Source organism: Anomalospiza imberbis, chromosome Z (assembly GCF_031753505.1).
Source record: "Anomalospiza imberbis isolate Cuckoo-Finch-1a 21T00152 chromosome Z, ASM3175350v1, whole genome shotgun sequence".
NCBI lineage: Eukaryota > Metazoa > Chordata > Aves > Passeriformes > Viduidae > Anomalospiza > Anomalospiza imberbis.
In genome coordinates this window covers 59,084,435-59,155,978 of record NC_089721.1, presented here as the reverse complement: position 1 = coordinate 59,155,978, position 71,544 = coordinate 59,084,435, and the positions used below count along the sequence as shown (strand labels likewise).

The 71,544-nt window shown below is 37.2% G+C and overlaps 2 protein-coding genes across 2 annotated transcripts in view; both read left to right on the top strand.

The window, feature by feature from the left end:
* BDP1 (B double prime 1, subunit of RNA polymerase III transcription initiation factor IIIB) overlaps positions 1-25,939 on the top strand; it is a 48,608-nt gene extending 22,669 nt beyond the window's left edge. The window contains exons 20-42 of the mRNA XM_068175993.1: positions 490-697; positions 1,208-1,392; positions 1,967-2,141; positions 3,523-3,638; positions 4,314-4,533; positions 5,072-5,259; positions 8,382-8,574; positions 9,554-9,771; positions 10,687-11,074; positions 12,098-12,211; positions 12,483-12,519; positions 12,963-13,046; positions 13,669-13,900; positions 14,860-15,017; positions 15,652-15,793; positions 16,376-16,562; positions 17,873-17,933; positions 19,482-19,671; positions 21,071-21,284; positions 22,194-22,236; positions 23,092-23,386; positions 24,655-24,889; positions 25,247-25,939. Coding sequence (XP_068032094.1) covers positions 490-697; positions 1,208-1,392; positions 1,967-2,141; positions 3,523-3,638; positions 4,314-4,533; positions 5,072-5,259; positions 8,382-8,574; positions 9,554-9,771; positions 10,687-11,074; positions 12,098-12,211; positions 12,483-12,519; positions 12,963-13,046; positions 13,669-13,900; positions 14,860-15,017; positions 15,652-15,793; positions 16,376-16,562; positions 17,873-17,933; positions 19,482-19,671; positions 21,071-21,284; positions 22,194-22,236; positions 23,092-23,386; positions 24,655-24,889; positions 25,247-25,375 — 4,012 coding nt within the window. The 3' untranslated portion in view covers positions 25,376-25,939. The remainder of the gene's footprint in view (positions 1-489; positions 698-1,207; positions 1,393-1,966; positions 2,142-3,522; positions 3,639-4,313; positions 4,534-5,071; positions 5,260-8,381; positions 8,575-9,553; positions 9,772-10,686; positions 11,075-12,097; positions 12,212-12,482; positions 12,520-12,962; positions 13,047-13,668; positions 13,901-14,859; positions 15,018-15,651; positions 15,794-16,375; positions 16,563-17,872; positions 17,934-19,481; positions 19,672-21,070; positions 21,285-22,193; positions 22,237-23,091; positions 23,387-24,654; positions 24,890-25,246) is intronic.
* Positions 25,940-29,406: 3,467 nt separating this feature from the next.
* Positions 29,407-66,876, top strand: MCCC2 (methylcrotonyl-CoA carboxylase subunit 2). The gene is made up of 17 exons (XM_068175981.1): positions 29,407-29,609; positions 32,987-33,053; positions 36,356-36,440; positions 36,702-36,803; positions 37,400-37,527; positions 39,822-39,934; positions 44,836-44,949; positions 50,575-50,639; positions 51,539-51,638; positions 52,555-52,650; positions 53,842-53,914; positions 54,110-54,186; positions 56,234-56,300; positions 56,569-56,725; positions 57,509-57,623; positions 58,898-58,983; positions 66,478-66,876. Exons 1-17 carry the CDS (start codon positions 29,478-29,480, stop codon positions 66,593-66,595), a joined length of 1,695 nt encoding a protein of 564 aa, XP_068032082.1. The 5' UTR covers positions 29,407-29,477; the 3' UTR covers positions 66,596-66,876.
* Positions 66,877-71,544: the final 4,668 nt, after the last annotated feature.

Sequence of the window (71,544 nt, the reverse complement as noted above, 5' to 3'; positions counted from 1 at the left end):
TGAAAGCATTAAATTGATATGCTGCTGGATGCTAATTTGATCTTTGGACTATTGGCCTCATTTTCAAAAAAAATGCACTTTTCTTATGTTCAGTCCCTGTGATTGTCTTCTCTATGTTGGTCTCCACAGTGCAACTGTGCTTGTACAGATCCTTGAGTACAGGGTCTGGTTTCCTATTAAAGTGCCTCTTAAAGAAAATAGTCAACCACAGGTATTCTGTAAGTCTTCTGGGTAGCTTTAAACATGATTAGAGGAAGGTGTTTATAAAATGTATGTATCACGGTAAAATGTCTCAATTGTCTTCCAGGTCTCAAGTGGAAGTGGCAGTTAACTTCTTTGCTTACCTATTTATAAGATACAGAGGCCTTTAGTGATGATATCTGTGTTTTTATTGGATCTTTTTCATGTCACTAATGTTGTTATTGCCCTGAGAGCTGTATACATGTATTCCATATTGTCCTATGCCTTTGATTGTTCTTTTGCTTGTAGGGAGTCTCATCCTCAGAAGAAGGAGGAGAAAACTATTGTATCATCAGCTTGGCCACTGAGGACGCGATTCCAGAGGCCAAAGCCAGATTTAAGAACAGCTAGTAGAAAGGAAGTTCTGGATGTAAAAAGTGCATCACAGAAAGATACCAACAAGGGAGAAAGTTTGACACAGTGTGATAGTGAATGTAACATCCCTCCTGACACAGATGTAAGGCTTTTGGTTTTTTCCTTTAGTTATATGTGAGCTTTTGGTTTTGTGAAATGAAGTACTGATGATCTTAAAAAATAGAAAGTTAACTTTTTGAAACAATTTTTTCAAAAGCTTAAATTTTCTACTTTAAAACTTGTGTACTTCTCACTTGGTCGCATGTGAGGAGAAGAAGATGACTACATATGATGATATGATGAATCTCTTGTTACGTGTCAAGATATCTTTCTGACCCAAAGTGGCATTATAGAGATGACAGGGAAGAAAGAAAAAGTATTAATAGAAGATGGCACAGATTTCAGGCTTTTTTGTCTTAAATTAAAAAGTGTGTATTTTTCTTGGAAAGAGTGGGAAATCATTAGTGAGCAGTTACAGAGGAGTTTGTAGGAGTGCAGAAAACTCTCTGAGTTTCTCAGAGAGTGGTGAGTACCAAACTTCATAAATGTCATAAAGTCTCCTTTTGGTTTATTATTACAGTTTTTTTCTGGTTTTTGTGTTTCCATTTTTCAGAAAGCAGGAAAATGTGAAGTCTTAAATGCACTAGAATCCTTGGGAAAAGAGAAGTCACTTTGCTCTCAGGTTTCTGAGAGGCCAAGTTGTAAGTCCCCAGAAACATTTTCAAGATCAGAGGATGGTAAACTGGAATTCTGCCTACCTGAAATTAGCCAAGATGACATTTCTACTACTGTTGCAGGGTAAGGGCTTATCTACTTCTGATCCTTGACTGTAACAATGAAAGAATTTTACTAGAAAATCATTGTGTCAGTGGATTGCCTTCTGGCAAACATAGTCTAACGAAAATACTGCACAAAATTTCCATTCTCATAGTTTAACACCAGTGATACTACAATTTCAGTAGCTTCTGTGCTAAGCATGACATTAATGAGCATTCATTTTATAACTGTTTCATCATCTGAAAGACTAGATTCATTTCATGTAACCAGGGAAATACTAGTTTGCTTATCAGAGAAACCTTGTGAAAATTGCTTTGGTTTTATAGCAATAAGAAATCAGTAAGTTAATACCTTCAGTGAACTAGTTAATTCTGTTGTTGGAAATATTTAGAAGACCAGTGCTTCAAAATTTTCGCTGGAACAAATTGTTTTTAATTTAAACTCAGACGAACTTTTAGTTCACAAGATTTCTCCTCAAAACTCAGTGGTTTTTTTGTGTAATACTAATGGACTTGTGTTTGTATTTGTAATATGTGTTTGTACGAAGTTTTGGATTATTTTTTCTGTTCTAACTTTGCATTGATGACACAAACAGTGCTCAAGAAGAACGTCAATATGCACCTCTTCCACCTATTCAGCTGGCACGGAAGAAGAGGTACAAGCCAAACTTGGTAAGAACTATTGGAAAGCAGGAGTTACAAATATCAGAAAATGAGAGCAAGAAAAAGCCTGAAGCGCAACAAAAAGATGAGTTTGACAATACTGTCATGGTAAGCCTTAATAAGAGTAAGGCTTTTCTTTCAAAGTTGGTTTGAAGTGCATGTTGACTGTTACGAAGTGAAATGAAAACTTTGAAGTTGCATTGCCTGAAGCTGAGATAATATATTAAATTTTAAAAATTTCCCAAACCGCTGGTAAGCTGAGGCATTGTAGGTATGAAATCAGTAAGGTCTACAACTTGAAGTATTAATTACTTATTTTTACAAAGGATCTGCTTTTGATTGAGTTGCAGGATAGGAAAAAAATATGCACATTTATACAAACTCTAGAAAAAAAATGCATAAGAATTGCCTTTTTTTTCCTCATTTCATCTTTCCTGTTTGTATGAATCAAGTCTGTGTTGAGCAATCTAGTATAATATCTCAAGTGAAGGCAGAGGACAGCTATTTTTATGAAAAAAGGTTTTTTTAAAATTTGATAAGCTTTAACTGGCTTCATCACTACAGTACCTGGTACTCCTCTATTCATACAAGTAAATGACACTGTGTATCCCCACAAACACTTTACTAGGGACTTGTAAAAGATATGGAAATCCTTGACAACCATTTACACTGTGTTCTCTGTGTTCTCTGTAACTGTTTTGTGGGTTGCACATGAATCATGTCATGGATGTAGGGATATCTTTGTAGACTTGCCTTAGATTTGGAATACAGTGAAACTTTGCAAGAGTGACTGATGTTTTGGAATGGTTATAGTTGGTTTTGTTCTTGAGAAGTACTTGTGTCCTGCATTTGTCTCTCATCTCCTGTCAGTGCCACAGATGACTCACCCCTAGCTGAGATAGTTCCTTGTGGTTCATCTTTGGCTGCTTTAGACCTGTGGCCTGTCAACCATGCACATGCGTCTGCTCCTTACTGGGCAAATCTGTAGAACCAGAGCAGGTCTGATGCTCCCCAAGCTGTCACAAGCTTGAAGTAGTGAAGGATATGTCTGCGGGGCTTCTTTGTGGAACCAGTATGGCAAATAGAGACATAAAGCTTATTAGGCCTTCTGGATCTTGAGGCTATGTTATTGTGACTTGGGTGTGTCTGTTCTGCCTCTGCAGTGTCTAGTTTTCAAAGGTTTTCCATTTGCTGAAGTATCTTATTTCCACAGTGCTTCTTGTATTAGGGAATTGATTGAATACTAAATAGGTGAGTGTTTCCCATAATGCTTGGGTGCACATAGTATTTAAGAAATTAACTTTAGGTATCAAAGGAGTATGAAGACTTCTGTTCCTTTTTGCATATAAATTGAATTATAACATGATTCTTACCTTTATTCCAGTTGGGAAAATAGCATTGTTTCTGTTTTTGTCTATGAAATATATGTGTGTTTTAGAGGCTTACATTCTTCCATTTTTCTTCATGCTTCTTTTACTGTAAATTAAAGGGTGAAAATGCAGCTCTATTGTGTGAAGGAGATGTATTGAGTAAAGAGGAACAGGAACAGCAAGAGATGCCTCAGGTGCTCTCTATTTGTGAAACCTCATTGTCTGAACAAAGCAGGTGAGGTTTGAGTTTAGCAAAATAGCATTTGAAAAGCTTTTGTCTGTGCATAATGAGACACCTTTGCAATATAAATTCTTCTGTTCCTTGTCTTTTGTCTTTCTACTGTATTTCATTTTCGGTGCCTACAGCTTCTTCCAGTGTTTTCAGAGCACTTTTTTTTAGCTGCACTCTTTGTCATTGTTTATCTGGTACATACTTTATCTGTATGAGCTCATAGGTCTTCTTGACCAAGATGTTTTATTACTTGGTCTGTATTTGCTTAAGTAGCAATCACATGTGTAAGATATGTAACATGCAAATTTTGCAATGTGTCAGAGACTTGACTTTCATTCATCCATCCATGTGCTCTTCTATTTTACTGCCACTGTTAAAATAAGATCTTAAGTGTGTGTTAGACTGCTGATACTTTGATGTTGGTATGGTTAGCAACACAACTGGTTTTTTTATGCTAAAAATGCCTTGATAAAGACATTTTGTTATTTCTGCTCCAAGGTTAACCATAAATGAGAAATATATTTGAAAATATAATTTTATTAATCTTAAACAAAGCAGCCTGTTAGTCTCTTGTGTAAGTGTTAATTCAAAACTTAAGTGCAGAAGTGCTTTTTTCCTCTCCCAGCCTAAGTCAAGTATTTATTTTCTGTTTTTGTTTGTTTGCTTTTAATTCACCAGTACTGAAAAATTTACCTCCCAAGAAAGCAAGCTGAGTGCTCTGAAACCAGGAAATCTCATAAGGATTGAGTCTCCAAGAGCTAGACCAAACCTAGAAAGAACATACAGCAAAAGAGGATTTCCAGTAGTACAAAAACTTACTGCTCCAGATGACGAAGAAATGAATCAAGGACAGAATCTGCCTGTGGCAGAAGAATCTGAAAACCTTCTCTTCTCAAAAGTGAGATTCTATTTCTGACTACACCTACTGATGCTTGGTTCCACACTAACTATTTTAAGGCATCTAAATAAGCTGTTGAAAATGCATTAATTAATTTCAGCCTAGTAAGAATTCTTGTTCAGTGTTTGCATGCTATTAACAGGGTTTTCCAGAATCCTGCTAATGACACATTGATAAGACATACAAAGACTTCACTTAAATTTTGACGTTTCAGTCATATTCATGATACATGAATAATTACCTGCATGCTATATTTCTGTTACTGGGTTTCTCCTGAGCTCTTCTGTTGCTTCTCATGAAGGACTTTTGCTTTTAGTATCTGTTTTTATTAGCTAAATGCCTTCGTAGAGGAACAAGGAACAGTGATGGTGCCATAAACTACTTGGAAGTTTCTAAATGGAGTTTCATCTCAGGTTAACAACTTGATCATAATTTGCAATACTTTATTTTACAGGTTATATATTTTATTATAATAATAAATAAAATATTTTTGTATACTTTGCTAATATTGTTGTTGTTGTTTTTTCTCAAATCAAAGGAAGACATGGAGGTATTGTTGCTTGTGGGAAATTTGGCTGAGAATGACAATCTAGACATAAATTCAAGAACCATGACATCAGGAACACTTTGTTCTTCTAAAAAATCACCAAATTACAACAGCAAAAGAGAGCAAGAAGAGTGTCTATCTACAGATGCTATGGGAAGCATTTGGGGTACCACAGAAAGGTAAAGTTACCTATTTTCAAAGTAAAAAATCTCTCTTTTTGGTTTCAGCTGGAGTAGAGTTTATTTTCTTCTTAGTAGCTGGTCCAGTGCTGCATTTTGGATTCAATATGAGAATAACATTGATAACACATTGACATTTAGTTGTTGAGCAATGCTTACCCTGAGTTGAGGACTTTTCAGTGTCTCATGGTCTGCCAGTGAGCAGGTGCATAAGTAGCTGAGAGGGAACACAGCCAGAACAGCTGATGTGAACTGGCCAAAAGGATATTCCGTACTGTGGAACATCATGCTCACTCCATAAACTGGAGGGACCTGGCCAGGGCCTGCTGAACACTGCCTGAGAATGGGCTGGGTGTCAGTCAGCAAGCAGTGAGCATTGTGCATCACTTGTTTCCTTGCATTTTATTCCTATCTGTCTGTGTGTCTGCCTCTTCTTTTCATTATTTTATATTTTGCTTAGTTATGATTATTAAACTGGTCATATCTAAACCCACGAGGTTTACCTTTTCTTTCCAATTTTCCTCCTCCCTGAGGTTCGGAGACTGACTGACTGCATGGTACTTTCTTGTCAGCTGTTGTTAAGCCGTGATAGTACTTCCAGGATTTTGTGCATTTGTCCAGTTGTTTTTATACAGCACTTGTTTTTGGAAGCACAGGCTCTGAGCTGTACTAGTTGTTATGTACTATATGCTGTGAAAGTCACTAGGTGGCGTTCTTAAGTAATAGGACAGTTTTTAACAGGATTAGGGGTTTTTTTCCAAGGTTGTTTTCCTTCTTAGAAGGTATTTCATGGGTGAGAGTAGAAGCAAGTAATCAGGGTTTAGCTGTCTGAATTTCTCACTAATAAATTCTTGGGGTAGAGTGCACCATGAATGTGGACCAAAGACTGAGCAGTGCCATTTGCACTCCCTTAAAATTGAGAGCTGGCAAGAAGACAGCAAGCTCATTTTATGTTTCTGTAAGATATATTCTGAATCTCTTCAATTTTTCTTTCCAGTAGGAGAACTTCTTCTGATGATACTAATAATGTATGTGCAGTAAGAGGCAGATAGTGCCACTTACGTGTGATGAATAAGGGTTATGTTATAAGCTACCTTTGGCTCAGCCTTAACTTACACAGAGCAGCCCCAAATCAATTTATTTTACAATTTTGCTGTTTTCTGGAATTAACTTCTGGTTTGCATCTGTCCCTAAAACTGTCTAAAATTTCTTCCATAAATTATGTTGAAATCATGTCCCAGAGTCTTTGTGCTAACAAGACAAGGGCCTTACTTGACAATCTTCTTGTCTTCTGTGATGGTGGACTTTCACAGACTCACAGAATGGTTGAGGATGGAAGGATCCACTAGAAGTCTTCTGGTCCAGCCCCCGAGTCAAGGCACCTGGAGCTGGTTGCCCAATACTGTGTCCAGACAGCTTCTCAATCTTGCTAAGGACAGAGACTCCACAGTCTCTCTGGGCAGCCTGTGCCAGTGCTTGGTGACCCTCACAGTAAAACAGGATTTCCTGCTGCTCAGAAGGAACCTCCTGTCTTGCATTGCTTGCCCATTGTCTCTTGCCTCGTCACTGGGCACCCCTGGAAAGAGCCTGGCTCTGTCCTGTTTACACCCTCCCCTTGGGTTTTTGTGGAACTGCTGAAGAAGGATCTCTTCAGATCCTTCAGAGAAGGCTCCCCTTGAGCCTTCTCTCCAGGTTGAACATTTCCTGCTCCTTCAGCTTTTTGTCTTAGGAGAGATGCTTCCTGCCCTTTACCATCTGCGTGACCCTTTGAGGGGCTGTCTCCAGTGTGTCCAGGTCTCTCCTACCGGGGAGCCCAGAACTGGTCAGTCCTCCAGGTGTGGCTTCACCAGTGCTGAACAAGGGGCAAGGATCACCTCCCTTGGCCTGCTGGCAACGCTTCTTCTGCTGCAGCCCAGGTCACCATTAGCTGTTTGTGCAGCCACAGCACTTTCCTAGTTCATGTTCAACTCAGAGACCACCAGGACAGCCGGGTTCTTTTCTGCAAAGCTGCTTTCCAGCTGGGTGGCTTGCAGCATGTGCTGTTGCCTGGGGTTGTTCCTCTCCCGGTGCAGGACTTTGCATCTTCCTGTGCTGAACTTCCTGAGGTTCCCATCAGCCCACTTCTCCAGCCTCTCCAGGTCCCTCCGGAGGCCAGTATAACCTTTGGGTGTCTCTGTCCTTAGGAAGCAATTCCTTCTAGATCAGCCTAATCTGTAAACTTGCTGAGGTTACACTCTATTCCATTATCTAGATCATTTGTGGAGGGCACATGGGGCACTGTATTGGTTGTTCATCTCCAACTGGACTTTGTGTCACTGATCACAAACCTCAGAACCTGGCAACTCAATCAGTTTTTAGTGTACTTTCAGTCTATACTTCATCAGCTCACTTATGGGCATGTTAGAAGACACAGTGTTCAACGGTGCTACAAGCCTTACTGAAGTCCAGGCAGACACTATTTACTGCTCTCCCTTCATTTATCAAGCCAGTCATTTTATTGAAAGATGTTATCAAGTTGATTAAGCATAATTTTCCAATTACGAATCCATGCTGACTACTTCAAGTTAGGTTGTTTTTCATGTGTCTGGAAGTAGTTTCCAGATTTAGTTGTTCCATCACTTTCCTAGGGACTGAGATGAGGCTGACTAAATTGTGTTCTTCTGGATTACTCTTAGTCCCTTTTTCTCAAGCCATGAGTTTAGAAGGCCAAGATTTCTGTCTTACTGATCTGAACGGATGTAAGAATTGTATTCTTTTTAAAAGCAGTAGAACCTTGAGCACTGGCATTAGTGAATATAATGTTCCTGTGGCTGCTTAATTTTGGAGATCTGTGTTGGTATAGCTGACACTTTCCAGTGTATCTGACTTAATGTTCTTTTCTTTCCTAAAATCTTTCCCAAAACTAATCAGCAAGGTCCACTGCTGTAGATTAATTATCTCCCTTATGCAGTGTTTTTTTTTTCTTCTTTCATATTTTTTTTACATGAAGCCAACTAAGCAAATAAAAATTCAAAACACAAGTTCATTTCTAGCTAGAAGTGCTAAATATCTGATAGTAAGCCAAGCTTATAGAGTGTACTTTGGAGTTCTTCAGAAGTAAAAGTTGAAACATATTTTTGTAGGTCCAGTGAGAAATTAAGTTCTGGAGAAGAAAGTGAACAGAGAGGAAGGGAACCCCATTGGAACCCAAGGCCAGACCTAATGAGAGTTACTAGGAAAAGAGATTATCCTGAAGAGTGTGAAAACAGAGAAGAGGACAATACTGAAAGAAATGAAGAAGAGTTTTTGGTGTTACTAAAAACAGGTGTATCAGGGGTAAGTGCTGATTGTAGATTTTGAGCCAGTTATACCTCAGTCATTTGGCCCAAGCTCTTCAAAAGATAGGTGGCACAGAAATCCAGCATGTGTCTGGAAAAGGTTAATGTAATTATTTGATGGTTTTTTAAATTCACTATTGGAAACTATGCTGAATAAATGGAATTAGAATTTAAAACCTGTGGAAATACCTAATATACAGTGTTGTCTTAAGCTTGATGGTTTATATGGTCAGAAATTTGCAGTATAATAAATACATGCTAACGCTGTTAAAAAATAATTTACTGTTTGTTATTCATTGAACAATGGAAAAGAAGGCAGTTATGTAACTTCAGATACTACCTAAAATCTGTATACTTAGAAATTAAAATGAGTGTGAACAAAGTTCAGGCCTTAAACTTGCTCAGCAGGCTTAACTTAGTTCCATCTCTGTCTAATGCTGTGATAACTGAGTCACGTTTATCTGGTGTTCTCTATTTTTTATATGGATGACCTAAAATTCTAGTTAATATATTATTTTAGCCAAGTATCCATAGTTGACAGAACTGTCATTCTGTCATGCTGATGTTTGTCTGCATAAATGTTGAATAATTTTTTAAAGGTTTTATATAAAGTATGATAGTTTTTTCTTCCTATCTTGTTCCTAAGGCAGGAAAAAAACTTTCGCTCCTGCAAATTGTTCTTTAAATTAATAGGTAATTTTAGAAAATTAATATTCTTTCCAGCTTCTAAAGAGTTTTTGCTCTTGATAAATTGAGCATGGTGTTGGTCTATTAACTACAAGCAGCACTGGGAATTCTAGTATCGTAGATAATACCAGTTAATGACACCTCTGCTATAGAGTTCAACATTAAAGACAATGAGGAAGATATGTCAGCTGGGCACATTCTCAAGATCTTCAAACTAAGTTCTTTAAGTCAACAAAACCAGTTACAAATGTTTGACACTTAATATGGTAATAATTATCTCCTCTATTAAGGAAAACTCCAGTAATACACTGGAAGCTGGATCCTTCTCAGAAGCTACAAGGAAACACAATTTTGCAGAGAATTTTGAAGAAACATCTCGTAAGAGAATCAGGGAGGACATTACACTCCAGTCTCCCGGGATATCATCAGAGAGTGAGCGGCACGTAGAACAAGATAATGATTCTCAGCTTTCTACCTCACAGGAAAAGCGTTCAGACAATCTCACAAGGTAAAACAACTGTTTTGCTTTATAAACCAAACTCAGTTGGTTGATAATTATTGGCCATAGTTCTGCCATGTGTAAGTGCATGCGGCATGTCAGTTTTTATGTCTTCCATCTGAACTTAGCAGATGTGTGCAGATACTCCTTTGTCTTTTACTCTGCCTGTATTCTCATAAAATGAACACAGCCAGCACTCACCAATCCATCCCATGGCTTCAAGAGAAATTCCTGACAAGAGAGTACCCTTATTTGGGGGCACAGGGATTGGGGGATTAACCTAAAGAGAAACATTGTGCTAGTTGTGTCCTGTGCTGCCATTTGCTTCTGTTCTCCACCAGTTTACCAAGGAGGATGTTTTGGGGGGGAAGCTTGTCATTGCTTTTGGTACTCAGAGTGGCTGTGCCCAGGATTTTGAAGAAGGAGACTGTAGGTAATTGATTATTGAAGAGAATGCTGTCTGAGAAACCAAAGCAGATAAGTAGTTATCACCTAACAGTTTCAGTTTGTAAACAAAAGTCTGATCAATTAAAGTATCATAGTTTGAGGCTTCTAGTCCAGTTTTAGCAAAAGACAACTGGAAGTGTTCCTATGACTTAAAAAGTATGTGACTTCCACATCTCTCAAACTTAAAAGGATTTCATACTTTTCTAATCAAAGAATTGTATATCTTGCAAGTTTCATTGTGAACATTTCTAGCATTTTGAAACTGCTTAATTTATATTTGCAGTAAGTACCTTATGTACACAGGAAGAAATTACATTTCTGATTAAATGCGTATTTGGCACTATTAAGTTAAGAAATAAGTAGTTTGCATTGTTGGTCACAATGATAACTAATTTTTTTAAATTGAGTTTATTTTGATTTGTAGTATCCCTCTCTTTGGAAGGTCTTGGATTTCATTGTTTTTGTTCTGTGCTTTAGAAGGCAGTTCAGGAGATCATCAAAACAGATAGCACTGCCAGAACATGTGTTGGAGCCAAAACCTGCTACTTCTGCCTCTGAATGTGAAGCTGATTGCAGTGAGAAGGGGAGTCAAAGGCAAGAGGCTAAACTGAGTGTTACCAGAGACAAAAGTTTGAAAACTACACAGAGAAGAAAATCTGGGAAGGAATCCAGAAGTTCAAAGATAACTTTTGTCACCCTCCGGGCTTCTCAAGAGGAGGAGGATGAAGAGGCAGATGACTTTGAGCTTGATGATGAAGATGAATGCTTTGCATCAGAGGAAGTAAACAAGGCTCCAGCGTTTGTTCCTATAGGTCTTCGATCTCCAAAACCAATTCCTGTGCAGATACAGGAAACTGTGGAGGAGGTATTGTGTAGCTGGGTTCTGCATATGTAATTTTGTTCTGATTGTTTAAAAAGATTTTATTCCAATTGTATCTCTGGGTATTTGGGTTTTATCTGACTTTAAGTTAAGAATGGTGTTGAGAATAGTAGGGATGTTACTTCGCACATACACTTGGTTTTGAACTTAATACTTCATCAGCCTAAAATCCAGTTAAGTAATTATGTTTACAAACAGTATATAGGTCTCCAGGGAACTCACCAGTTTTTTAATTGGGATTGAATATAGGCCCAGACTCAATGGTCGTCCATGTGTTTTGAGGCCCAAGATAGATCAAATGTAGTACTTCAATTTCATATTTGAATGTTAGGAATTGAGGATATGAGTAAAATGTTTCTGTATGTCATGTCTCCCTTGCCAAGAAACTTTTAACTGTCAGGTGGGTTGACCTGACCAGCAGCCAGACACACACAGTGTTTTCTGTGAAAACTTCCCTGGAAATATCATAAACTTTCTGTCAAATTTCAAAACCTCACTTCTGAAAATGTCAAATGTCTAAAGTTCTCAGTGAAAATACAGTGCTGAAGAAGAAAAAAAAAAAAGGTGAAATGGTGAGTGGGTGTGTTTCTATGTGTCTGCATATAGAAATATTCTGCATATTCTGTGTCTCCCTATCTTACTTTGAAAATAAGTCTGTACTGTTTTTCTGTCCTGAAGATTTAAAAAGCAGAAGAGTAAAAACTAAGAAAACCCATTAGAGGTAAACAGTCACTATAAAGGCTCTCAGCTTCATAACTTAGTTCAGTGGAGATGTGAGTGACTAGAAATAAGGCCTTAGGGTGTCTGATTCTTCCACTTAACTGCAGCTAGCAGTACCTGTTCTGCCTTCTGTTCATACCACTGCTTTCTTCTCAAATCAGAAGGTATGATTTTTGGGAAAGATTCCTCTAGATGTTGAACATCTGTTAAATATGTGAGGTTTATAAAAATTTGCAGATTCTCTTTTGCATCCGATGAACTGAAATACTTGTAAAATTACTTTTACAGCTGGAAATATCTGTGAATATCCCAGATGTGGCAGTGGCTGCTGATGCTGAAAGTTTTTCTTGTGTTTCTTTCCAACCAGTAGTACAGAGGGAAGACGAAAGCACCTCAACAGCTGTAAGAATGTCTTTTGTTTGTTTCATTGGTCATACAAAGCTATTTCAGCAGTCTCTTCTTGTCTGAATATAACTGTGTAGGTTATTAGACTGGTACCTGTCCCATGCAGATGTGAGGTACACCTGTGGGAAAACTGTGTTAGTAAATATTGTTACCCTTAAAGCCAGGGTAACTTGTGGGCACAGAATTTAAATTTTAAATGTAAGCATTAAATAAAAATTATGGGGTCATTTTATATAGAACTTTGATATTGTTTTTCTTTGTATTTAAGGAAACAATCATACATGAAAATCCAGATGTGGACAAAGGTAGATATGAAACAATCTTGTTCATGTATTTCCTGTTGACTTGCTACCTATGTAGCAAGTCCCTTTCCCCCTACACTTCCCCCTTTATTAAAATATATTTCCAAAGCTACCACCATATTGGCTGACAGGGTCAGCTGTGTCCTGCAGTGGGTCAGCTGGACCTGGCTGTATCCAGGGCAGATCCCTGCTGTCAGCACCTTGCCACCTGTATCCAGTACATCCTTAAAGGCAGTCATGTTGCTGCTCAGTGTTTTAACAGTAGTTTGAATTTGCCGGATGAGAATGGCTGCTTGTCTACAAGCATTTTGATTCATAAATAAGGTCAATTAAAAAAATACGTACTTCACTGTATTGGTGGTAGTGTCGAATACTTTTTGAATATGGGTAAGTGGATTTCCAGTTAATGTGCTTGTGACTTTTAATGTGTGTGAACAACTTCACAGGAATTAACGATGGAAGCACTGAAGCTGCTATGACTTTACTTGCAATGGGTGATCCAAATTTCCAGTTAAAAACAAGCACTGAAGGTATGATCTGATTTATGGGACAAAGCCTTGCTCTCGTGCTTTCTGGGTCCGCCTAAGGAGGGATGAAGCTGTGGCTGCAAAGCTCTTCCACATGCTGTTGCATAGCAGGAGGACAAGAGTCTTTATGCTTTTAGTCCTGTTGCATCGTAACATATAGTGAGTCCAGCCAATGCTGGAAAGAGGCAGGCATCCTACTGAATACTGCCAACTCTATTACTGCTAGAAAGTTGTTTCTGTGACCTGTTTTAAGAAGCACATGTTTAATTTGACCTGGGCACATAAACTGGACAAAAGCAAGGGATCAAGCTTAAATATCTGTAACTTTTAGTGATCTTTCCAGACCTTTAATGTGAAGCATTGCCTTTTCATCCTAACTAGCTACAACCTGAAATTACCTGGGTTTGTTGTAGCATTTATTATCTGCTTTCGTTTGCTGAATGTTAGTTTTTGTGTTCTTACTACAAAAAGTGTTCTCTTAGGACTGTGTTTATCTGGGATTTGAATCTGTGTCTTTGGAGAATACAAACTTAGTTAAATGAGGCTTGAAGTTATATAGCTTTATATACATGCCAAACTTGAGTTTTAAATAAAGTTTTCCCATTCTGTTTATTGTTATAACCAGAACAGATACACATGTTACCTGCTCAGAATGACTTGGGCACAGCTCATAGCCTTGAAATTCATGCCTACTCCAAAGAAAATAGAATTTCTAGTCAGTATTCTCTTGCTTCAGACACTTCTATCAAGGAACTGCTGCCTTCTGAGGATGGAAACAACATCAATGTAGAGCATCAAACCACTGGCACAAGAATAGGTGTAGAAGAATATTCAGAGATGGATGCTACTGATACCAGGTTAAATGACTACTTCATTTTCTTTAGTGAGCAAGATCCTCTGGCACTGCTTATTTTTGCTAGGTTCTTTCTGGTATTTTTATCGATTTGTAAGCAGTCTTGCTCAAATAAAGGTTTCTCAGTTTATGTAATTTAGTATGTAATCTGCAAAAACTCCTCTCGTCTCTTTCTTACTACTTTCATGAAGTGTTTGTATGTAATTTTGGGTATCTACAACTGGGTTTTCTTTCATGAAATTAGGTTTATCCAGGGAAGCAGGGGCGGAGAAAAAAAATATGCAGACTAATGATGTACTGGATCACTGTTAATTATCTTGCAAAGTTCTCTACAGCTAATAAGACCAAGACAAATTGCTTAAGTGTCACTGCTGCTGTGGGGGTGTAGGTAAAGATTTAGAGGAAAGGAATGGCAAGAAAACAATTGATCTTCCATCATTATGGTTTTAGTGATTGATCTTTAGTAATTTTTGCATTTGTGAATTACGAGACAGTTTAGTGGGACACTTTCCCAGAAAAACATCTGCTGGTCAGCATGTATTATTTGAAAGACTGTTTAACTTGTTGACTGCTTGAATAAAGTGTGAGATTATGCTCTTTGAAAAATTTTAATCCAAGATAATTTCTTTTGTATCCAGTTTAATTATATTATTAAACCAGAACTTACTACCATGTAATATGTATTAGATTTCTGATCTTCTCCTGTTATTTAAACATTTCAAATTTTCTTTTTTAAAAATTCCTTTACATTAGAAACATACGACTTTGCAGCATACCCATCTGTTTCAATTTGCAGATGATTTTTATTTTTTTTTTATCCTGCTGGGTAGTCTTCTGTTTTCTCTGCCAGTTGCAGCCTGCATTTTAGGTCTTCATTGTCTGATCTACCCCATATCTCTTATATCTTCACTAACTGTCAAAAATCAGGGACTCTATTAATGACATTTTTCCTTTTTCTTGTAGTGGTAGCTCTTTGCCTATAGTGAATAGTAAGAGACTGACAGGAGGTGGATGCCTGGAGTCTGAGCCAACCTCTGCAGTATTGAGGTCCAGTGAAAACATAATGCAGGACGTACGTAATGCAAATGTACTTGTGGAACAGCTTGAACAAATTCAAACTGGTAAGCCTCTTTCTTATCCTAGGGCTCGGAAAATGGTCATTTGGTAGATTCACATCTGTTCATGAAATGAAACAAAGCTGAAAATCTTCACTTTCCATTCATGTTCACAGATGATACATTGCCATTGTAACGTACGGTACCCATTTGTGATATCATTTTATACATAAGAATACCTTTCAGTATGAAATTAAATGAAAATTGAATAGCAGGGTTTATCTGCAGGTATTAAAATATCTGGAAGGCACTTAAATTACTGCACTGCCAATTACAGAAATACAGTCAAAATCACTGTACTTTTTTCTATTATTAATGTCTTTTCCTTCCATTAAAAGTAGAAGAGGAGATGGAAAGAGCTGGCTTTCCATTCTTAAAGCAGTTGCAAAAAAGGTAGTCTTCAAACTCTAAATTGTCTTCATACCACTGGCAAAATAGGAAAGGCATGATGAGATATGTGTATGTGCCTTATTTATATAAGACACAAGTATACATGTGCACATTCATATACATGTGTCTCTATAAATATACTGCAAAACTTTAATATATACAAGATTATATGTAAAAAGTAACACAAATATGTATATACACCTACAGACTGGAAAGACATTGTTTTAACTTTTATTCTTATAAAACTTAGATCCTACAACCCTGAGGGGTGATGCAGAAATGCAGAAGGTAGAACCAGAACCAATCAGACCAACTGCAGGTGTTTCTTCAGTTATTCATGACTTTGCATCTAGAAGTATGGAACTTACCAAGCAAGTAGACAAATCTGAGAGGTAGGAAGACTCATCATTTAATCCTGACTTTATTCCTACCATCTCTTTAAATATGCAGCTGAAGTTCAGGTGTAGTATGTGACTGTAATGGGAAAAGTGTGCTTACAGACACTGTGTATGTTTATACAGATAGTGTACGGTTTAGACTTCAAGTTTTTCTCCCTTGCATGTTGTGCTACAGCTTTTAGAACATTAACTTTTTTTTGCTATTTCAGAACATAGAATTACCTTGCTGCTTAACTGGCTTTCATGAAACTGCAGGGAAATGTTAAAGAGTTGATTCATTTAGAATTGTTATTGAGTTTATAAGGCTTCCTACTTGGTTGTACTTTCAGTAGGAATGTCTCCATTAGTGGAGTTTCAGAGACCTTTTCCTGAAATTGTTCATGTAGATTTGTTCAAAGATTATGCATTCAGTTTAGTACAACAATGTACTACAATTGTAAAAATAATGTAAAACCAATGTAGCTTTGTTTCTGTGTAATTACATGTGATTCATATTAAATACATTGTAACACAGAATGTAGCATTTGCAGAGGGTATCTTCATTGGTTTCAAATCAACTAGATATGTACCTTGCAGAACAGTAAAGCAGATAAGAGATGCTTGTGGAAATTCAGGAGATTTAAGACATCTATCTGCATCACCAAAATCTGAAAAATCACACCTTGGACTAGAAGATTGTCCAAATCCAAGTTCTGTGGAGGAACTTTCTGAGCAGAGTCCTTGTCCTCTTGAGCACCATGTATGTACAGTCAGCTTTACTCAGGTAAAGAACAATAACTTAATTACAGTCCAGAAGTGCCCAGATTTTGAAATTCTGTAAAGAAAGAGATTTTCAGTGCAAATATGCTCACCAATTCTAAACACTTGGTACTTCAGCTCATAAATGAAACTTCCTTTTTCACAGGGTCATATCCAAATAATCTTTCAAACAAATTTAATCTTTGCAAACTCTGTTTAGAACATTTCAGTAATAAGTGGTACGCATTAGCAAAATTGTGAGGAAGTTTTAAGAAGTTTTGATGGAAGAAGTTATCTAGGATTCTTGTATCCATTCAGTGTGACCTCTTACTGTTTTATTTATTTACATTAAAAAGAAGTTAAAATGTTACTTCTCTGATGGAGCATGTTCACTGTCACTTTGATTTGCTTTGTTTAAAACAAACTGCATCCTTTGTTATGCTCTTTCTCATTCATTAAAAAAAACAGTTAAGAGCTTTACATGCATATTATTATATGACATATGCAAATTTTGCATATTTTTATATATATCTATATCATCTACATCATCATTGTATATGTTGTCATGAGTAAACAATGTCTTTCACATCCATTTCCTTGCAGTGGCTTGTGTATCCATGTTCTAGTATAAATGAGAGTTACCTTATTTTTGTCCTGAGAGAAAGGTTTGGTCACAGTTCCTCATGTTTTTTAGTGTTGTCTAAGATCAGTGAGCACATAGTTACATTGGAACAGCTGATGCATAAAAGCTTGTTTCCCGAGTGCAGCAGGTTGCTGTGTCGAGGCTGATTTCATATTGGGACAACATGCAAGAATGATGTTGCTCTTACAGGCCTTGTGCAGAGAGTATAAGAGACAGCTTGCAGTAGAGCTGGTTCAGTCAGCTGATTCAATTAATTCCTGGTTTTAGCAAAGGGACAAGCTGTAGAAGGGAAGGGATAGATGAGCTGTAGAGCTTCGTGTTTTTCTTTGGCGCTCAGTGGTTTGTTAAAGGTTGTATGATCTGCTTTCTTAGTGCCACTGAACAATTTATTGTGTGAGTCATCTCTGACAGAATTGTGCTGTAGGAAGTATAAATTTATTTTGACAAACTATCAATAAGCTGCAGACAACAAGCTGCATATAAATTTTATATTTCCCCAGTGTTTTTTGTCCTTGTTAGGCTAATACTCTTCAGCCTAGAACAGCTAGAAGTGAAAACTGACAAATGAAATAATGATGATGTGATTGGATTTTTTTGGCTCTTCAGCATTTGACATGCTTTGTTTCTTTCTGTTTCCTAGAGTAATTTCCCTGATTTATTAAGTTGTTTTATTTCAACTGTGTTGTTTCTAGAATGAAGCTTATACTCAGGATGCTCAACAACAATGCATAAGCAGCACAGAAGAAACTTCAGGTATAATGTGGTAATATTCAAAGCTAGCAAAACCCCACATTTGTTTATGTTACACTTACTAAAAGATGAATTAAAACCCTAACATTTTCATTTTAAAAAATTAAAAATTTCATTGACATGAATAATCAATCTATTCCATTAATACAAATAATGATCCACAGCATAATGACATTCCCCTCCCTAGCCTCTTGACTTTACCTTTTGTTAATAGAAACTAGACTTAGGAACTATATGAATAGCCCTTCATTAAGTTTAAGTGTCTGTGCAAGGGAAACTTGCTCTCTTTGCCCTTTTGACAGCTCCTGCTGCTTACTCTGTGGTAGGTATAGTATATAGTTTTTAGAGTCCTTTATGCACCTCTGACTCACCCAACAAAAACTGAACATGACAGAGGGTGAGAAACTGTGTAGTTTTCCATTGGCTTAGTGAGCTGTAGTTGCTCATGAAGTTAGCAAGTGAATGCTGTTGTCAGAGTTCTGTGAGTAGGAGGGCTGTACTGTGCAGGTGTAGTGCAGAGGGAAAGAAGTGGACAAGTGTAATACAATCAAACTTCCTTCTTCAGCTGTACTGAGTCAACAGATTAATGCCTAACTGATCAAGTATAATGAAAGTTACGGAGGTGATGTCTGCTGTTCCCTAGAACAAATTGAAATTGTTGGTTTGGAACCACTACTTGCCTAACATATGGGATAGTCACAGTGACAGAAGCCCAGAATACTTCGTTTACATGGAAGCTGAAGTCCAAAGCTGTAACTCATGAGCTTCTGCAAAAGATCAAGCTAATACTTCTTCTTAGAAGTTTTTGCTCTATTATTGCACGAATCTTGGGGTGAAGCATCTTAAACCATGTTTAATAATTAGATGAAGAATCCAAGCAAGCTGAGGTTGGAATAACAGCTTTACCTCATTGAGAGCTGTCTTAAATAATGGAGTACCATTGTTGTTTTCCATCTTTTGAAAACTTTACAGATGTTTGTTCCTTAAACTCTAACAGATGGCAGCTGGCAGTTATCTGTTAATGTCTGTTTGTTGATTAAATTATCTATATTTTATAGATATCTTATATCTGAGACTATGCTTCTCAGATCCTGATCTGCCAATCTGCAGTGAGGGGAAAAATCATGTGCTTACCTTCAAACTAGCAGACATCTGTCATTTAAGGAAGTAACTCTTTAATACCTCAGAGTTGCAATTAAAGACAGAGGGCCACTTGACCACCATAAGTTTTTTAAACTGCAAATTGCTCTTTAATGCTAGAACATCCTTTTAAAATCTTCATTATTACAAGGCATTTTTAATATTTCTCATTCTAAATGGTAATCGGGATTCCTCTGCAGTGAATAAGCACCAGGAGATGGTGATGTGTATTTCATCTGGGAAGTCAGGAAGCTTATTGTCTCAAGAAAATGCCCAGTGCCTTTTTCAATGGAGAAATGAATGCCTAAAATTTCCGTACTCTGTGTAGGGAGGACATGAAGAGAGCAGCATAATTTCATATTTGATTAATAGGTTTTTTTTTTGTTATTTATTTCCCTGAAAAAACTATAGTAGTGAATGATGACCATAGATGTCCAGAGGAAGAACAGACATTCATTTTAACACTGGTGGAAATCCCAGCTGGCTCAAAAGAGTTTGATGCATCTGCTATGGTGGAACAAGCTTCAGAACCAGTGCTACCAGCCCCAATACTTATCAGCCCAATAAATGCAAGTGAAACAAATGTGACTGAAGTGGAGAGGTAAATGCTTTATTTTTTATCAAAGTGAAACATTTTTTGTGTACCTTGATTGTTCTCTGACTGTGTAGTACAGATTAGAACTTCTCAAAAGAAGAAATGCCAGAGGAAGTAATTTTGACAGATGGCTAGAGACTTAAGAAAGTAAAAAGGGCTCTAAATAGATTTGAGGAAGATTCTATAGGTGTTTTAAATTTAGTGTTTTAGTTAGTTGGGATTTTGGGTCTTTGGATTTACCCTTTAGAGTAGGTCTTCATTTTTAGTAGAAGTCATTTGTGCAGTTTTAGCTTTACTTTGCCTTATGGATACTTACAATGCATAGCAATTGAAATGAAAAAAATCTAAGCATGTTTGTATTTTACAGTACTTTAACAGTTTTGCAGAGCAGCTGTTTATTAATTGCTCATCCAGATTTTCCATGTAGATAGTTTTCTGGAAAACATAAACAGTAGATGTAAATTCTTATTGTCTTGAATTTTCTGTTCAAAAGGCAGACAAGATGAAAACACAAACTAATTAATTACTCCAAAGAATAATATCTGGTTTGTCTACTGCAATCCAAAAGGGTTTAAATTTCTTTTGCAAAGAGTACCTCTGAATGCAGTGTAACAAAATTTTTATGTCAACATTACAGTTGAACTAAATCTCTTACTCCATTTGGGAGGGAAAAAAAAAAAGGAAAAAGACATTATGAAAAATGGAATTGTTGCAAAGTAGTAAAAAACCCACAAACTCCAATACTATACTAATGAAAGTCTTAGATCATAACTAGAGCGTGATGCAATTCCACATAATTGTGAAGAGTCTTGCCCTGTGATATCAGATGCTAATATCATTCCTTTATTAAAAGGATAGGTCTTTGAGTGAAGGTTGGCTACACAATGTAATAATTCTAACTCCTGTGGAACTACTTATGATAAACAAAATTGCTGACAGGCTGAGTTAGAGTACATGTTCTGTCTTGCTGTTCCTATACTGCTTTACCGTATTTTCCTCGTCTCTGCTGTTTCTCTGTATGTCTTATATATGTCGGTGTGTCTTTTGAGATTATAGAGTATGTGGGGGTTCAACTGTGCAGATAAATAATACTATATTTTAGCATTTTTGTAGGGCTGTTAATAAGTTGCCATATTTTTGCATCATATGGAAAGACCAAGTGGAGTTCAAATAGAAAAGCTAAACTAAATTAAATATGACTAGAAAAACTAACTCGAGATAGCACAACAGATTGTTTCTTGGTCATAAATGGTACATTAGAAGTATTGATGTTAACATTTATATTGACATTAAGCAAGAGAGATTATCACCAGAGATTCATGTGTAATTTCCATACAGAAACTTTGTATAAAGTAAATTTTGGCTGCTTGTACTGTCACAATAATGACTTTATATATATAAGCAGTTTTGGATCCTTGACAACTGCAGCTGGTAAGGTTGCTGGACCTCTAAACAGCACCATGGAAACCAGACAACTAGAGAGTGCAGTAGACCCTGTTCCAAAGTTGCAGATAGCTCAAAAACGGTCGGCTGCTGAGCTTGAAGAAAATGATTTTCCTCCTTCCAAGAAAACTCCATCTACTGTTGCAGTGGAAAATAACCTGGAAACTACTTACAAGGTGAGATCATAATATGGTGAGTTTTCATCCATGGGGTAGATGCATAACACATAATAGAGCATTTTAATTATGTTTATTTTTTAATGGTGGCACTTGCTTAAATATGTACAATATAATCCTATACAACTTAAAAGGAAAATCAACACCCATAGACTGCTTTCAGTTTTTAAATCTACAACAGGTTTTGGGTGGTTTTTTATTATTAGGGTTTTTTGAGAATCTGTAGGCTCTCAGGTGTTTTTAATTAGACTTCCTAGTTAGACAGACTGGTAATATGTCTTACTTGGTTCATTCTGCATCACTCTTATGACAATGGCATTGCAGGAGAGGCAACTCTGGACGTATATTGGGTGACTGGCAGGATGTCTAGGTTCACTGAATGATATTTTGAATCTGCATTGTATCTGTTACATGAAGAAGCTGTTAGGTAGATATGTTCTTATTGATTCTTAACACAGCAGGTACTAGTTTAAAAGAGCAAGCTGCCAATGAAAACAAGCCACCATCCTTCCAGCATCCTTCTGTGCTTTTTTACAATATGACCAAGCTTATGGCAGCAACTACCACTGATGTTTGTAAGTGGGCTAGGATTGTATAGTGTACCTTGGTGTATGAATGGGTGGTAATTCTCCAGATGATTCAGAGAGCTTTCCTAGGAAGGGATGGATAACAATCTTCTTCCTTCTTTAATCTCCTATCTCAATATCCTTGTCTTGAGTAATTTGTCATAAGAACACCTTGAAAAGCTTACTTAGGAAATAAGTTAAGTGATGAAAGATGCTGCACTGTCTTCTGTATCAGTCCTGCTCTTAGAACTGTGCATGTGTGATATGACTTTATCAACTTCATTGTCTCTTCTGTATTGAGAGCAATAAAAAAAACCCTCTTTTTTTTCTTTTTTAAATACAGGGTTATTCAATTAAATCCACAGATGTGCCAGTGGTAACTTCTGGTATGTACACTTAAACTTATAAACCGAAGTATAGTGAATGTAAACACATCACAACTTAATACTGGTTGTCATGGTAAATAGTTCTGTCTTAGGCCATCTAATACAAAAGTAGAAACAAGTTTTCCTGGTACTACACTAATACCACCATTCTATGCTTTCTGCTGTAAACTAGGTGTGCCAAATTACATAAATATTGGTTATTTAATAATGATTTTAAAAGCATTGCTGTAGCTAGTTTATTGGTGAAATTTGAGAGGTTTTTTTTACTACATGTTATCTTCTCTTAAGCAAATATTTCCACCTGTTAAACAGCACTAATAATCAAAAGTATTAACTGGCATTTTAACCACACAATGCCAAAATACTTTATTTTTATTTTGTTTTGCATTTCTACTGAAAAATTATGGAATTGTTTAGGAGCTTAATCTACCTCCGAAGAAGCAGAGAAAAAGCAAAACTGCTGACAGTGCAGTCTTCATTGATCTGAGCTGGTGAAGGGCTTGGTGAACTGTAATTTTGAAAAAAGAGTTCTAAGGGAAGTTGTAGAAGGTTAAACAGCTAGGTGACTAGACTGAGTTCTGTGGTGTGCTGTAAAGGATGAGAAGGGGAAGAGTGTGCTGTAAAATTTAAAACCACACTTCTACTTTTTCCCATAACATCTGTATGGTCTTGCAGGCTTTAAAAGTAGATCACACACTTTTAATTTGTAGCGGTGATTTATAAAAATAAATGAACAAATAAAACTAAACAAAAATTCAGCCCTTCTGTTGTAGTGGTTCAAGCCATTTTAATATCCTGCATTTTTTGGGCTCTTGTGTTATCACTGAAGTCTTTGACTCTCAACTCCTTTTACAGGGAATCTTTTTCAAAAAACAGAGTCTTCAGCAAAGGAAAAAGTACTTAATTCTGTATTGGTGTCTGAGTCTATCTCACAACTGGCTGAGAGAAGCCAGCTTGAGACTTCGGAGAGCTATGGGAAAGCACCCCTTGAGAATGCAGCATCTGAAATGGAAGAGGAGGTTATGTCTAGATTAACATCTAACAGAAGAACAGAAGTAAGTGTACAAGGAAAGCAGGAGGATGTGCATGAATCTGCACAGTTGGAACATACTAGAAGCCTAGCACCATCTTCAAAAACTCTACTACTGAGGTATGCAGTAATTGCAATAATGTTTTGTCAGCTTGTTCTGTAAAAAAAGATCATATTTCTATGTTGACATCTTTTCATCACCATTGTTTGTGACCTGCATGGCTAAGAGTTACAGTATCTATGCTCTCCTGCAAATCAGAAAGCATCAAACTATCTGCTTTGAAATTTGGATTATTTTACTCTAAATGAGTAGATCAACTGAAGGGCACTACTGACATATTGTGTGTCTAATTAGACGTGATGTATGCCTTTTGTCAGGCCAGCATCCATTGGGTGTGATAGGAACTTAGGATAATTTGCTGTTTTCCATAGGTGAGTCTTATGTAGTGAGATATATACCCATGCACTTGTTTTGGTGTTCGACCTGCCAGTAAGATTTGTTACTGGTACAGTACTGAGCACACTGAATTTTTAGGACTGACGTAAGTAATCTCCCCCAAGGAGTTTCAATCTTGGCAGCTCAGAGGATATTCCTCTTACCTATATGTTGACTTGATTTTTTAAATATACCTTTCTGTACTGTTTGTTTAAATGTTTTGAGTTCATGTTCTCTGTTGCTCCTGTGCTTAATTATTTTGATTTTAATGCTCCACTGTCCTCTTCTAATCTGTCATTTACTTTTTCATTATGCTTGTGTGAGTACCAATAGTGTCTATTTATATTTGGGACATCCACAGCAATTGGATAGTGATGCATTAACATCAGAATCCTTGCTTTAAAGTTTACTTTCTAATTTGTAAACTCTTAACAACATGAAAAGTTAATGCTTTTTGTACCTCCCTCAGTGCTGTGACTTCCATAAGCTCACTGGTCTGGATTTGCTGTTGTAAATAGGCTAAAACCCTGCAGCAGATAGCCTGCTGTAGCTCCATCCTCGGGGATCAGGTTTTCCATTGATTACATGAAGGATGCTCAGAATTTTCAGTTTGTTCTTCAGAAGTGTGCCTCCATCCTTCTTGGAACCACTCTCTGAAAGTCTGGTAGCTTGTTACAGGCTGTGGATTAGCAGCAAATAATAGGTTCCTGTTCTCGGGCTTAAAAATTGTCAAGAATCTCTGTGACTCTTAAAAAAACTCTTGTACCAGAATATTCAGTAATACCAAAGCCTTTCTTAGAATGACTTTTTGGGTTTTTTTCCTTAGAATTTTCATATGGCCTGTAGGTGTGTGTTTGTTTCCTGTGTAATGAACTGGATTCCTGCAATGCTATTTACATCTTCCTTTTATGGAGCAATCCTATGTCATCCTGACTATATTTGTTTTGAACAGGGGTGGACGAAAACCATTGGGATTTTTATCTTTAATTTGCAAAAAAAGTAATTCTGAATCCGCAGAAGACACCAAAGGGAATAGAGGGAAGATCCAAAAGCCTCGAATTGTAACTCCAAAACCAAGTCTAAAGAAACCCACTCCACCCACTAAGGATGAGAGGGAATCTTGTTCCTTTCCCTCTACTTCATCATCTGTGGAACATGAGCATGTAGCTGCGGATGCTGCAGTTACGGTATGAGTTTACTTTGAGCAACCGTGCATTTCTGAGGTGTGAAGAACAGAGCATTAGTTGTTTCAGGAGTGAGTAGATGGGTGTGTAGCATTCATGTTTTGCATCCAGTATCTGCTCCAGTTGACAAATTCTGACTTGTGTGTGTTTAGGAAACTTATAAGGGAACTAAGTTGATTTTTCTATGCATGGATATCTATTTATTTCTCATTTTCAGTAAACTCTGGTTTTTTTTTTTTTCCCTTTGGCCAAAACTTCCTACATAAATAAAATATCCTTATAATTGCATATATATGTAAATGTATTTACACATACATACTGATGAAGACTGTTAAGAGTAGCCTTTTCTTGTTTTATCAGGTTCCAAGTAACAGCTCATCTGAGAAGCAACCTCTCTGTACTAAAGATCAAGAGAAGGAAGGAGAGCCAACCAAAATCTCTGAATACTTTTTTAGTGACATCTTTATGGAAGTGGATGATTCAGAATAGCAAATGAATTTTATAAAAACCTAGGATCACAGAATATACTGCAACAAGAAAAGAGTATTTTAAAAGTTACAATTTGTTCCGATATTCATTATGCCACATTTAATGTCAGCCAGTAATAACAGTACCAGATAAAATACCAGGAAAGTGATCTCTTTAACATTCAGGGGAAACTGAACATTCTTCAAAAGTGACATAACAGATTAAAAGGAGAAGATGGAAAGGAAAGGCTGAAAAGCCTCATCTTCTGCTCCTCCTCTAACAAACTGGGTGCGATTACTAATAAACCCCCCAAACATGCTACTGGAACTGGGATGCAGGGTCGGACAAAGAAACCATAAACCAAATATATCTTGAACAAGCTCCAGTACTTATATAAACTCCCTATAAACCATAATCACCGATCCCAGAACAATAGCAACCCAAATCCATGCCCCTCTATTGTAAAAGATACATTTTAGGGACAATACTGGAGCTATCTCCAGATAAGAAAATATGCCTAGGGACCAGAAAGGTATTAAAACCTCAAAACAGCCTAGGGACCAGAGACAGGTGAAGGCCTCCACCCAGAGAGACATTATGAATTCAAGTAACATAGCTACTGACTGCTTTATCTCAACACAGTAAGTATAACCAAAATGCAATTAGTACAGTTTTTTTCCACTTTCTTGAGCCACATGTTGGGCATCAAAACAATGTATTTGTCCTGGTTTAGGGCAAATTTGGGAGGAAACTTTCAAAGGGGTCCCTCTAGAAAGCAGATTCAAGCAGCCCCTCCCCCAACTGGTTTGGAAAGATTTCCTTGGAGAAAAGTGGAAAAAAACCTGTTTAATTAACAAGCAAAGTATTCACAACCATAAAAAATGAACAGTATTAAACAATAAAACCTCTTGCTGTTCTGAAGAGATGGCAAATTCAGAAAGTCCTTTTCATAGGGTGTAGCTCAGCTCACTCAGCCTGTTATCAGTTCCTCCTGCACTGGAAAATGCCATGTCCTGGGCTCCAGTGGGCCACAGTCATGAGCTCCCAGTGTTTTTCTGGGTTTTCAGTCCAGAGCAAGCGTGATCAGTTCCCATAAAAAAAAAAGCCACAGTCCAGGGAACTTCTTTGCCTCAGCTAGCTAAAAACTAACTAAAAGCAAAGGAAAGCTCTCTCCTGCCGCCTATCTGTTCTGCAGACAGCACCGTCTGTGAGAGAGAATGCGGAGGGGCAAGTGCAGCTTCTGATAACAAACCCTGCACTTCTTTTCCCCTTCGTTCTCAGAACCAGTCTTAAAGGTGCAAAACTTAATATCCAGCATCAACAAAACAGATGACTGGGGATACAAGCATCATAAATTCACCCTAGCACATGTTGTTAATTACCGCAGTAAATAGGAAATTGATTCTTTCTGAAGCAACCTAGGCACTTTCAAAATGCTGACATAGACTAAACCACTACAGTGATGTCATAGGACCAGACTACCAACTGCCAGCTTACAGTTTCACTTGTTTAGACACTGATAGTGAGTGTGTGACTATCCTACAGATAAGTGCAATGAAATAATGCTTAATCTTGCAACAAGTATTCTTTTCCATTTTAATGCTAAAGCTTCTTGGTACTGACTATTCAAGTTCTTTGCTTCTTTTTGTGAAGTATGTTACGTTAGAAGAAGGAATGAATCTTTTGGGTATAATGTAATATCTGAAGATCAGAATGCAAATACTGGAAGTGGTGTAGTGAATACATATGTACTTATGTCAAGCCCTGCAGGTGTTTTTATTTGAATCTCCAAATTACGTATTTTTGTAGGAGTTTTTTAACCGTGTAATTGAAGAGATCATAACCTGAAAAGCCTAATAGGATTGGTTCCTTAAAAATTTGTTGAAAACTTAAAAACACAATGTACTAAAAAATGATAACACAAGGTTTGCAAGCTTTTTTATCACTTGGAGGAACAGATTGATGTTTCCTAGTATAAATGCTAATTTTCTTCTAAATTGGAAATCAAAGCTATAGATACAATTTCTTTTCCTTATTTTTACATGTAGTTGTTTGTATATTTACTGACTTCCTCGGTTTCCCTTGTGCAAAGTAGCACAAAGAGATTGGATTTACACCATGATTATACAATGTCACTTTTGAGGATTTGCTGCTTTGAAGCACGTGAATTAAAAGGGTTTTCTTATGTGCATGTCTGCTTGTACTGTACCTTGCCATAAAATTCTGGTTTAGCTTTAGATTTTAGTTTAAGTTTTTATTTACCTCCTCAAGAAATTTGTCTGGGTGAGGTAATTAGGTTTATGCACTCTTAAAGTCAGGTGGTCGCTGAAAGATTCAATATTTAGTCTGAAACCCTGCTTGCACGAGATTGAGCAGTCTTAAAATTTTTCCCATTAATTAATACTTGCAGGTACTTTTGCAAAGCAATTTATTATGAAGGTGAAACTGATGTTTAAATGGTATTGTTAATGCTCTCAAGACACCTATCATCAGGTTTGGACTGGGTAATCCTTTACTGGCAGGTAAATAATATAAATATGTAGTTAATTTTGAAATAGTTGATGAAGTTTGAGAATGTTTTTCTTTCCAGAAGTTATTGGCAAGGCTTCTGAAGGAACCTTTAAACTTTTGTTAGAGAGGAGAAATATAGGAAAAACCTCATGTTACTGCAAATTGGTATATTAGCTCTGCCAGTGAAATGTCACTAGCAATAGTTTTCCTTGAGGTGATGGAAAAGGGACTAGTGGTCCCAGTATAGAGTAACTTGAAAGCATCTGAGCAACCCACCTCATCCCCCAAAAAACCCTCAAAAATACCAACAACAGTTTCTGTTCAGATGATATCTTGTGCTTTGCCTAATCTGTTTAACTTGAAATGTTTATCTAAATATTGTTTTACTGTAAACATTATGAAAGAGTTTAATGTATACATGTAATTCTATGTATTGTATATCTTGTAGATATTAAGTATGCAAGTGTTTACTTCCTGATATGTCTGGCATGTTTTATAACAATTGCACTCATATAGCCTAAAAATAGATTCTTGGGGGCTGGCTGTGAAATAAATGGTGTTAGTACCTTCTGAGGGGATAATCATTCTACATTTAGTTGCATACATTTTAGCTTGCATTCATGTTACAAGGGGAAAAAAAATCAACTACTTCATTACTAAGATTTATGGTGCCTTATCTGCATTGTTAACTGAGGCTATGCTTTCTTTTTCCTTGCAGCAAATTACATGCACTTTGTTAGAGGAATTTTTTTTAAGAACAAATTTAATTTGAATAGAAATAGGAGAATTTTGTGTTCTGTTTTGTGTGCGGAAGTTTTATAATGACGAAGGATGTAAGAAAATATTGTTGAAATCTCAATACATATGAGTAGCATTTTTACAAAGATGTGGCATAAAACTGCTTTACTTAAGAGTTGCCTGATGCCCTGTATCATCATGTATAAGATTTCTGTGTCAAAGGAAGTAGTCCTATTCTGTATGTAAATTATGTGAATAAATTATTTTCTTTTACCTGTGTTTCTATTTCTTTAAGTATCAGTTGCAGTTTTTAAATACTTGGAAGTACACGAAGTTAGTAAGTGTGAACTGAAGGAAAGGCTGAAGTTTGGGCTGCACGAGTGCGGTGCACTCAGACCTGCTGGTAACATGCTGTGAGTGTGGTTTAGCAGGGGCGTTGTCATTGTTCCCTGATTTTGTTTTAGAACAGAGCTTAATTTACTTGGTATCAGACTCCCCGGTCTTACCTCTCTCTAAAGGCCCTTCACTTTAATTAAAATCAGAATACTGAACAATAGCAAAGTTTTCACGGAAGGGAGAAACTCGACCAAAGATGGTTTGGGTTTTATAAAGATTTGGCCCTCTTACTGTGTAACAAGTTTCTAAGAAGGGCAAGGGCTTTCCTAGGCTGTGCGTGAAAAGCGGGGCATTCCAACACTATTCTTCCAGAGGGCGTTCTGCTTCAAGCTTGTCCGAGGACCCGGGCAAGTACTCGGCGGCCGGGCCCGGCCCCGCTGTGCCCATTGGCTGCGCTGGGGGGAGTGGCGGCGGCAGCGGCGGCCTGGGACGGCCGCCTCGGCTCGGTTTGCTCGGCCCGGCCCGGCCCGGCCCGGCCATGCTGCTGGGCGCCCCGCGGCTCCCGGGCCGCTGCCTGGGGCTGCTGAGCCCGCTGCTTGCCCGCGGGTACCGCGGCGAGGCGGTGGCGGCCGTGGGGTCGCGCCCCGACGCGAGCTCCGCGCTCTACCAGGTAGGGCGGCGGGGGCGGCAGGGCCCGGGCGGGCCGCGGGGCGGGCCGCAGCAGCGCCATGGAGCAGCCGGTGCGGCCGGGGCATGCGGGACGTGGCGGGCACCTGCCCGCGCACGGTCCCGGTCCCGGTCCCGGTCCCGGTCCCGGTCCCGGTCCCGCCCAGCGGGGCGGCGGGGGCAGCGCCGCGCCCCGGCCCCGCTCCCCGAGCGCCCAGGCCTGTCCATTTCTGCGGGCTGAGCGTACAGATACCTTGTGAAAAAAAACCGCGTGGGTCGGTGCAGTCGTCTGGCTCTTCACGGGCACTTTGCACTTTTAAATCAGGATGCAGGCTCTTGCTGCGTTTCAGGCTGATCGACGCCATGCTGGTGAGGTGGAGGCGAGGTTTGTAGACAGTGGAAGATGGAGCCTGATGATTCCGAAGTTGGATGCTTCCTTGTGTTTGCAAATTGATTCCCGAGTTTAAAACAGATGGAATAGCGCTACAGAGTCATTGGCTTCCCCCAAAAATATCATCTTTTGAGGAGGAGAGCTATGTGTATTTCCAGTTGTCTTTACGAGGAGAGAGTAGTACTTCTGTTTGGTATAAATAAATTTATTTTTAATGGGGCATTATTAACGTCATCATATTAAAAAATCTTGTTTACAGTTAGGCTGAGAAAAACATGACTTTAGGTATGGATCAAGGCTGATAGGAGAACATATGTTTGTTTTCATATTTGTTCATGTAAAATATCAAACTATGTGAAGCAGCAGCATGTATTCTTACTGAGATAGGTCCATTGGTTCTGTGTTTGGTTCTGTGCTTTGTTTTGCAGAAACTAAATTTGGGACAGAAATGAGGCAACTGAAACTTCTGTGTAATCTCTGAATTTGTCTGTATGTATACATGTATATATATGTACATATATGTATATATACATACAAAGCTTGTGTATATGAAGTGTGTGTATATATGTGTACACATTCATATTTTGTGTACCAAAACATGATAGTATTTTAATAAAGGTGTTCACTCATCTGAGCTGCCCCCAGATTCACCCTTATGTCTGGGTACCTTTCAACCTCAAAAGAAAAGCAAGGCTTGGTAAAATAGCTAATAGTGTTAGTATTTGGTAGAAATAAATTATGGAACACTAAGTGCAAGCACTGCTTTACAAACACAAAGAGCTGAGGTCCCTGCTGTGAGGCACTTCACCATCTGAAAAAAAAAGCATTACAAGGAAATAACAGTGCAAACACAGGAAGACATTATGATAGGTGATGAGAGTCTTGCCGCCTTTGGCCACTGTTTACCTTTCTGGCTGTGAATTCAACTAGACAGGCTGGCCTTGATGATGCAAACTGTCTCTTTGGCCAGATGGGCAGTCATATAATTTAAAGGTGAGTGAGTCTAAATTCTGGAAAATGAAACATGGTCTCTTTGAAGATTCCAGGCGCTAGCTCTTACATACACTTTGGTGATGTAGCAGTAATTCATGTAGCTTGTGCAGTAACTGTTGGATTGGTGTTTAGGGTTTGCCTCTTAATTTTGCGTTGAAATTTCTAGAAATCCTCATATTAACCGCAGAATTTTGCACAGCTTGCTGGTGCAAGGACCACTTTCCAGAAAGAACTTGATGCCAATTCACTGACCTTTTTATCACTTTTTAATGACAATAATGAAGAGCCCACAAATACATGGTAGAACTAGCACATTTATTTATGAGAGTGGTCTTTTCTGTGTATATTCAGAATTATATTAAAACATCCTTACTTCTCTTTGGTAAAGTATAACAGTGTTCTATTCTGGTTCAAGGCATGAAAGATCATGATAGAAGTTAAGTGAATTTAAGCAACTCAGATGTTTTTGCGCAGTATTTTTTGTAGTTTATCTAAAAAGTCCTTTCACAGTTTTTATGTGGAGTAGCTAAACTAGCTATAGTGAGTCAAAATCTAATGAAAAAATCTATGACTGTGATTACTCTTCTTCTGTTAATATCCTTTGCCATTTTAGCTGCTTTTTTGGTTTTTTCCTATGTTAAAGGCGAGTTTCTAAGCACGGTATTGTGTGCAAAAGGTGAATGTGTTTGGAGAAAAAAGACTGACTGAACAAGGAGAAACAGGAAAAATTTTTTATGTGTCAAGGTGCAAAATGACCCAGCCGGACAAGCTGAACACTGATGCAAAGTAATATTGGGTGTTGTGATGACTGCAGATTTTTAAAAGTATGGAATTACAAGATACATGTTTACCTTTCAAGAGAGTATGTTTAATCTATTTGTGGCAATTACGAAGGCAGAAAAATATGTTGTTTTTAAAGTCACTCTACAGCCAAAGCACTTCAAATGTGAGCTGAAACGGTACATGTTTTTATTTTATTTCTGCTTTGTTTCTTTGCCTTTCAGTGCCTATGTGAACAAACTGAATTGCAACATTGCAGCTTCTTCTTAAGGGAAACCTTAAGTCTGAGTGTTCAAGTATATATGAACACAAAATTACCAGCTTTTTTTTTTTTCTGTCATAGTAGGCTCAAACGTCATATAAATGAGAATTAGATAAGGCAATAAGATCTTTTTGTGCAGCATGTTCTTTTATTGTAGCTGCAGTTTTCAAAAAGGTAGTAACATTCTTAATGTGTCTGCAAAAAAACCCAACAAATTAAGCTTGACTATTACCTTTAAATTCGTGAGAAACTGTAAAAAGACCTCAACGTGCTGTAATGTGCACACCATGTTTTGGATAATTTGGATGGAAGTTATGAGCTCAGTACTGATACACTCATATTCAGATTATGAATCTTTGTTTTTCTAGAAGTATAATAGCAATTACACCAGCTTAAAAAAAAAAAAACAAAACAAAAAAAAAACCCCACAACCAAACCAAGACAAAACGAAATAAAACCAAATTTTGTTTTATCTTCTTGTTCAACCTAAACAACAAGAATCTAAAAAGTGTTTACCAAAATCTGTTTGGACTAGGTCTTTCATCCTTTGGTACAAGTCATAAGAGCACTGAATTCAAATCTGTGGTTTTTACAAAATTAGATTTAAAATGCGAACAAACCTATGCCAAAGATAAACAAAATCTAAGAAATAGCACTTCAACTCTGTAGTGACGAGTTCTATTTTAGTTTATTAAATTTAGAACTAGTCTTTTACTATCCTAACACAGTAAGATTTTTTGTAAAGCATTTTTATTAAATGCTTTGGGATGCTTGAGAGAAGCCAGTACATAGGTGGAAATGTTACTGCTTTAAAGAAAATACAGAGACAATATTTAGTAAGGTAAAATTAGACTTGGAAGATAAATTAGTCTTGTACTTTTTATGTTTGTTAATTAAAAATTTTAATACAGTCACCCTTGGTTGAATTTAAAATTCTGTTTTGTTCCCTACTTAGGAGAACTATGAACGAATGAAAGCACTGGTAACTGAGCTACAAGAACAAGCAGAAAAAATCAGGTTGGGTAAGTATGATAGTCTAGATTTTAGAATAAGAACCTGGCACTTGGCCTTGTTGAACCTCAAAGAGTTGGCCTTGCCCATTGATCCAGCCTGTCCAGATCCATCTGCAGAGCCTTCCTGCCCTGCAGCAGGTCAGCACTCCCATCCAACCTGCTGTTGTCTGGGAACTTACTGAGGGTGCACTCAATCCTCTGTCCAGTTTGTTGTTAAACTTACTAAGCAGGACTGGACCCCAAACCAAGCCCTGGGGAACCCCTCTAGTTACCACCCATGAGCTGGATGTAACTCTAGCCACCTCCACTCTCTGGCCCAGCTGTCCAGACAGAGCCTTTTACCCAGCCAAGAGTGCACCAATCCAAGCCATCAACAGCCACTTTCTCCAGGAGAAAGCTGTGGGAAATGGTGTCAAAGGCTTTGCCAAAGTTCACAGAGACAACATCCACAGCCTTTCTCTTATCCACTAAGTGGGTCATCCTGTTATAGAAGGAGATCAGGTTGGTCAAGCAGCACCTGCCTTCCCTAAACCTTTGCTGGCTGGGCCTGATTTCCCTGGTTGTCCTGTATGGGCTGCATAATGGCACTCAACATGATCTGCTCCATGTCCTTCCCTGATACCACTGCCAGAGTGGTATCAGGGAAGTTCCCTGGGTTGTCTCTCCAGCCCTTCTTGTAGATGGGTGTCACACTGACTAACCTCCAGTCACCTGGGACCTCCCTCTTTAGTCACGCCTGCTGGTAAATATTGGAAGGTGCCTCTGTGAGCTCTTTCACCTATTCACTCACTACCCTTGGGTGGATCACATCTGCCCCCATAAACTTCTGTGTGTATAAGTAGTGTAGCAGGTCACTAACCAGTTCCCCTTGGATTAAGGGAGCTTCAGTTTGCTCCCTGTCCCTATCTTCCAATTTAGTAGGCTGGGTTAAGACTGAATCAATACAGGTATTAAGTACTTCTGCCTTTTCCTCCTCCTCTGTCACTATATTTCCCCATGCATCCAATAAAGGATGGGGATTCTCCTTTGTCCTCCTTTTATTGGTTGATCTTTTCCAAATTCCTTGTTGTAGTTGAGCTGGCAAGGAGAAAGCAGGTCTGTAGTAGTTTAATAGACTGAAATCTGTGTTTCTTCTTTTTGACTTGTAAGGCTATCTGAATGATATTGCAGTTTACTGTAATTAATTGAAACAATAAAATTAAATAAAACAATAAAATAAAATTAAAACATTTAATAAATGTTTAATTATGCTGCTAGAGGCTGAGCATGTAGCTTTAATTGTGCCCTTTTTGTGACTATCATGATACTGGTTTTGTCATTTTATACTGTTTCTTATATAATGCATTTCCATTTCAGCTTTGAAATGGAGTACCGTTAAGATTTTGTGCTCACTGCTTTTTCTTTCTTGCTGTGAAACAGGGAGTCAGAGTTTCCTGAGGAGATGTTAAAACCCATGGGTTGCCTCTTTCTTTTATGGGTGTAGAGACTGTTCAGCAATTAATGAACCAATGATGTGTGTCTGATGAACTAATGATTATGGCCTTCTTCCTTGCTGCTCGTTTGCCTGTTCTTGCCTGTTACACAATGACAGGACAAGACCATAATATTCATCTTTCCTTCATCTGAGCAACCTCTACCAGGATGTTAATATACAGTTTTGAGTGACATTGATTTAAATTGCTTTATGTATCATTTAAGTATCTAAGAAAAATTAGGTACCTATGTTGGATACTTCATAAGGATATGTGCAACATCTTTAGATTTCACTGTAAAAGCTGTCTGTCAGAGGACGAGTTCTTGTTTGAGATCTTCACAATGCATGCTTCATTTGTTAGCTGTTATTCAGTGTGTAGGGTTTTTCTGAACCCATGTCCCACTCTACTGAGTAATTCCCAGCTGTTCAACAGGAAGTGGTCCCTGCCCGTTTACAACAGGTGGTTTTCTGGCAGGAAGCACAAGAAGTAGGTGAGATATCTTTAATCTCCATGACTGTTCATAGGACATCAGCAGTCACAGTGGTGTAGGCATTGTTGTAAAGGAGAAATTAAGAAGAGATTTCAAATTAAATGCTTCCGAGTTTGTTTCATTGTTACGGACACTACTCAGAATGGAGGTTAGTGCAGGGTAGAGTGTCTTGATGTTGGAAGAGGAATGTTCAATAGAATGGCTACAGGGCCTGGAATTTGTGGATCACAAGCATTTGTGATGCACAGAGATGGCAAAAGTCTCAGGATGGAAATTATTTTTGCAGCATCACACAGTGTAAATGAAAGACTTGAGAGGTCAGAGATAGTGTAGTTATGATGTGAGATGTTGAGAACATAGATGAGAGTAGTATCTGTGAGGGATATGAGAGGCTGTTTTTTAAGAAACTTGTACAGAAAGAATTTACAAGATTTAGGCTTAAGCCTAAATAGGATATATACACCTAATGAACTGGCTGAACTGAAAATAAGTTGTGGGCTTTCTGGCATGCCTGACAGGTAGGAAATTATGTGTGTAGTGATCAAGGAAGGAGGTAGAAGAAAGGACTTCAGGGGAGGCTGAGAAGCTCTGTTTCAGCGATGCCTAGCTGACAGAGAAATCCTGGAGTCTCAGGAGAAATATTAGCAAAACACACCTTCTTTATTTTGGACAGGGAGACAATTTTAGAGTGATGAGGTGGATCAGTGATCTGTCTACACAGAGAGACAATGTTTGTATAAGCTGTTGTTATAAAGAGGCTGAGGTGTGTCAACAAATCTTGAAGTATTGAATGACACAGAGCTCTAGAGAGCGAAAGATTTAGGATGACCTCAAGTGAAGGGTTGAAATGAAACAAATACAAACTTGATATTAAATGCTGTGTGTCTGAATTCTGCTTACTGTTTTGGCATGGTCTAAGGAAATTAATGCAAATGGTGCTGGGTCATTCAAGATCGCATTCAGCATAGCTATTATGAATGAGTTCTAGGGATTAGTATTTCCTGTAGCTCTACTGATGTGCTTTCTACATATTTGTGTTTTCTGCCCTTGTGTTTATTGCCAAGCAGTGGGAGAAAGTTTCAGACAACTATGTTTATTAAAATCTTTACCTTAAGACTTAACTGTGAAAAATGAGGTGGGAAATAAACTAGGTTCTAAAAAACAAGCCTTTTTATCAATACCTTTAAATCTGTTTGAAGTGGAGACTATTATTTATTAACTTTATTATTATGGTTCATACTTCAAAAACTGGGCCTCGCAGCATTTCCATTCAAAATTTTAATATAACTGATGATTTATCTTATCTGCGTCCATAGAAAATGTAACAATTTACTGTTGTATCACAGGAGGTGGAGAAAAAGCTCGTAAGCTTCATACATCAAGAGGAAAGCTGTTACCCAGAGAGAGAATTGACAAGCTTATTGATCCTGGGTAGGTGCTTATTTTTTTTTCTTAAAACATTTCAGGTTGTCTCTTGCAGGTGAATATTGCAACAGCCTTCTTTTCTCTTTAGCTTCCATAAACACTAACATGATAAACACTAAAGAACATGATTGAAATTTTATAGAAGTGTTCTTTGAAATACTGGTCTCCTTTAAAAAAAATCTTTTAAAATTTAACCTTTTAAGTAAGATTCAATTGCAGATAGAACTAGTAATTTTTTACTGTTTTGTTTCATTTGTCATTATTCAGATCTCCATTTTTGGAGTTCTCCCAATTTGCTGGTTACCAGTTGTATGGTAATGAAGAGGTACCTGCAGGAGGCATTATCACAGGCATTGGACGAGTATCTGGGTGAGAGATTCTGGTCATCTACATTACTTATGATATGAAAAGGAAGAAGGTATAATTTTATTCAGTTTCCAATATTAGGCTCTTAGCATTTTTAGTGTTTTGTTTCTGACACTCAAAAAATCAACAGTCAGTATCTCAATTTGTTTGGTCATACCTAAAAGGAAGTGAAGTTTTTTGTTTTGTTTTTTGTTTGTTGGGGATTTTTAGTTACTGTATCCCACTAACTAAACAAAACATACATGGAGTTTCAGGTGTCCAATGAAGAAAAGAGATTAGTGCATCTGGAAAGCTATTTTTAAAAAAATAGGGTGGTATTTTCTCCTAAAAATTAGTTTTGCTTACTCAAAGTACCTCCATGATTGTTCTTGAAGTTAATTATGGTGCTATGCAGGATTATTTTACTCCCTAAAATAATGGAACAGGACATTATAGTGCTGAGGCTGCTGCTACAATGTGCCCTTCAGCGAATGCAGGTGAGAAGAGCTCTCTTAGAGCATCAGGGCTTCAAGAGTCCTTGACGTGTTGTAGTTCTTAACTGACATACATATTTACTCATTAGAAATACTTTTCTGTCTGATAAACTTTTTTATTTTTAGGATGGAATGCTTGATTGTTGCTAATGATGCAACTGTCAAAGGTGGTACTTATTATCCCATCACTGTTAAGAAACATTTACGTGCTCAAGAAATTGCAATGCAAAATCATCTCCCTTGCCTTTATTTGGGTAAGTCCCATTGCAGAAATAGCCAAGGTCCAGTGTTAAGGGCAGCTGATTTTTTTGCAGATCTGACTAACCAGGAGTGTATTTAAGGCACACCTATTCAAATATATTTTCATCAGTACTGTATTACCTGTACGGAGGGATGGCACATCTTAACTGGAGGGTGTGTACACTCCTGCTGTAGGGTTGGGTTCATAAAATACAGATGCAGCTGTTAACACTGTATCACTTCTTTCTGTCACGGATAAGCAATATTTCCTGTAGAATCATCCAGTCAATTCAGATTACAGTTTAAAAAAAAAAAAAGTACATTCTGGTGGCGGATGTATCTGTATGATAAAACATACTGAGGAAATAAAAGGAGTAAGAGTGACAGACTTGTCAAAAATAGTTTGGATCAATAAATGTTTAGGATTTGGGATGAATTTTTTGAAGCAGAAATTTAATTGTATTTTATTTTACATTTTGACTTTAGCCTATTAGATCAGTATTTAGCCAAACCTTCATGTAAGTTTTACTTACATATGCTTTTATTATAAAAGATGAACAGAGTGACAGATACCTGTAATGTATTACTGGTTGTGTTTTCTTATCCTGGTTTTATACAAATACAAGAGGTTTCTGTCAGTGTCTTCCTTTCAGCCTGAATTCCCAGTCTAATGACTTTTGAACCTATTAGCCAGTTTCAGTCAGCTTTGACAGAGAGTTGTAAGAAAGTGAGCATTCCTGTGGTTTTTGTGTATGTCAGCATCAGAGGAGAAAGACCTTCTACTGCTTTTTAAAAAATAGGGCAGGTTATTCCTTGTCTGTTCAGCTCAGTTTAGCAACTTAAATATCAGTTGTTTGCCAGGTGCTTGTACTAGTTAAATAGTCAACATAAATACAGGTCCTGGCCAGCCCAAGTGTTTGAAGTTTCTTGCCCTGCTGATAAGTCGAACATGTGAATAAGACCAATAGAAGGACTGGAAGAAGTGTGAACTTGAAACTGTTGGTGAGGTGGATACGGGGACAGTGTGGGTGTACATTTTGTGGGATTGCCATAGAAAGAGTCCTGGAGGGAAGGGGAAGACTAAATTTTTTCTTAGTTGTTAAATAAACAGAAGAAACTTAGCTTTGCTGTTTGCAAAACAACAGTTACAATTCTTTTCATCTGAGTTACCAGCAAATTCTGTCTGTTCAGAGAAGTCTTTTTTAGTGGGTATCAGTGAGCAACTTTGGGTGATTCTACTGTTTTAAGATCCTATGGAATGAGGAACTGTGGGACACAGCTATGCCTTTGAAAGAAAAGTTTATTGGTTTTATTCCATCTTTGAGAAGTATAGTCCTTGAATGAACAATGTCATTCGTACCTGGTGAGTTACTTTACCCTTGCAGTTTCTGTACCTGGACTTGTTCCACTTGATTTGAGCAGTGCAATAAGAGGGAGCACTTTGTAGACAGTCAACATTGTGCTGACTGTGTAATTTTCATGTTGTTTGAACTGCCTTTTCCAGCAGTGATAACAACTGCCGAGGTGCTAATTCTTATGTGGACACCTGTTGCTGCTTGTCACTGAGTCAGTCACTGGTGTGGACATTTTGTTTTGGCTGCAGTCATGTAAGATGAGAGTGTGCATACAGGCTGGTGGTTGTACGTAAAAATTAATTACCAGGAGCCAGAGTTCTCAGAGATGCTTTATCTGTCTCCCTGTGCATTTTCTCACAGTTTTCTGTCCTTCTTCGGATACCTCTCATGACAGGTTGTATTTCCATTAATTGGGAGCAGAGAGGTAGCTGCTGTTGAAGACCTGTGAGCAGGAGGGTGTATCCTGAGGCACGGGCACATAATAAATGAATCATCCTAAAGATAGTTTCATGTTTTTGTTGTGAAGTTTAATCAATCTATGAAAGAACAGAGGCAGCACCTTTTGAACTTGGTGGTGATTAACTCTGCCTTTTCTGGAGCTTGTGAAAGAATTGCAATAGAATAGTTGAGTTAAAATTGTACATTAAAAGTATTCTTAGTTTAAATATTTTGCAGCAAGATGAGATTAAAAGTTTGTTTAGGGAGGTAATGATTGCATCTTTAAACACATCTGAGTTTATATTCCATGAAAATTATTGGGATGGATGTTTTGGAGAGGGATGTTTGCTGCTTTTCTTCTTTATTTTTCCAAAAAGAATGTGCTATTATACCTACAAGCATGGAAATATATGCAGTATTAGTGATAGTAATTGCTGTATATTTTAGGTAACATGCTTTACCAACAAGTATGTAACACTGTTCAAAAAATGCTAATATAATTTGATTCATTCTAGTTGATTCAGGAGGAGCAAATTTACCTCGGCAAGCAGAAGTATTTCCAGATCGAGATCATTTTGGCCGTATTTTCTATAATCAAGCAGTCATGTCCTCACAAGGAATTCCGCAGGTAATTTGCTTTTATCTAAGAATTAAATGTGCTACATAGTTGTTACGCCTGCTGCCATTACCTCTTTTCAAAGCTTGTGCCCATGTTTTGTTTCTGATGGCGTTGTGTTGTGCTAACCTGATGGCCCAGTCTGGGGCTTGGAAGCACTGTATACACAGTAACTGTCCACAAGAATTCATTATAGTTTTGAAGAAGCTGTCTACTTTCTTAGTGTTAATGATTTGACCTACATGCTCCTGTCTGGGAGTAGGAGAGAAATGGACTTGGGAACGTAGTATGTAGAGCCATTTGAGAAAGCACTAGAAAATCTCTTGGAGCAGTTCTGCATCAGCACTGCAAAGGTGAGGACCCCCTTGAGGGTGGCTAATAAATGAGACATATTTTCCACTATGTGTATATTTATAAATCCATTTTATACCGTGATGCGTTTTATGCTGAAATGGCCCTAATAATAAGGTTATTTTCTAATGCAATAATGATGCATAGAATTACTGTTAGTCACAGTTCCTGGATTTGGAAGGGTTTTTGTGTCATGGTTCACTCAGTAATACATAGGGATCGGTTTTTTGATGCAGGTGGTGTGCTAGGGAAGCAAAACTGTGTGTTTTGCTGAATCTGTTATTCATGAAGAATGTAAAATATTTGAGGATTGCTAATGGGCAGCTATGCCTGCAGTGACAGTGAAGGGTAGGATGTACGGTCCCAATGGAGTTGAGAAAGAGGTAACAGAATAAAGACTTGAAAGGAATTGTTAACAGGGACCTGTGAGAAGCTGCCAGGGAGGCTGGAAAAATCCATGATCTTAGAAGGTAACCTACTGCAAATAAAGGAACATTACAGAAAAGCAAACAACTGGTAATTCCTACAGAGTTGCTGTCTACTCAGTCACCTCTCTCATCTTTATGTGGTTTTGTAGCTCTCTCTTATACCTGCCTTATACTCCCTTTTGCAGACCAAAAAATTCAAGCTAACTTAGCTGCTGTTCCTGCAGTGTTCCACACCTTTGATGGTCCTAGTTAATCTTCTTTTCCTGATCTTACTGTATCTTTTTTAGCATGAAGAAGACAGACTGCACCATCAGTCCTTAAAACAAGTCAAAAAAGGCAAACTGTATGGAACTTCTTACAACTACCAGTTCTGAGCACCAGTTCTCAGAACTAGTCTTTTTTTTTTCTTTGATCACAAGGGAGAGCAGACAGCTTCCTAATTTAGCATTGAGGTACAGCAAAATTCATTTGAACTGCAGAATTTTTTCTGTTTATCAGAGGAAAGTATATACAACCTTCCAACAAAATAGTAAATTAATAGAAGAAATAACGATGTTGTTTGAAACCTACATTCTTTATGGGCATCTGCAAGTGGTCAGAGCAAAAAGTTTTGATCATAAATCCAGGTTCTCTTTTAGAGCTGTGATCTGTACAATCCTGACAGATTAATCTACAGCTAATTACAGTAAAAGCTGAGGAATGCAGAACATTAAACAATTATTTAATTTCTGTTTTCTATACAACGAGAATAGCAAAGTCTATTCTGAGTGAGAAACAGGTCATACATACTGTGGAACTTGTGATGACAATATTTATTTTCAAGAAAAAGAAGTTCTCTACCACACTTTGAAACCTTGAAAAAGCTGGTCATTATCCTAGCAAAGGGCTGGTATATAGTTTAATTTGTGGTGCCTGCAATGTGCCCTGAGGTTCTCCCAAGTTATATATCACAGCAGTTATTTCACCCCATGTTGTCTGAGGCTGGGCTGTCACACAGCCAGAGCCCATGGTAGTGCTATGACACAAATCCCACCATAATACCATTACCCAGTGTTCTTTTTCAGAAGGAATAAAACCCTTGAGAGACCATCGTTACTGAGTCTGCTGCCCTGAGGCTCAGGGGGACATGATTCCAACCACTCACACAAGAGACTCCACTGGGGCCTTGGGCAGGGTTTTTTTTCCTAGGGAAAGGAGGTAGTAGAAGCCACTACTTCGAGAGTGAAGCAGATGCACCAGTCAGTGATACAGTATTCAGTCTGACTCCTTGCATGACAGATACTGGCTCTGCAGGATTTTTGAGGAAACTACCTGTGTTACCTTGATACCTTTTTGGTACATTTTGGAAGCAAGTAAGAGTTCAAATCTTCAACCGTCTTTTACTCTTCCAAAGAATATGGCAATCCATTGCCTCTATAAAAATCCAAGGCTGAAGATTACAACAATGCACTAAATCTCTTTAGGAAGTATGACATAATTTACCTTCTGCAGTTCTTTCCAACAGTAGAAATGGACCAATTGTAATGATTAGGTAGGTCTCCAGAGAAAAGCAGTGTTTAGTTAGAACAAAAATACTGAGGAGAAGAATACAGTTTGTAATCGTATAAGACTCCCTGGTAGATCTAGATTGGTCCTAGTGTTTTTGTGGAACAGCAAGTGGCAAAGGAGTTTTGTTGAATTATCTTTTTTGGAAAAATTTGGAAATCCTTATTTTTCCTAGAGACTTCAGTCATGATCTGCTTTGGGAGTAGTGTTTTTTAGATATTATGTCAAAGATAGATGTGTATACCCAGCTTGCAAGGCTGAAATTACTGATGTTGGGCAGGACCTTTCCAGAAATGCTTGACCCTGCAGTCGTGCTCTTGTTTCCAGCATATCTTGAAATGTATTTTACATACTACTTGTAAAGTTGCATTAAAAAGTTGAATTTGTTTTTCTCTGAATTACCATATGGTGTTGTATTAGGACTAATTGTATTCATATACAGTAAGAACTAAATAGAAGAAAGATTTGTCTTTTAATAAAATACATTTCTGTTTGTTATGACACTGATGAAAGTTTTATTTTCAAAGTATGACACTGATGAATGTTTATCTTTCTTCAAATATTTATGGAAAACTGAGAAAAATGTTTTACTGAAGCACTTCCTTTATTTAAAGGATGTGATAAGAGTGCATTTTGTTTAGGAGATGTATCTGCTTTGTTTTATTTCAAAGAGGCACTGTTAACATTTGTTAAATCTATTATTGATCCTGTACTAACATATTATAATAGCTAGAACCATCTTCACTGTCTGAGAACATGTTTCTTTAGAAAATGGGATTAGGAAATTATGCTTTCTCTGATGTCCACTCTGGTTAATTCTTCTGAGATGGAAGTCTGGATATTGTTAGTTTGCTACCTGATGTTCTATGCTGTGGCCTGCTTGAAGCTCTGTTCATCAGTTCATTAGTTCTTTTCAATTTGGCCCTTAAAGTGCTTGCTTTTTTTCCCTCTTTTATTTTCTAGTCGTTGATAGTGCTTTTGATTTCCCCCTCCACTTTTACCTGTGACTAATTTATTATTCACCCACTACAGCTTAAATAACGTTGTTGTCAATATGGGTGTGAATCAGAAAGCTGTGATTAGCTCCTTATTAGCTGCTTCCTGAGCTCTCTCACACTTAGATGCTGCATGGATACAATGGGGGATGGATCAGTGGATATGAAATAGTGAATGTGCACTCAGGACTCTTGACTTTTATTGAACACATCAAGAGTTTCTTTGCAGCAATTTAGAAAATTAAGTCAGCATGTAGGACATTACTTGGGCATTTGACAAGTAGGTTTTATTTTTTCCAGTAGATACATATTCATATACAGATTTTATGTTGGAAAAATTAACACCAAGTTAAAGTTTAAATGCAGGCACATTTTCTCAGTGTGAGCATGGTGAAATTAAGAATAGAAAAAAACCCACAAATCCTAGAGGGAAAAATGAAATAAACTTATTTACACCAAGTTTCTCCCATTTCTAGAGACTTATGTTATTTTTGAATTTGCCAGGAGTTATTTATTAAATGCACAAGAGATGTTCTGCAGATTATTCATGTGACTCTGAATATAGTTTAAGGTCCTGAAAAATGTTTGCTGAAAAGGCTGTTTGATTTGATGACAGCAGATTAACATAGTTCATGTAGTCCTGCTACATGTGATTTAGAAGTTTTATTTTTCTATGTACTGTTTTCTTCTAAATTATTGTGTAACAGAGAACACTAATTGATATCACCTTAGAAATATCTTGAAACAAACTTAACATAAAATAATGTTGTTTTCCAGTTTTTTTTAAGTGGTAATGTTTGTGTACATGTGTGGTTGTGAAAGAAAGTGTTTGCCTTTTTCATATGATTATTCCTCTTTCTTCTGCTCTACAAGTGTCTTGAACGGGTCTTTGAAGATGCTCCTATGAAGGAGAAATTGAGAAACTTCACTTCCATAATTGTCTACAGTTACAGTATTTGTCATATCTGGGGTCAAGTCAGATTTGTAAAAAATACCAAGGTATTGCTGGTAGGAAATGTTCACTGGGTAGGTGTTCATCTCAAAATTAGGCAAAAGGATGAAGCAGAAATTATTCATGTTGAAGCCTATAATGAGGCTTCAACACATCTCGAAAGGGCAAAATTAATTAGTTGATCCATTGAAGACCTGAAGTAGCATACTGGGAGATGGGAAAAATTCCCCTCAGAGGATTTTAACATTGGTGCAGTTATGCCAATAAGCAGTAACTGAAGCCCTGACTTAAGTGTAAATACCAGGAGAAACCTTAAGTTTAAACCTTTACTGTTCACGATTAAAACCAAATTCCACGGTAGAATGTATGTCTCTTCAGACATATCACATACCTAGTTCATGGTGCTTCATATATGAGTTTTCCAGCAGGGTAGTCTGAAGCTCATGGTTCAAAAGACTGTTGAAAATGGAAGATTCCGTATTTTTTAAAGAAATGCTAAAACATAAAAAGTTTGCTCTGTTAGACAAAAATAATCTTGAAGTGCTGTCCAATGACCTGTATTAAAATACACAATATCTTGTACCTTTACTTTTTTTAAAGGTTGGACAGTTCATTAACTTGTGCTTTTTGTTTTCCTGATAGATAGCAGTAGTCATGGGATCCTGTACAGCAGGAGGAGCATACGTACCTGCAATGGCTGATGAAAGTATTATTGTTGGCAAACAGGGAACAATATTCCTGGGAGGGCCACCACTGGTAAGGATATGGAAGTTTCTAGTAACATGGCCTCTCCCCTCCCCCTGCCCCCAAATCATGCTGCAATAATTGTACGCCTTAAACAATTGAGACATTTCTTGGTGAGATATTTTTATATGCTCTGTAGATTAGTTTGTATTTTTAAGTATATCTGAATGTTTCTATCCTAAATCAAATATCTTCTGTTTATTAGAGGTGTATATATATAAATCAGACTGTGTCCAGGTGTTTTTATAGTACTGTTTTTAGATTGCTATGCACATTTAAATAGGAAATTTTATTTCTATATTCAATTATGTACTCTCTAGGTTTGACACAGAATTTGAAAAAATCAAATCCATGTGTATTGTATCTCAAAGTCAAGATCAAAGATAAAAGAACTTGTGAAGCAGGACTGGTCTCCTGTATTTTTATGTCAGTTTACTGACAAAGGAGGCACGCTTACAGTGGAGTTTGTCCTAGTTCTCTCTCTTCCTTCCGAACTTCCTTCCTTCTGAACTTCCTTCCGAACTTCCTCCCTCCCTTCCTTCCCTCACTTCCTCCCTCCCTTCCCTCCCTCCACGCATCACAAGGAATGCTTGAATGTGGCTTACTATTTTAGACAGAACTGTATGTCCTACTCTAGGCTCAGTTCAATACAAATACTATTACTATAATGTCAGTCTTTTGCTGACAAAGATTATTCTACTTAACACAAGCTTTATGAGAAAAAATGGATTTTTAGTAAGAAATTTTAGTGCTAGAACTAAGGGAGCATCATTCATCACAACTATTCAAGTCTTGATGAAACATAGCTGGATAAATTTGCTTTTTTGAAATAGTCAAATATGTGTCAGATTTATTGTACAAACTGGTCTGAGGCAGCACAATGGCTCTGTTTCGGTTAGAGTCTTTTGGGAACTTTAAGGTGTGCTTCCTGTGACAAAGCCAAATGTAAACCTAATGTCTTTCAAGAGTTCTTCCAACTAGAGGCATGCCGAAGTGGAGAAGTTGCTTTGTAACAGCATTGTTAATGAAGATACTGCCCCATTCATTCCTCTAGTGACAGAGGAGGCAAAGTCTCTTAGAAGTCACTTCCTTCAGCACTTAAAATACTAGGAAAATGTAGTGTACCCATTAAACTAGGGGAAAACAGCCACTGACATATTTATTTGTTGACTAGTTTCTAAGGCATGATTGTGTTACTCTCATTAAGAGTATGAAGGACTCATCCTTTAATGTGATTCAGTATTTACCTGTGGAGCTTTACTCTCATGTCCACAGCATATTTTTGTATTACATTCTTTTCCTTTAGGGTGAATTTTTCCTCACTGCTTCATCTTGTTGATAAAAGTAGATTTGACATTTTATACCTCTTCCAAAGTTCAGTGTATTGATCGCTTTTAAATTATTGTGCAGTTCAAAAAAAAAAAAAAAAAAGAAAATAAAAAAGGGAAAAAAGGAAGAAAAAAAATTCTTATATTTATACATCTTAAATAAATTCAGAATTTAACTGGCATATGGAAAGCAGGGATATGGGACACGCACCTGACAGTACAAGGATACTTTGTTCCCCACCCGAGTGAAAAAAAGGCATTTAGTTTGAAGTAATTTATTATTTTAGTGGAAGCTTTCCAAGTTGATAAGAAGAACAAAGTAATCAGGAAAAGCAGGTAATTTATTTACTGCTCATCAGGATTTTGTTGTTAGACTTTTGACAGTAATTATTTCAAATGTCCTACCTAGGTTTCTGTTCCTTTTTATCTTGTATTAGTGTTTTTCCAGTTGTGTATAGGTAAACATAGACAAATCATCCTCAGAATTACATAATTCTCTATAAATATATCACTGTAATTTAGATATTTAGAGTTTCTTGCTGCAAAGAGGCATAAACATGAAGGAAGATGCTATTTGAGAATATTAGTTGAGTGAGTAACATGTGGTTTGTATATCTTTTCCTTTGAGATAAGAAAACCAGTGTGATGAAAGACATGAACTATGTACATCAGAATGTTAGCAGGTTTATTACTATAACTAAGAATAACTGCCTTGGTTGCTGGAACACCTGAGATGTTCAAGTATAAACCTTTTCAAAATGTTTTCAGTAAGACATCTAATTCTCAGTATGACCCAGAAAACTGGCTTAGAAGATGAAATAAAGAAAACCAGATGCTTGTTCTCTGGGAATGGTAATCATTTAATATCACAGGGCAATTCAGATCATATGTGTGTGCTGCTGAGATGTAGCTCATGCTACTTTTGCCAGGATAGATACCTGGAAAAGGATGACCTGAGTCAGGCCTCAAGGGGAGGACTTGACTAGGCAAGTCAGTGACTGCAAGGGTGTTGTGAAGTTAAAAAGTTTTAAAATCTTTCCCCATTTTCAGAGGAAGATTTCACAACTATCCTCCAATTTAATTTGTTTCTTAGCAACCTGCAGATCTAATGATCCTTATCTTTATGCGTATATGTCAAACTTTATTATCTCCACCTGTCAGCCTTTCTGTTCTGTAGAGCTTTTCATATTCTCACTGAAAATATTCTACTTGCTTTCTTCTAAGCATCAAAACTACTTTAGACTCCCATAGAAACTCCCATTCCATGCTGTAGCAGATATTGTAGCCGTTATTGAGTAAGCTGTTTCCCAAAACGTCTTTCTTCTGTGAAGAAAATTAGATTGGTTTTTATTGCTTACCTGCCTAAAACAAAACATCCTGAGGAAGTGAAAAAAGAAATATCCCCGTTGTTACTTAAAATTAGTCTTGAGATGTGTATGATAAAAAAAAATGAATTGTAAGAACAGTCCACCATCTAAAATGGAAGTTTTCTTAGCCTCCTTTTTTTTGGAAAGGTGAGGAGTAATGACTTTGTTAACAGACAGATCTCAATAGAAGAGGACAAATGTCACAGTAGCAGTAATATTCGGGGCCATTCTTCTGCATTTTTTCAAGTGGAATATCTATATCCTCATCTTTGGCAGTACTGTTTGGTAGTTCAGGCTGTCATGTAGACCTATAAGCTCTTGTTTCAGAAACTTCTGATTCTTCCTTCCTGAGGTAAAATTTGCTACTTTCTGTGCTCAGAGGTGAAAAAAGTGAGGTAAAAAGAGGAAATAAGTTTTTCAAATTAATTTGTATTTATGTACTGGCAAGTTTGCTGCACATTGGCCTCATCTGTTGTGGAAAATGCTTATCACAGCTAAAGTTTATGTTTATAGCTTTTAATAATTTCTAGCTGAAGTAGCTTGAACAGGTGTTTCTTAGAAAATGCCCACATATATTTTTGAGACTCGTAGTAGCAGTCTATTAGAATTTAAAGAACTTTAAGGTAACTTCGACCACTTACTAACTCTAAGTAACTTTAACTGTTACTTAAAACTACAGTTTGTAGAATGCTCTGCTCCACTGCTCTTTGTGGAAAGGTGATGGAGCAAATACTAGTTCTCACCTACTCGGACAGAACAAGACAAATTTGGACTGCAGTGTGCAGCTCTAGGCGCTCCAGAATGAGCCTGAGTGAGCCAGCGAAAATCTATGAAGATGATGGAGTGGAGCATCTGTAAAATGAGGAGGGTGTGAGAGAGATGAGACTTTTCAATCTGGTGAGTTTTAGGGCAGATCTATCCATATCTTGCAAGGGGGAGTAAAGAGAGCAGAACCAAGCTTCTTGTTGGTACCATGTGATAGGTCAAGAGGCTGCCAGGCACAAACTGAAGTACAGGAAGTTCTGTTTAGTTGTAAGAAAACATGTGCTGCAAGGATGGTCATGTCAAACCGAGTGGTCCAGAGAGTTTATGGAGTCTCCATTCTTGAGCTCTTCAAAACTCATCATCGTTACATAGTCATTAGTAACCTTCTCTGGTTGACCCTGCTTTGAGCAGAGGAGTTAAACTTTGCAGTCTCACATGGTGGCACAGACAGAGTCCACAGCTCCAATATTGTGATTTGGAGAGGAAAACGTCACCTTTGTGGAAAAATAAAAAAGCTGTTCTTGTAAAATATTTTAAAATTACTCTCTGGATTTCCGTGCCAATGGAAGTGATTGCACTATTCAGCTTTGTGCCAAGTTCTGCAATAGTCAGTAGTTTGTTATAACTGGTTGCATAATGACAGAAGTATGTATTTCATCGGATCATAGAAAGAAATCATATAATCAAATGGTAGAATCACTTATCTTATAATACACCCTAAAGGTCATTGAATCTGGCCATTAACCTCACACTGCCAAATGCACCACTAAACTGTGCATTAAATCCTTAAATGCCACATCTGTAGGCATTTAAATACCTCCAGGGATGGTGACTCAGCCACTACCCTGGATAACCCTTTTCCAATGCTGCATAACCCTTTCAGTGAAGAAATTGCCCTCACTTCTCTTAAAAGTATTTTCTGTTCACTGTTTAATGAAGACTCAAGTTAGTTATGTCTCTGACAGAAACTTTCCATTAATTAGTATGCCACACCTTCATATTCCATGGGTAATTCAAATATCAAAGCAAGAATCCACTGTTGAAGAAGTAGCTATACTTAAGTTTGCAAACTTGACAGTTTGGAAGTGTGTGTGAGAATATATATATATATATTTATAAAATTAGTGTGCTTCATTTTTAGATACAAAATTTGGAAACTGAAATCTGTTTTAGAAATGATGAAGTTTTCCCTTCCCTTGCTTGTCGTGCTCCACCTCTGTACTCTCTGTGGGTGATGAATGGTTTCTCCACCTTTCAAGGAATCCTTTCCAAAGCACTAACTGTAGAGTAGAAATGACTCAAGAAGTCTTCTGGGTTTTTTTTTAACCCCAGTAGTAAATAATACTGTTTTGCTCTAAGAAGGAGACTATTCACTTGTAAATTACACTTCCAGATCTAAGATTACACAGATCTAGGCTGTGGATTGTGCAGTCCAGGTTCTTTTATGGAGACATTGTATTTGATCCAAGCTGTTACATGCCACTGATAACACTCTTCTAAGGAAAATTATTATTACTAAATTATTGTGTATTTACTGGAAGGTTTAGAAAATAAAAACTTCTAATGATTGTTTAAACTACTAATGTTAGCATTTAAATTATTAAATATTAACATTATTTAATGTTAGTATTTAATAGTAATAATAGTAGTATATAATTTAATTTAATAGTAATAATAGTGCTAATAGTATTTAAATTACTATTTAAATTAGTAAGCTAAAATTCACAGAAGTATTTATGTAGAAAAAGCAAAATTGAAAAACCCTAGGTTTCTGGTGTATTGTTTGCTTGAAATAATGCTTGGAAATATCTCATTTGAAATTTCATAGTAAGTACTGAGAAAATTTTTGTGAAAAAGGACATTCATGAATCTGAAGGATGTGTAAGTGTATGCACACAAATGATTAACACAGCAGTAAGTATAACAGTGGGGAGTATCTTCGTAAATAAATCTACATATTAACACTAGAATAAGCATGCGAGGTCAAAGGAAAAAAAAGTAATTTTTACAAGAGTCAATGTTGTAATATTTTGATGCTCTGAGGGAGAGTAAACGGGGAAATATGATCAATGAAGAAGCATTTTGCAAAGATCTGTTATTACTGTACCTAAGATGCTATCAATATTAATGCAAGACAAGTGTCAACTTTGAAGCTCATTTTCCTTTCCTTGTGTTAGGTTAAAGCAGCAACAGGTGAACAGGTGTCAGCAGAGGATCTTGGAGGGGCAGATCTTCACTGCAGGTTTAAAGAAATATTCTCCCAGAGTTAATTTCTTCCATACTGTAGACTTCCCCTTCCCCTGCTCTTCCCTTATTTTATTTTGGTTTTAGATCTTTCTTAAGCTGTGTTTACCTTTTGAAAGGTGTTTACCTTATTTCTGTGTTATCTGATGCTGACTGATTGTTTTATAGTTAGAATATCACAGTTACATTGTGTTACTTTAGTCAGCATTGTTTCCTTCATTTATTGCTTTAAAACACTCACATGTCCAGTGTACTTCAGCATCATCCATAATACGGAGGACTTGAATAATGAGTGCTAACAGAATAATATGTATTGAGAAAGATAATGCATTTTGCAGATTATATCTTTCTTACAGTCATGTAGAATTCACTTCAAGCAAGATGAAAATAGATTGTGCTTTTTGTAAAAAATATTTCTTATCAAACCCAAAAAATATGTGCACTTTCAAGTTCTGCAGTTAATAATAAACAAAATTAGGTATTACTGCACAGTAAGTTATCTATTGCTGTATAATAAATGCTTATTTGTTACTTCAGTTTGAAGTGAATAAAGAATTATTTTGAAGGGCAGTTCATGCCATTTTGGTAAACAAGTTTTTCTTTATAATTTAAATTAATTTTTGCTGCATATGAACAATGCTTGTTATATTTTATATTACCATTTAGAATTTTATTTCCTGCATTTCATTTCATGTCTGATAACTTGAATGTACTGTTTTGAAGAAAAGTTCAGGCATGGGTTTTATTTTTAAAGTAACTTCGTAATAAAACACAGCTGAATTGTTGCATCTATATTTTCAAGGTCTTACAAGCTTTAAAATGTCAAGTTTTCATTGCCTGATTTATGTGTGTTTTTTTTCCTAAAGTATTCATCTTGCTATTGTTGTTTATATACAGAAAATCTGGTGTAACAGATCATTATGCTTTGGATGACAATCATGCACTTCATCTGGCAAGGAAAATTGTAAGAAGTTTGAATCTCCAGAAGAATGTAGATGTAAGTGTATAGAGTCTGAAAACACTGCATTGTCGAAATTAGGAATGCTTTTCTCTGCCTGATTGATATAACACTTGTTTATAGAACACATTTTTGTCTATGACTTTACACATCTGAAAACGGAAGTCACAGTTCTTGTCCTTAAAGATTTCTCTGATGCTTCAGTTCTACAATTACATTCCTGCTGTATTATTCCCATTAAAACTACTGGGATTAAATGTAGGAATGAAGCAACTAGAAGAGTGCTTCAGAGTCATAGAATTGCACTTTTAGATTAATCCATTCTTGCAATATACTTAATTTTAAATCCACGTGATCATTTTCCATGGGCTTAAAATTAGATACCTGTTAAAGCATCTTTTTGCATAGATATTTTTTGGGATTATTAAGGTCTTGAAAACCAAGGGGATATATCTAAATCTTGATAATGAATTGAATTGATTTAAGAATTTCTTGTAGTAAATGGGATGGATAGCATATGGGGGTGGCATTGCTGTATTTTATTTTAGTAGGAGATATGAGAGGGTGAATGGAAGTTCAGGGAAGGCAAGATACTGTATTCAGTTGTGTGACAAAATCTTCACCCGTTTTTCAGAATGCTGCCTGCCTTAGAGGGCACAGGGGGAAAGTAAGCAAATAGGAGGACATGCCTAATTTTTCTATAACATGGAAGAAGTGGACCACATGTGGAGATAGATGCAGGAGTAGGAAAAAGGTAACAGTAAGTGAGAAACTGTTATCATCCTTCAGTTTAGGAAACTTGGTTTTTATGCAAAGTGACAAGCCAGTACAGGAATTTTGATGTTGTTGGTGAAGAGAAGTCTTTGCTCGAGGAAGTTGGCAAATTAATTATTGTTTGAATTTTTAAGTCATAATGTAAACTTTGTTGTGTAAATTGTTTGTTAAATTGCTATAGGTAACTATAGAACCGTCAGAAGAGCCTTTATTTCCAGCTGATGAAATATATGGAATAGTTGGTGATCAGCTAAAAAGAAATTTTGATGTCAAAGAGGTATGAGTATTAATGCAAGATCCATATGCGCATACATACATGCACACATTTTCTTGCAGGAAATCACTGTTTATTTTGTCATAATTAATAATACCTGATTTGGGTACTTATTCTTTATATTTTTCTCTAGCATATGTGTTGCCATAGCAGTGACTTGTTGAAAATATAATCGGTTTTGGTTATACTTTAGAGAAGGATTAGCAAGGATGAGAGATTGGTAACATTCTGATAAAGCTGACAGAAAAGGGAGCTCCTCATTGGCAAAGCATTCTATAGATATGGTGGCTTGCTTTTTCTGTCACTCCTGTGAAGGATTGTTTAAGTATTTATGAAGTATAAGTACACCAAATAATTGAGCCTTGTCCCAACTGTGTTCAAAGACTATTGTACCCTACTGCAGGTTTAGTGTAATTACCTGCCTTGGAACCTTCATGTGAGCCAACAGGCTTTTTCATATTTTCCACAAATCTCACATTCAGAATCTTTTTTACTACTAGCCAAGTACGTATTTTAGGAAGAGTCTCGATATATACCTGTCTTAAAATATTTGGCAGAAATTACTAGGATTTGCTTTGCATTAAGGGGAAAAAGAGATTAAAAGTTTCATTGAATTTCATATTTCACTCTCAAAAGTTTGAATACTTTGGATTTATGTTCTTTTGAAGTGTGGAAATATGTATTTTCTGACAAATGTCTTGCTAGCATTGGATCTGTATTTATAAAAAATGGCTCCTTTGCATCATGGAGAAACCTTAAATCAGATCTTCTTTTTTTTTTTGTATGTCGCAAACTCAAGCAAGCCTAAAAATAATCATATCTCTAAGAAAGTGACTCATGAGTGTGTATATGTCTTTTTCTTTACAAATGAGAGGCTATTGATTAATGTTTAATAAAAGCAGAGGTTTTTCTTTGAAATTCAACTAATCAGGAAAACATTGTTCCTGTGTACATTAGCTATTTGGTTAGAATATTCTTAATCTTGAAATTCCATTTTTTACAAACATGTGAACGAATCACGCTTAAAAAACTAAATGGGCTTTACCTGCCATCCAAACTGTTTATATGGTGGGCTGCTTGGTGTTCTATAAATGGAAAAGTTTTGAGTTACATGTTGTCATGGCCGTCCTTTCTAAACAATTAAAAACCTTGAAGGATTAGGAATTTAATGTTATTTTTCCATTTCTTCTTAAGGTCATTGCTAGAATAGTAGATGGAAGTAGATTTAATGAATTCAAAGCCTTGTATGGGGATACTTTAGTTACAGGTAAGTAGAAATGTAATTATTCTGTATATGTTCCCACTGGTTTTATGGTTGGATTTATTCTGGCTCACCACTGATGTTTTTAACTATTATTTTCAGAAGAAATGCAGTTTCTGTTACCAGGAGAATGTCTTACCTTTATATGCTATGGAAAAATAAATACATGTGGAAATTTACAAATTAATCTCTGTCCTTTAGGATTTGCAAGAATTTTTGGTTACCCAGTAGGAATTATTGGAAACAATGGAGTTCTTTTCTCAGAGTCAGCAAAAAAGGTAAATGGACAGATTATTAGCTTCTTTGCCATTGAGAAACAAAACTTCCAGTGGACAACTTGCTCTTGAGAGGAGGAACTTTTTTAAATAACAGAAGAGACCTGGCTCCACATTTTTCATGTGAATGTGGAACAGGTATAAGTTGCTAATAAGCTGGAAAAAAAACCCTGAACATAATTTAGAAACAGTGTTTGGTAGATTTTTCTGATGTGAAGAGGATAGGCCAACACCAGAACAGCATTTGTATTCGTGTGAATACAGCGTAGTTGAAATATTATATCCTGAAACTTATATCTGTTGCAAGACAAGTCCATCCTGCTTACATCAAATATCCTGTTGGGTATTTCTAAACTCTAAACCATTAAGTACTATGGAAAAATCACATCTTTGTTTTTGTAATAACTGGAAAATCTTAAACCTGAATTCCAGTGCTTAGTTCATTGATTTACCAGAGTTTTAATTTTCATAACTTTGCTGTGGCATCTCCTGGCTTAGAATAATGAGTTAGCACATGTGCAGTCTTTCAGAATCTCTGAGGTAAAACACCTGTTTTGTGAATGAAAGGCTGTGTGTGAAGGAGTATTGTGATTTTATCACAGTTAACAGGGCTTTACAGTTTGGACTTCAGGGAATGATGGTGATAAAGAGTATCTGGGTATTGCAAAGTGTTTACCTTGGTCTGTGTTGCTTGCTTTAGTTCTTTATTTTTTCAAGAAACAACTGTCAGTCAAATTCTTTGTAATAGCAATTATATATGCTAGTTTTATTCTAACAGGCTTCTTGAGCTAATGGTGAGGAAATTGGTATTGAGAAAATACAGAAAAAGGCAGCATTGATGAGAGAGGTGGAAAAAGGAAGTAATTTTACTGGATTTATTGCTGTTATAAAATAATACACAAAATTGAGTTTCATGTACTGAAGGAATACTTCCAACTTGAAGCACTGTAGTACATGCCATTTTTTTTTTTCATCTGGCATTGGTTTTAACAGTTAATTCCAGGTAGAAAATAACTCTTGGAGTATTTATAATAGTTTAATTTGTTTTAACAATTTAGTGCTACAACTTTTTTTCCTAACAATGAAAAAAAATGTAAGGAATCTTCATTTTCTGACTTTTACTGGCATATCACTACTGTAAAAGGAAATTCACCCCTAGAGAAACCTTTGTCCGTGGTGTTGGTTCTATAAAGCAACATGCCTTAGCAATACTCCTTTTTTTTCCTGCATTTTTATAATGAATTGTTGCACATTTTTCCTGTGATCATCACTGTGTTATTCACATGTTTCTCTGAAGATTATACTTAATTATTTTTCTCTCTTTTTTTCTTTTTATAACCTTTGCAGGTTTTATATAGTGAAGAGGTTAGATGTTTTTTCAGTTGTTGTACTACATAACCTTGTTTTGTTTTGTTTTGTTTACCAGCAAGTGTATAAATAAGCTGAGGAACTTTATTGATTTAGATTAGTTGAAACGGAGGCTTGGAATCTACTATTTGTAACTTTGCTATGAAATTGGTTTTTTGCTAGTAAATAGGGAGAGGGCATCTGCCTTCAGGAAAGGGAGAAAATGTTACAGCAATTGGCAGGGCCATGGGTAAATAACGTATATGGGCCTTTCCCAGTTTTAGAGAGTACTTTTATTTTGTACAGAAAATTGAGAGATATGTTTTTCTGACTGACTGACTTGATTTCTCTGACTGAGTAGTACTAAGGTCGATGTCAGATGCCACACTGACAGTGTCCGTTGTTAACTGCATATTGGCTGAGTCACAGCAGTTGATTTCAGTATTAGTAGTAATGCTTTTTAAAGATATTATTTCTTTTACCGATGATATCACACAGTTTTGAAGATCTCTTACTGTTTCTACAGTGAATGCATGTTTTGCAGTTAACTTTGGGTGAAGGAGAAATAGTATAGCACTTCCTGATGGAAATACTGTGGTGGACTTCAGTGGAAGGATTTAGCACAGTTTTCAGAATGCTGGTAGTGATAGCTTCACTTTTCCAGCTTTTAATGGCTCACTCTTCTTTTTTTTCCTCTCCACAGGGTACACATTTTATCCAGTTGTGTTGCCAGAGAAATATTCCCATCGTGTTTTTGCAGAATATTACAGGTGAGTAAGATCGAGTTTTTGAGGTTTCTCTTTGTTGTAGACTTTGCTGTTAATTGTTGAGGCAGTGTTCTAGACAGCCTCTTGTGTGCTTCGTAGTACCTACATCTCCAGCCTGTTTGGAAATCAGCCTGTCAGCAGCTGCTGAAGGCCTTGCCATATGATTTGCTCCTCAGTTCTTTCTGCAATGTGCTGTGAAGTGCACAGTATGACATATGGCACAGTATTGTAATATAAAGCTGGTGAGCCTTTTGTTCTTGTATTTCTTTAGGTTTCATGGTTGGCAGAGAATATGAGGCTGGAGGGATAGCAAAAGATGGTGCCAAGATGGTAACTGCTGTAGCTTGTGCCAATGTACCTAAAATAACTGTCATTATTGGTGGCTCTTACGGAGCTGGAAACTATGGGATGTGTGGAAGAGCATATAGGTGAGTGTTGCTTCAAATTGTTACAGGAGTTAGAAGTAATTTAAGAGAGCATAACCTTGAAGTACCATTCTAAAAAATCTTCTGAACTCTTGAAGAAGTTGTGCTGTTTGCAAAAGAGTTCTTAATGAATATATTCATAAGCAAATAACCGCCTGAAATTTGTAGAGACTAAAAAGGCTTATGATTCACTTTGAATTAGGTGACAGAGGAGACCTTCTAAAAGTAAACCTGTTCACATCCTTTTCTCCCATTTCAGTTCTTGCTGGAAAAATTGTAAAGTCTTAAACTTGGGCAGTATAGGCTGGTCCTTTATTCTGCATTCATAGGAAGAGTATATCAGCTTGTGTAAAAACTCCTTATTCACTTTAATCAGCCTGTTTTTATGTGTAAGGTTTGTATAACCCCTAAAGATTTTTTTGTTGACCCTTTGGTCAACAGAAGGGCTTATGTGATTTTTTTAAATTTAATTTTTCAAGATTCCTCAAGATTTAATTTTCAAGATTGAAGTTAGTTGAGATGTTTAGGAGAAAAATTCCTGTGGGTTGGGAATGTGAGCTGAAGAAAGAGAAAATTTTTTTAAAAGGTGAATAATGGAAATGAACAGAATTTTTACATTTTGAAATGTAATGCTGCAAGGATTGAAGTATGTTAATGTACCTTTTAAAAAAAAAATTATTATAAAATTGTCATGCATAAAAATGTATTCTTAGTTGAGTGAGAATTAGTTCTTCACGAGGAAATGTGACAATGTCTTACCTTAATGTTTAATACGTATCTTTTCAGTCCAAGATTTTTATATATGTGGCCAAATGCTCGCATATCGGTGATGGGAGGGGAGCAAGCTGCAACTGTTCTAGCTACAATAGCTAAGGACCAAAAAGCAAGGGAGGGAAAACAGGTATATCATTCTTCTTTCATTTCTAGTAAAGTCATTATCACTTACTCTTTTACTGGAGTTGGTCACTTTGTGAGCTAGGAAGGGGTTGAAGAGAGTGAGATACCAGTGAATTATCCTAGTGCCAACTAGTGCACTGTCAAACATGAAGCATTTGTGAAAGGTTATTGCTTACTTCTTTGAAATGTGAAGATCATTCATAACATTTCTTACTTTTGCTTAAAAAGAGGAGTATTTCATATTCCATCGTGTTTTTGTACTTTGTGCTCCAAGTTATTAGTTCTACCCAAGATAAGCAACTAGGAATCCTCCTTGGTTTGGAAGTATGAAGAGGAATATGTCAGGAAAAAGTGTCTTTCCAATTATTATGAAGGTGGCAGTTTTAGAGAAAGTTCATCTTCAAATGATTCACTGATTGAGAATTAAGAAACTTGTAACAGCAGAAGTCTGGAGAGGTTTGGAAAAGTTTTTGCTGATTTCAACATTTTAATTGAAAATTAGAGGTATAGTGTTTATATAATAAACATATCTTACTAAATCGTATAGTAATATTTTATCGTTTCACTGCATACTCTTTTCTGCTGAGTTGGGTTTTTTTAATTGCAAGGTTTATGGTTATAGTACTGCCTTGATCCCATAAGAAATGGTTTTATTGATGTCTTAAAATTATTCATATTTATAATGAATAGTTAATCAGAATAGTGAAGCAGTATGAACATGCTGTCTCAGTGTCATTACTTTTCAACACTTGAGTTGTTCTTACTGTGGTTAGAATGTACTCACCCTTATCTCTGTCTGTCTTAATTTCCGAAACCCATGATACCCAGAAAGAAGGTCAAGAAAAATAATTAGTAGTACTTAAATGTCAGTCAACTGTGTTAGAAACTTGAAAGTTTTCTGAATTTCTGTGACCAGTCTGGATCATAAGAAACGCTGTGTTAGAATAGCGCAGACTTAACATTATTAAAAAATCTTGCCAAAGGCAACCCAAATTTTTTATTTCCAATACACTAGCTTCAGTAATTTTTCAACTGCTAGTCACCAATTACTCTTGCATTCAGTTAAGTATATGTTTATTCTCCTTTTTCCACCCACTTGATTTGGAGAGTGCTATTTGAATTTTGTTGTCAAACATGCAAAATTGACAATTGTGTGCTAAAAGAGTAAAAAAACATTGGCCAGATAATACAGTCATTTTCTTCAGGTTGATGCTGCATATAAAGCTCTGCTATCATTGGAGAAGAAAATATTAAAGAATATTTTATGTGGTTTTTTAGTTGTCTGAGGCAGATGAAGCAGCTTTGAAGGAGCCAATCATTAGGAGGTTCGAGGAGGAAGGAAACCCTTATTATTCCAGTGCAAGGTAACCTACAAATAACTATTCTAAAACTTAATTGTAATCATGGGGCTTGACATCTAATTCTTGATATTAAAGAACAGCAGAACAGAGCAATTGGAAGCAAAGATTGTTTTTGATGTGCATTCAAACCAGTGTCTTGTCTGTTTTGTCTCTGGGACCTGGTACTATGAACTTTTTCAGAAGACAGCATGCACTTGCAAGAATTACTTCACTGGTTCTGTAAGAAATTATATGGTAGCATGGAGTTTCTATGTTGTTTGTTTTATTCTGGATGAGTTTTATATCATTTTCCCCAGTGGAGTATCTGGTCACCTTTCTAAAGCTTATTGAACACTATAATGAGTGGCTGCATGTGTATTAGGAGGAATTCATTTTAGTGGGGTCCTGCAAGTAGAAGAGGCCAGTGGAAAAGGAGGTAGCAGTTTCAAGATGACCTGAAGCATGACCTGGCAAATTTCAGGTCATGGTAGGTAATTGTATTGGATGATAGCAGTGATGGTGTAGGGCTTTAGCTGATGGGTGCTGCATACTCATGAGTTTGCTGAGAAGTCCTTTGCAGCATTTTCATGCTCAGGCTGATGCAATATTAGTAAATGACCAGGAACTAGTTAAGCTAATGAAGCAAGGTGGCATCCTGAAGTGATCCAGACACATCTGGAAAACAGCTTGGGGGGCTTTTTTGGCCTTTGATGGTTATTCTCCATTAGTTTCATCCTGTCATTGCTAATCTTCCTGCATATAGTTCTGCTTGTGGTATCCAAAAGCTAATTTTCCACAGGCTCTCAGCTGCTAATGGTGGTAGAGAGTAGCATATTTCAATGACGCATATGTCAGCTGTAAAAGCAGCAAAGGGGCAGTGAACAACCCAGACTCGTGGAGTATGTAGAGAACAACTTCCTGGTCCAGGTGTCAGGCAAGCCAGCCAGAGGTGCAGCGTTCCTGGGCCTGGCACTCAGCAGTGCAGAGGGGCTCATTGAAGAGGTCATGGCTGGGAGCAGCCGGGGCTGTAGCAGGCACAGCCTGGTCGAGTTCAGGATCTCAAGGAATATGAGGCAGCAAAGAGAAACTCCAGACCCTAAAATTAGAAAGCGTGAACTTCCAGATGTTTAAAGGGTTAGTGGATGAGATTGCCTGGGAAACTCCTTAAGGACAGAGGGGCTGATGAGAGCTGGCAGTTCTTTAAATACACTTTTCTTAGAGCACAAGTGCTCTTTATTCCTTGTGTGGGAAATTGAGCATGGCAGGGTGGAAATTAGCATGGCTGAGCAAGGATTTTCTCCTCAAACTGAGGTGTAAGAAGGAAGTGTACACACTGTGGAAGCAGGGGCAGGTAACCTGGGAAGAGCTTCTTCTTCATGATCAGAAGTAAGATATGAAATGACGGTTAACATTTACTCTTTTGTGTAGGCATAGTGGAATATACTTAACTGAGATATTTATACCTGGGAAATCAATATTAATTTTAATGTTTCATCAAATGAATACCTTCATCAGGCTTGATCTTTTATGGGTAGTAAAAGAAATAGCACAAAAGTTTTTAACAGCTGACCTTTAACAGCTGACTTTGTGCTCTAAGGCAAGAAGGAAAAATGAAAAAATATGTATCATCATTTTTTATAACTGGATTTTAAGGAGAAGAATATTCCACTTATATAATAACATTTAAAAATGAGTCAAACTGTCTGTATTTAAAATTAATCTCTACCCCAGAGAAAATGAATACTGTGATTTTTTTTTTTACATTTGCCTTTTTTTAGTCAGACTCTTTTACTCATTATTTATTTAACATTCAATATATTAGATATATTAGCAATATAAAAACTTACCCTCTCCCAAAAATTGACAGATGATTGTCAGTATTTACAACAGTAAATTACTAATCTGTAAGAAAGTGGTTTTACATGTAAAGTTAAGACCAACATTAAAAAACATCACATTTTGAATTTTTAATAGTGTCTGATTTTTCGACATGAAATGTGAGTGTTTAATGTCATCTTTGTGCTCTCTGATGAACAACGTTTACCAGTTTATGTTTTCAGAATATTGGTCCATTTTGTGAAGTTAAGTTGTTAATCTAGTAGTCACCCCAGCAAATAGCTTAAATTTGCACATCCCAGATGTTAGAAAGTGCTTTTAGTGCTAAGTGACATGTCATTTTTTTGGAAAAGCAAGGTAGTTATGCGCTTCTTACTGTTTCCTTTTGGAAAGCAAATGTGAGTGGGTAGATGTGAGTTGGCATAGAACTAGCTTGGGTCTGGATTGTATGTGGTTGGGTTCGTGTTATGCTGCACTCTAGATAATAATCCCAGCTGAGACATGAAATCAAATGTCAGAGCTGAAATCCCACTGAGGTTTACCAGGCTATAAGCAATGAAGGTGAAATGCCTCTTTTCACAAAGGAGTGCTTTTGACAACAGTGTGTGAGTGGCTCAGGTCAAAGCAGTTCTGGCTGGTTTCTTTAGCTTTTCAGTTCAAGTAGGTGCAGTCTGCATTTTCTAGGAGTTTTTAATTGCTCTCTTGTAGAGTTAATTGGGTATTTCAGTGGATATACTCATGTTTCCTGCCCTTTCATGCTTTGTATTAACTAATTCCTAAGCAAGATTTCGGATCAATAGTTCAGAAGTTTTCATTACTGTGGAGTAGGCTGTCCAAGCAGAAACAATGAGATGAAGTGGATTACAATCTTTGCAGCAAGTGTGCTCAGCGGGAATGATGTACCACTCACCTTGCACCTTGGAGACAATCCTTTCTAATCAGCCAACATCAGCAGCTGCTTATTAGCAAGCATTTTCTGTAATTCAGGGAGGAGTAACCTGTCCCTTTTGCAGCCCATTCCTGTTGTGCTCCAAGCCCGGTAAAAACCCAGCTGATCATCTACCAAATGTCAGGATACTGTAATTGAAACGGAATCCAGACAGCCTTTGTTTTGTAAGAGCCCTCCACCAAAGCGGTCAACAAGGAAACTCTTAACAAACAGCTTTGCATTACTGAGAGAACAAAAAACAATACATGGGCACAAAGATTGTTGTCTGTATTGCTGCTTGTGTGCAGCTGGTTTGGAGGCTCCCTCATGCTGTCCTCCTGCCTAATGTCTGCCTCACCCTTAATAGCCATTGAGATTGATGTGACCCTTCCACTTGACTTCATTAGGCTTTGAATCAAGCTTTTAACAGTAATAAGGAGTGAGAAGGAAAATGCCCTGATGATCTTAAAAGACAAGAAAATATCCCTGTTTATTCTATTGCTTTGCTTATAAGTGATAACTTGCTATACATACAGGATGTCAATACTGTTCCCTGCAGCTTTATTTTCTAATTAGACTTTAACCAATTTTTTGATTATAACCTTTCACAATGAGCAGCCTTAATTAATGGCAGTCATTAGGTAGCACCCTTTTTAATGAGTTATATTAATCTGCTTACAGGTTTCTTAAAAGATTTCAGTGGTTTTCATCTTAACAAATTACACAAGGATTTTACTTTAGGCGACTTCATTTCTTTTACTCACACTATCTCAGTTACAGATATTTTATTAGTGTAGTGTGACTCATGTTCCTGCAATGGGGTTTTAATAGATAGTTTAATTATTAATGTTACATCCCAGTAGAGAACGCAGTTTTCTTTAAACAAAGAGAAGCAGAAGCCAGGGGTGACCATATGAAAGCAGCTTGACTTGCATGCAACATAAAATTTCTGTGGTTGTTAATATAAGTCAATTGTGTTGTTAAAAAAAAAAGGAAAACAAAAACATCCCAAATCTGCCATTGAAATATGCTTCATGTTTGGATATTTATTTCAGTAGTAATCAGTATGAAGTTGTGTCTTGCAAGGTACTGCACTAAGTTGATGATTCTTTTGGAGTCAGTTCATCCCTGTCCTTTCCAGGCCCTGAGAAGATGAGATGAACATTTTAAGTATTATTAATTCCCTCATTCTCTTTCAATGTGTTTCATAAATAAGAAAGTTAATTGCAGATATTTATTAGGAAAAAAAAAAGTTTATATACAGAGCAAACAAAGCTGTAGCAGTCAAAAAACAAAAATTTGCTTAAAAATAGAAATTAATGTATTTGAGATTGTTCATAAATTTGGGGTTTTTTTCATAGTCTTAAGAAAACAGAAGGTTGGGATTGATTTGACCTCACAGAACTGCTTTTATTTTCACTATTAAGGAGGATCTCTTCCATTCCTTAGGTAGATTAATCTGACTATATTCATCATAACTAAATCAAAATATAAATACAAGGTGAAGAAAAATAAGCATATGCATTAAACATTGGTAAGACACACTCTATGAAGTTGAAAGTACAGAAAATAGTGTCTTGACCATTCTGTCATGCTAGATTATATCAAGAGCTACAACTGTTGTCTTGAGAAAAATCAAGAAAATTCAAACATCTCTTAAGTAAGTCTCTGTAAAACCAAGTTACACTTTTCTTTGGCTATTTCAAACAAAAAAAGCTTCCAATTGCTTTTACTTTTGTATGATAAAAATAATTTCCTCTGAGTCTTTTTAACTGAGTATTGCCCAAATAATTTAATAGAATGAGTAACTGCTTAAAATTTAGATACTATTTAAAATTTAAAGATACAGTTAGGAAAGAAGTTACTCACAGGAGTCAGACAGCAGGAGCTTAGACCATGAACTTTTCCCAGTTATGATACAGACAGCTCTTGTGTCATCTGAAGCAGAATTTGCTGTTAGTACCACTTCCATGCAGGTGCAAGTGTGGCTGTTAGAATATTCCAATGCTTGGGTTACTAGCCCACTAGAAGCAGGTACTAACTGAGAATCTTAAAATGAGAAGAAGTTACTTAGAGCTACAGCTCTCTTATATTTGTATTTTGGGCTTATAGCAGGGGTTTTTTTACCATGCCAGAAGTTTTTCTCCTTTTTACATTTGAGGAAATTGTTTACTGCGAGGGTGGTGGGGCACTGAACAGGTTGCCCAGAGGAGCAGTCCTCTGACCCATCCCTGGAAGTGTTCAGTGCCAGGTTGGATGGAGCTCTGAACAACCTGGTCTAGTGGAAGGTGTCCTTGCCTGTGGTGGGGGGGATTAGAACTAGATGATCTTTAAGGTCCCTTCCAACCCAAACCTTTCTATGATTCTATCATTTTTCCAGAATTCGTTCTCTTATTGTTCAGACCTGGCAGCTAGGTCAGTGAGTGCCACAACTACTGTAGTTCAAGACTTCTTAAATCAAAATTTGGTTTTCTCTCCCAAAAAAGAAAAAGCCTGATTTTTCCCAATTAGCAGCAAAGTCTTCCCTTCTCCAAACCCTTTCTTCTTCTGTACTTCAGTTTTTCTCTTGTGCCCCATTTAGATTAACAGTCTCCTGCTTGGGAAGCTGCACCACTATAAGACCTATTTGTAGTAGAGTATTCTTTCTGAGCTGGGTATCCCTTTTCCTCTCTGTCTAACTTTGAAAACATACTCCTAGAACTGAGCCTGAACCCTTGTGCCTGGTCTCATTAAAGGTGTCTTCTTCTGCAATTCCATTTTGTGCATCATAGGATAGATGCACCTTGTAAAATGAAAAGCATATATTGTCAGTCTCTTAGTATATTTATCTGATTTGACCAATATTACTTTCACAGCAAATGACAAAATAAAGCAAATATGGAAAAAAAAACCTCAGGTGTCTGCTGCTGCCTTGAGTTTATCACCATGTGTTTATGTACAGTTTGCAGTCCTCTTGGGGGTGAGGTTGGCACATTTAGGATTGAAAGAAGAGTGCAAAATCTCATGTTTCCTGTTCAATAGGTTTAGCCAAAAATTATCTCCAAACAATATAAAATTTGCAGATGGAACTTCAATTGGAAAGGAAAGGCTGTGTCTTCTCTTGGCAGAGTCAGTCTTGGCTCCTTGTTCATGACTGTTTCTTGTATTTTTAAATTTCCCACAAAGAATTAAGTGTTAGCTAACACTGAAATAAGTTCACAAAGAATGCAAAATAAGTCTGTCCAGGGAAAGATGGGATGGAGGAGGAGCATCCCTCTCTTAACCAAAGATGCATGTGTTCTGCAGATGCTGATTATGTCTTAGTTTAAGTGAGACTGGGTTTCAACGAGCAGTATGGTATCTTGTTTAAATATCTTGCTGGGGAAATAACAGTATTTACATTTTCATTTCAAGGTGGGAATTTTAACATGGATTTTAATTTAGGTAGGATGGAGCTGTCATTGAGAACTAATGCTACTAAGACCTTAATTTTTGGGTAATATCAAAGAGACTATTTACAAGTGTTGGCAATTTTGGGGACCTGGGAATTTGACAATTGCTCATTTATAATTTAATTGCCTTCAGGCCTGGGTTAAGGAGGCTAGTATCTTCCAGTTGTTTAGAAATGAACTTAATGGTAAAATAATTGAAAGAAATAGTATTGGGTCTTGCTGAGGTGGAGTTCATTTTACCACAGCAGCCCTCCCAGTGCTGTGCTTTGCATTAGTAGCTGGAAAGGTGTTGACAGCACAGCAGGACCTTGGCTGAGCAGTGCTTTGCTGAGCAGTGCTGGCACAGCACCAGCCTCCCTCTCCAGCATTTCCCCCCAGCAGTATTCTGGGGTGGGCAAGATCCTGGGAGGGGACACAACTAGGCCCACTGAGACAAATTAACCAAAGGGATATTCCATAGCATATGACTTCAGCTCAATTCCAAAAGCTAAGGAAAGGAGGAGGAAATTGGAACATTGGTTATTTACAGTGTTTGCTTTCCCAAGCAAATGCCATATGTTCTGAAGCCCTGCTTCCTGGGAAGTGACCAGACATCGCTTGCTGATGGGAAGTAGAGGATAAAGTTGTTAACTTGTTTTTTCTCTTGGTGCACGTGCAAACTTTCACTTATGCTTTAGTAAACTGTCTTATCTCAACCTATTGTTTTCCATCCAATTTTCTCTCCTCTGTATAGCTGGGAAGGGGGAGGAGAGATAGAGCAGCCCCATGGGCACCTGGAATGCAACAAAGGTCAGAACCCATCACAGAAGTTATGAAAATACTTGAATTTTTTTCTGGCTTTTTAATGATGAAAGAATAAACACTTGTATCATCCTCATCTGGCACATGAATTAACCTGAATAGTGTAAATAATGATGTGACATAATCCTTGAAGTGCAAGCATTCTTGATGGAATTAGATAGGTCATTGACAGATGGTAATTTTCTACATGAACATTAACAAGCAAAGAGGGGTTTTTTTCTTGAAGGAGATGATTAAGTATGAAGAATCTATTTAAAATATGTAGGTCTAATATTCTTCACTTACCTAAATGTAAATATCATTCTAGAACACAAATTCCATGGAGTAATGCACACCAGTCAATTGCATTGATGAACAGCGTGAATTGACTCCATTGTTTTAAGTATAATTTAGCTCTTTACTCCTCTTCTTTTTCTGGAAAGCATTTCCAGTTTCATGGGTTAGAAAGTATACCAGTTGTATATATTGATTTCCTTTAATAAATAAAGGTTTTGGTTTGTTATGTTTTTGGCTTTTCTCTAGATTATGGGATGACGGAATTATTGATCCAGCTGACACAAGACTGGTTTTGGGCCTCAGTCTCAGCGCAGCACTAAATGCACCCACAAAGAAGACAGAATTCGGCGTTTTCAGGATGTAAACTTAAACGTGGTCATCAGAATTACCTCTGTATATTTTATTTGGGGCTGGGCAGCACACTAACTACAATACTGCAGTGATTAAAAGTAAAGATTTGTAAGATGCTATTTTTAATGAAACTTTCATCATTATTTTTCACTGACTGCAATTGTCACACAGTGCTTCAGTTTTTAATAGTAATTTGAGATTAGTCATTTAAGTGCTTATGTAACTGCATTGCATGAATAAATCACAGTTTATTGATACTATCTCTTATATAAATAAATGTACAAAATAAGCTACCTATTTGGTGCTTATCAGGTCTTGTGTTTCTTTTAATTCTTTTTTGTATGTCTTTTATGAATGCAAAGTACTTTTGAAGTCCAAGAAAAACCCACATTTGCCAATAAATAATTTTTGTGAAAGGGGAGTGCTGTAAGGGCAGCCAGGGATTTCAACACAGCATAAAATTTTAGATTTCATGCAGTTGTTGTCATCTTGTTTTATCTCTGGCTTTCGTCCAGGAAACATTGCTTTTCTGTGTGGTTCCCTGAAGTCAAAACACCTAACGAACCTGATGGATGCGTAATGTTTTCTGGAAGAGATGGGAGGTGTGCGCTGGTATCTATGAAATCAGCAGGTTGCTGAGAGCATGTGTGAGGACAGGGAATGGCTGCAAAGGTGTTTAAATATCTTGGCATGTGGTCCTTCTGGTAATTTTGGTTTCAGAAAGACAGAGTGTTCTCTCCACGAGAATCAATGATCTGCTCAGAGCAGAAGCCTGAAATCCTCTGATTTGGGGAGTTCTGCGATGCTGGAGTGCTTTCTGATTATTCTGATTTATTTAGGGTAGCTTGTTGGAGTGAAGTTTTTCAAGAACTCAGTGTGTGTCATTTAATTCGTTCTCTTCAGAAACACTGCACCTTGAAGAAACTACATACTGTTCTATCTGGGAACAGGAAGGTGATTTCATTTTATCTAGCTTTCCTCTACAGGTGCCTGGATAGCCATTGCCAGAAATATCCTTAACTGAGAGTCAAGTCCAAGAAGAGCCAGTGTCCATGAATAGAGGTCCTATCCTGTGCTGGCCTGTGGGGCGAGGAAAGACTGCTAAGAGGAGTGATCATCAGGGTAAGGTGCTAGCTGTAACCTCCCTCGACTGGTGTGGAAAGGAGTTCTCCTTGGATCCAGAAGGAGGATGGAAGGTCTGCTATCTACCAGCTTTTCCAGTTGGGTCTCAGACAGATGCAAAAGAGAAAATGAAAAAATTCCTTGGAATGGAAATCTTCCATGTAGGATACAGACAATGTAGACAGGCTAGCATATGTTGAGCTATGTGGTCTCTGGCACACTTGCCAAAAATTGCACTAAAAGAGCAATTTTCCCTTTCTTTTTAATGGGATTAAATGTATCCAAAGCCTGGTGTGTTCTGCACCACTAGAGAGATACTTTTGTAGGTCTGCATTCTCATGCTTACTCTTAGTATATTAAATAAATATTTAACAGAGAATAATAGTGTAAATACTGCTAACTAGGTACAGAGCTGTGGTTGTGTGCCACTTGTCTCACTACACACATTTGTGAACATGTCTAGCACAGACCCCAGATTTCTTGATCCGGAAAGTAAAGTGAAATTATTTATGGTTAGTAGGCTTCTGAAATGCATTTTAAAATACCCTACTTTTAAATACAGATTAATAAAATCTGTGTATACATATATATATATATATATATATATATATAAGCAAGGAGAAAAAGAGTTCCAGACCCTGAAATGCTGTTAGTATCTTTCAGTACAAAGAATGCACTGTATTTTCTCCTACTCCAGTTGAATAATCAGTTCAGGCACTTGACTTTCTGTTCTTAATTATGGAGGTCACTTTCACCTGTCACTTCCAAAGCTATGAGGACTACTGCCTGTTTCTGCTAAAAAATCTGATCTCTTCTGAATAATATTTTTATTCTGACTATATTATTTCAATTACACTGGTAATTAAATCATGCCACGTTGGAGACAGTAACATAATCCTGGGATACAGGTGATAGAAGCAGGTATGTTTGGAAAGATGCTTCTGAGAGTGGTAATTGCCTGTTGCTTGTTACATCTGAGAATACAGGTCTTTGCACTTGTCAAAATTTCTTCCTCTGAGTATGTGTGCAAGCAAAGTCAAAACACATGTCTGATTAAATAGGAGTGTTCTGTCTTAATAATAGTTAGCTTTGGAAACATGTTAAACAAATGAAATTAATCATTACAGGCTTAGCATCCTATCAGCATGATCTGGTAAGTAGTCGCTACTGAGCAGGATCTTCAGTGCAGAACAGCAGTTCAGAGAGCCACTAGTGGTTATCAATCCTCCACTACACAGCTATTTTAGAAAAGCTTTTGCATGTTATTTTGCTGCATTCTGTATGGGGCACTGACTGCACGCAGTGCCCCTCGTGTGTGATGGTGTTCTGATTGCTGAGATGGTCTCTTACTGCCCAGAGGTTTGCTGAAAAACATTGTTTTCTTTGGAGTCAGCAGGAGCAAGGAGTTGGACCCCATGCTTGTACTACATTTCATGATGTTGGTAGATCTATTCATGCTGTCTTAAAATAATCACCCAGAGGTCTCACATTTTTTCTGCCACCAGAAGTCTCATGCTTTTGCAGTAGCAGCTACTTTTTAGGTTTAACATGGATGCCATTAAAACGGTAATTTTCAGTTTTCATTGGCACTGTGCTACAAGTAGGATCTCTTTTGGAGTGAAAGGAAATTTTAAATAAACCTAGATTAAAGGTAGCTGCCACTGTAGGGGCATAATGTTCATGATGGCAGAAGCAATGTAAAACCTGTGGGTGACTATTTCAAGACTTCTACTTGACTCTGGTACATGTAACCTCTTCAGTGTGGCATTGAAGCAGCTCACAACCACTAATCTGTTTCCTTACTGGAAAGGGTGGTAGTTGGGATGACACTGATTTTTCAAATGGAGGTTAAGGAACAAGGGAAATAGTTGTGCTATGTCAAGCACACAAACTGTGGTGGACCTGAACATCACACCAAGTGCTCTAGACTTCTGAGGACTTTTGCTTCTATCTGGTCTTGCCTTGGGCATAGCTGTTCTGAGCTATGTGCCTCCCTCCAGCCCCTGAGAAGAGGGGAGGCCAAGAGGTTACCTAGTTCCATTTCTCGTTGATAGTTAAGAGATGGTCCTTTAAGAGGTTAACACTTAACGGCAAGGAGTTTAAGAGAGTTGATACTGTGACCTTGAGGGTGTTTTCAAACACCTCTACAGAAGGAAATGGGAAACCATGATTGAGGTGGGCTCAGCTTCATGTCCCTAGAGAGTGTTGCAGTAACCAAAGGTTTCCTTCTCAAATTACCTGGGCTGAGGTGGTGAATTCAGGATGGATCATAAAAATGTACCCATTGCTATTTTCCTTTTTATTTTCACGGCAGCTAGGAAGGTGCTGGGAACCTGGGAGCTACAGTTTGGTCTTCAATCAAAATTGATGGCAGTTTGTTCAACAAACATCAAGATCGAGCCTCTGGAACACAGTCATTACAAGCCTGCTTCCAGGGCTGAAATGAGATGTGGATAGTGCACAGCCTCTGCGATAGCTCTGCCTGTAGAAATGGAGAAGCCACTGGGGACCTGTTCCCACCACTCTTCCACCCGTGTGGGGTTAGTTTATTGGGGAGTTTGTAGCCTCACTGTGTGGGCATTGGTATATGTATTGTTGTTCTGAGAACCCATCTTTTATTTAAATGGCTTTTTTCCAATCTGTTACTCATCAAGATGAATTGCTGTCTCCTGCTGAAATAGATGTCTTTCAAGTATGCCTCTGGACTCTTATTACTTCAAGTGTGGCAGAACTCTGATTTATCTTAGATTTTCCTCACTGTTCAAGGCTTCAGTAAAAAAAAAAAAAAAAGTCTTGATTCAGGAAGCCAATGATGGTATATTATTTTTTTAACTGTGGTTTATAAATTAAGGCAATTTAACAAGGCAGTTATAAAAGCCCGCTGCTTTTCTGCAAAGCCTTAAAGCATCCACTTAAAGCCAGATGTCCATTTTTGTGTCTCTGATTCAGTAGAGCACTTGTTCAAATGCTTGACACTAATCCCTACAGTCTAGTAGTCCTAAAATCCATCCAACTCTATGTCTATGCCAAGCCAAAACTAGAACACACATAAATGCCTCAGAACTGCTCACCGGCATCAACATAAACCTCCATTATTTTTTCACTTTTTTTTTTTTTTTTAAGTACATTTAATTAATTGATAACGATGGAAGAGTGTAATTATGAAAAGCATGTGTGACTTTCAAAATTATCCATTTGATGTACAGATGTCAGTGCGCGTTGGTAGTGTTCTATTTGTACCTTGTGTGCAATAACATTTGCAAGGAGAAAGTAAGCTTTGAGAAACTTGAAACTAGTTGTACTTAGGTACAACAGAGCTGCCCATTCCCAAGGTCTGCTTGCATTTCATGTGGATTACCCAGAGCTAAGATCTTAAGTGTCACAGGCTCCCCTCATTCCATAGCCTGCTGTCTTATGACTGGTTACTGGTGCTATTGGAAAGTACCTGCCTTTTTGTAATTGTAAACAGTGATTTTCTGGTTTTGTATCTTGACCCTTTTCTCTGACACTCTGGTAGCCTCTGACACTATTACTAATATTCAGCTATCCTGATGATGTTAATCCTGCTGATTTTTTATCCCTCAGTGCTGGAGACAAAGTGTACAAAAATGGCTGGATGGGGAACAAGGGACAGTGATGTCTGCAGAGACAGTGTGATACAGACAGTAACAGGCACAGAAACTTGTACAGTTCTGTAGGTACCTGTCTGTAGGCAGACGGATAAAATTACTTTTGGAAACAGGAATTTGTAATTGCCTCCACATTCCACAATAATTTTACTGGAGTAGCTAACATTAAATTCAGCTTTTTACTGGAAGTGCAAGTTGGAAAGAAAACAGT

Coding starts and splice junctions, on each gene's coding strand:
- MCCC2 (XM_068175981.1), top strand. CDS start 29,478: ATGCTGCTGGGCGCCCCGCGGCTCCCGGGCCGCTGCCTGGGGCTGCTG. Junction 44,950..50,574: donor TCCTGGGAGGGCCACCACTG/GTAAGGATATGG, acceptor TCCTTGTGTTAG/GTTAAAGCAGCAACAGGTGA. Junction 56,726..57,508: donor ATGTGTGGAAGAGCATATAG/GTGAGTGTTGCT, acceptor GTATCTTTTCAG/TCCAAGATTTTTATATATGT.